Source organism: Taurulus bubalis, assembly GCF_910589615.1.
Source record: "Taurulus bubalis genome assembly, chromosome: 7".
NCBI lineage: Eukaryota > Metazoa > Chordata > Actinopteri > Perciformes > Cottidae > Taurulus > Taurulus bubalis.
Window position 1 is genome coordinate 19,749,001 of NC_136595.1, and position 72,089 is coordinate 19,821,089.

Consider the following 72,089-nt stretch of genomic DNA (forward strand, 5'->3'; position numbering starts at 1 on the left):
CAAGCACATAGACAGACACACATTCATGCACACAAACACACACACACACACACACACACACACACACACACACATCTTGGATACAAGCATTAAAGCATTACACAAAACAAGGGGCATGAATGCAAAATGTGCAAGTACACACACACAAACTAACAATAGACAAGTACACAGACGCACAAGAACACAAGGATTTTATTGGACACCCAGCTCTCACCAAACACTTGTCCAAACACACATACACACACACACACACACACACACACACACACACACACACACACACACACACACACACACACACACACTGTACATAACCTATGCAAATGAGCTCCAGGGGCTCCATGGCATGTGGCCGATGCCCAGCTCTCCTGCCCACATCCTGTTTCCAGACCAAACCAGAGCTCGCCTCTTCACACAGGGCAGCATCGTTATGTCGTGAGCGGCCGCGGATGAAAAATAATACTGATGAAAGACAGTTTTCGAATGTTTATCATGTCTGTTTCTCTCTCTCATTACAAAATGTAGATCCCTTTTTGTAATTCATACATGTGCGTGTCAGCGTCCGTGTGAGTGTGTTTCTACAGATATTTCTCAAATATGTTGTTTTCTTCTTTTTCTATCCAGGAAAGGCGAGAGCACATGCTGTAGTTGATTGCTCAAGGGCACTTGAAGCACGGCAGAGGTTTGATGAGATAGAACTTGAACTTGGATTATACGGCTGGAGGCCGTCGATCCTGCTGTATTACAGTTAGTCCAGTTTTTACAGCATGCACTTTTTTTGTAGCATCAATAACTTCAGTGACCGTTTGAGCACCCTCTCGCTACATAGTGAGAGGAAGACACACACACACACACACACACACACACACACACAGAGGCATGCTAGATGACTCTTTTGAGTGAAAATAGACACATATGTTTCCTAAAGCTTGGCGACTTTTTTCTGTAAGCTGTTAAGATTGTGAGTGATGCATGCTGCCTGGAGGGCTCTCTGTTAGAGTTCTCACTGTTCGTTCTCATACTTTTCAAGCATCAAGGCCATCTGTAGCTCAGCTCATAACAAACTATAGGGCCACATGTGCATTCATTTTGAATACATTCACTTCTCCACTCTGTGTAATGCAACGGATTTCATACCTTATTTAGATTTCATGAGAGCATTTTCTGATTCGTTCAATCGCCTTTCTGATTTGTCATAGCAGGAGAAGCACAAGTGTAACTAATAACATTAACAGAGGCTCAGTTACATTTGAATGTCTCCATGAGCTACTATGCCAAATACCAGCACTCTGGGCATTATGTATGTTATTAATTACACCGTTTTGACACAAAAAGAAGCTGTTGAAAAGGGACAGAATTAAATTAAATTGAACTGAGACAGAGAAGGAATGCACACAGGAAAAAAGTCAAACGTTTTACTACCCTTAGGCCAGTACAATAGATACTAATGTGATAACTATATCCAACCGAGGATGTTGAAAGTCAGCTGCAGTTGAGAATTGGAGAGGACAAAATGGAAGGAGGAGGAAGGAGGAAGGAAGCAGCAGGTAAGAAGGAGCAGCTGGAAATGGGAAATAGAATTACAGAAGAGAGTCGTACATCAATGCCTGAGCGAGGGGCTCAGGGGGAAAATCTCCAGGGACTAAGTGAACTCTTCAAACCTCTGCCGCCACATCTGGATGACACACCACCGCCCTGCATCAAAGGAAGGAACACAGTGGACGGCCAGACAGGTGGCAGGGTAGTGGACCGGAACAAACACATCGACTGTATAAACCAAAACAAGATGTGAAACACGTGTACTGATGTACACACGTGTGTATACATACAATTAACATATACATTTTGACTCTACAGATGGCAATGTTGTCCAAACGGAAATAACTCAACAACTACTTAATAGATTTCCATTAGATGGGGTGTAGGGATGTTGAAGGTGCATAACAAAACAATAAGTTAAGTTACAGAACCTAAACTAACTCTGCCGGCCCAGGTGCAGTCACATGGTAATAAAAACAATATCAATATACTCCTTTAAAGGATTTACACGTTGGTGCCATGCTGTCGAATCACACTCAAAAGCGGCTTCGTCTGCGAGCGAGTGACGCAAGATCCCCTTAGTACCGGGCCGCACAGAAAGAATGAAAAAAATAATAATAATCGAAAAATATGTTTTATTTTGAAGAATGACCGGATACATCCGTCTGTGCGTCTGAGCCTCTTAGTCTTGACACATGTCAAGAGGCTACGTGATAACGTTACCCCGAAAATGAAATTTAAATTTCCAGCTGTTCTGGATTAAATTAATGGCAGAATATCCTGAAAACCTGCAAGCAACATCCAAACCATGAATGTGAATACATTAGTGTTGCATGCTGCTGGATGTGGAAACCATGAGTGTGAGGAGGGACGCGAGGACTATTATTAATCTCAGTCAGTGATCATCAACATCATGTATTAGAGTCAATTTAACGTTTTCTCTGAGCCATAGAATATAGTCGTGGCCGGCAATCTCAGAGCCAGGGCCGCTTGATGACGGAGAAATTGGTTGTGTGGCGTGAGTGCGTGTGAAAACATGCAAAAGCGTGTGTCACACGGCGAAACCGTGAGAGTTGGTAGCTCTGCCCTCAGGATTAATTGGAATAACTTTGATGATCCCTTCATCTCGTGCCATCATCAGGTCAAAATTCCAATTTGTTCCATACTTTGATTAATGACCAAATTCCAGTGCAAAACTAAAAATGTTCCCACCAACCTCTGTTGTACTTTGGATGCAGTGCTAACTAGCTAATGTTAGCATGGTAACATGCCAAATTAAGATTGCTGAGTATTGTAAACATTGTACCTGCAAAACATCAGCTCAATGACACCATGTGAGCGTGTTAGCATGCTGACATGGCATTGAGCTCAAAGCACTGCTGTGTAAGTAAAGCCTCAGAGGCACCATGTTGGTAAACTCTCACACTATGTTCACACTACGAGTGACAAAGTAACAGGCCACAAGTGCTTTTCAGTGGAAGCCAGTGACAAAGCACGATGCACTGCAATTTAAAGTTGAGGTGACTATATTATTGGGTCAAAACTTTAAAAAGTTAGAAAACACTGACTGAAATCTTATTCTAATGAACTCAGTCCTATAAAATGTGAATGTCTGATTCATCTCTCACACTCTGGATTCATATTGCTGCGGGTCTTTCTTCTGGTGTGATGGCATCAGTAGATATCCTGTAATACCAATCTATCACCGCCACATGTGGACATTGCACAGGCTGAACTAATTGCTGCACGGCATTGCAGGAAGCTCACTGAAGCACATGCTGGACTGAGCACCCAGTTGGGCGCCCGGAGCAGAGTGCTCCCCTTACGCTCCCGGTCTGTCACCCGCCCAGCTACTCTCCTCTGCCTGCCGCTGGTGATGGATGACCTGAGAGGGATGATGAATCGACCCTGTCAGGTCCTCAACACATCCTCATCTGGGATGCAGCCATAAAGGGAAAGGAGGCAGAGCTTCACCATCGCCCTGCATTGTACTTTATAATATATAGCTCATATTCCTGGAGGCAAGATGGATTTCAACACACAGTGTTATTTGCATTTAATTCTTGCATATACACACGGTATTTAACACAAACTATTTACAAATCGCCATTGCCCTGCTAAATAAATACAATAAAAATAATAATAAGTTTATATTTGTTCAAGAAAATGTGTATGCAAAAGAGAACCAATGAGGATATCCCAAGCCTCGACAGTGGATGCCTGCCCTTTATGAATTACAGACAATTATCTTTCTATGAGCGTAATATCCATAAATGTGGATTTTAATACAAGCATCGTACTATTGAAGGAGTTTGCTGATGTGTTTGGGTTTGCACTTTATTTCCTACCCTTTTAATACTTCTGATATGTGTTATATATTCATTTCCTGACTGCTTTATTCAAATATCCATATTTCGGATTTATGTATTTGGACCTATTCACATATGACAAAGCAAAGGTTCGCTCTTGTTTGACATCAATACGTTTTGAGATCAAATATTATCATTATCATTATCATTATTATATTATATATAAATGTCTAATGACCAAGAGCGTACTATTATTTTCCCTTTGTTTTTGGCCCTCTTGTTCTCATAATACAAATAAAAATTATGAAATACAAAAAGTCATCACTCCTCAACTGGCATGAACCTAATTCCCACATCGGATCATCTCTGGTTTTACTGTTTGAACTTCACACTCTTTGCTTTCCTCACTCATTTCATCACATTTTCTTCATTTCCTGTGTGCAACAAGCAGATGGATCTGTGTTTGGGTTAAGGCCTGAGTGTTATCTGTTCTGAGTGAGAGCGGGGCTTTCTGGTAGCTTCAAAGCCAGCAGAATTTGAGCTCCTTCAAGCCCATAGAGCCCGTCTTCTCCATCGTGAATACGGTTTCTCACTGAGGTGGTCAGCTGGCTTTATGAGAGTCAGCGGCACATATGTTTCGTGTTTGTGTGGAGAGATCAGGTTAACACCCCACGCTGATATCGTATCAATTGATAAGCTGTGGGTCAGAACTGAGATATCCACGGAGAGAAAGATAGCGAGAGAGAGCGAAAGAGAGTGAGACATGTGGCAAGGAAGTCTCATTTCACACAAATCTCAGCGAGAGTGCAAGCAGAAGCAGACAGAAACCATTCACTCTCTCCTGCGTGCCCCGGTCTAGATTACTTCCTGAACGTTCACTAGAATTTCAATCATGCCCCTCTCCTCTTTCCTCTTCCACTCTTGTACATCTGGCAAACGCAAGCTGATATTTATATTCATAACAAACAATAAATCCTATAGGACAAGAGAGAATGATATATAATAACTCAGGCAGTGTGGCAGGAGCCAGATACCGCGCTGTAACAACCATGCTGTGGTGGGTTGTTGGCAGATATTGGAACTCCCTCATAAACCTCCACCAGCAGGCTGGATGGAAGAAAACCTCCAAGAGTTATCTCAGACCTCTGCATCATCCTTACAGCAGCACGGACAATTACAAACCAGATGTGGCAAAAGCCGGGGGATCAGACCTCCCTGATTGAAGCAGATCAAAATATCATGTTTGATTATGCCGCTTGATACGAACTCTGCTCAGTAGATAACTTGGAAGAGAAGAATCATCCAGTCATCAGGCTGTGCTCAGTTGGTTCGTCTACTTCAATAGTTTGGCATTGTTCATTTGCTTTATAGCTTCATATTGTTCAATGGTATTGATCAATATAAAGCTTGCAACAGTTTAGCTTAGCTTAACACAAAGACTAGAAATAAGAGAAAGCAGCTATTCTGGATCCATTCGATGAAAATCTCATTTGTTTCAGCTGTACAAAAACCGAAGAGTAAAAACAAAGAAATGCACAGTAACTTCCCTGAGTCTTCATTGAACGTCTGGCAACAACATGATAATGACAAGACTCCACATAAACCCCTGTAAAATCACAAATTGTAATTTCTATTTTGTTGTTTTATACAAATTAACCAAACAAGTTACAATGTGTCATTAGTGAGCTATATAGGTGCCTGCTTTGTAACCGTTGAACAGAATCAGGCTTGCGGTTTCCCCCGTTTCCACTCTTTATGCTAAGCTTGATTAACCAGCTTAGCTTCTGACTCCACTATCGAGAGAGCAAATGAGCATATAAAAAAAGGCCAACTAACCTTTTAACTGTTAACATTTGGACAAAAAATACTGTGCAAATGTCAACAGTTCAACTGTAATAATCCACACGGCCTTGCATTCCACGCTTTTACATATTTTCAAACTCTAATTGCAGAAGTTAGAAGGAGCTAAATGTAAGATTGAGAGCATTTATTTTGCCTCATCAGTTTTCAACATGGCGACGGCTGAGCAGGCGGCTCTCAGCTAACAGTGCAATCAATGCAAAAAACAGCCACCGTGTCCATGGGGCACGCTCACATGCACTAACATCTACTAAAAAGCATGAAGGGCGGCCCAGCTATGTCAACAAAGCAAGAAGAAGCTCAGATTACAAACACAGAAGGAGAGAGACTTCATTATTCATACTCAACTACATGTTGACATTGCAAATAGTTGATTGCTACTATATTTATGCAGACTGTTCTCATGACAATTAGTCTGTTTGCTCTGACAAGCAACAGCCTACTGTGATACTAACATTTGTGCTCTGACATTGTGCTTGAAATACGTGAACACACGCCACACTGATTCCCGTCTGGATTACTGTTTCTTTATCTCCACCTGAACAACTTAAATCTGGCTGGCAATTAGTCAGCAATCAGGCTGGAAAACAACCAAAACAAACAGCAGGAGTGTGAGCGATGGTTGGACAGTGCTCCCGAAGGCCCGATGTGACCTCTGGACGAGGCGGCCTCAATCACAGACAGCACACGTCCTACTCCTGTGGGCCAGCTAAATGGCTCCTCTCTCCTTCTCTCTCTCCTTCTCTCTCTCTCTCTCTCTCTCTCTCTCTCTCTCTCTCTCTCCCCTCCCTCCCCCCCATCCCCACCCTACCCCCACCCCCCTCCCCATACCTTCAGTCTGTCTGGGCTAGAGGGAGGCACCGTGGGAGTTTAATTGCCTCGTATTTCCATGAAGCCAAGTTCATTACATTAACAGCTCCGTCCCACGCTGCATACTTCTAACCTGCTGCAATTTGTTTTTGTGTTTATTAGGCTGACAGGGAGGCCGTTTCCCGCTCAGCTGGGGGAGAGAGACAGAGAGAGGGAGCGGCTGGGTGAGGGAGAAGGTCAGAGCGAGCTCTGCAGGCACAGGCGTCCATTGTGATGCACCAGCCGGGCGGATAAAAAACATGACAGGGAGGTGCAGGCGAGTAACGCAAGGCTAACTTGGGCTGAGAGAAATCAGGGTCGCTCTGGTGGGGATCAAAGACGTGAGGAAGTGAAGGAACGATGAGGGGAAGGTCAGTGTTGACTAAAAGCGTACACAACGCTGGTGGAGTGATTGAGGAAACTTTTAGGATGAATTTCCACCAACAAAAAGGACCACACAGGAGAGGGGGAAGCTCTAAAAACCCTGTGCACTGCTTGTACAACCAAACATCAGTCAGCGACTATCTGGTGTACTCTCTCTTTGGGAGAGACCAAAAACCGAGCTAAAAGAGAGGAAATATTGGACTTGCTTGACGTGTAAATAGGCAAGTCCTTTATAGGTCATAACAACTTTATAAGGTGATGATATGTCAATTTTGTGTTTACAGCGTGTTCTGATGCCCCTTAAATAGCCAATGAAAAACAACAACAAGCACTTAATTCACTGGATATAAAGTTAAAAAGAATGTGCTTTATTTTTGTCTGCCTGCTAAACAACCAACAACAAAAGACAGATAGATAGATAGATAGATAGATAGATAGATAGATAGATAGATAGATAGATAGATAGATAGATAGATAGATAGATAGATAGATAGATAGATACTTAAATAGTGCAAACTAAAAAGCTTTTTGCAAGATTGGTAAAACGGCTGTAATGGGAACGAAAGAACATGAAAGACAGACAGGAGAGCATTAGACAAGATCCTTTCCCATCTTGCTGCTTACATTCCTTGCATGATTTAGAAAGTTAGTGTGTGTCCCCCCCCCCCCCCACCCCACACACACACACGTCTCCATTCATGAATTTCTCTCTGTTCTGCCCACAATGTACAGTCCACACAGTCCACAGCCAGTACATGACTTGTTTACGACACATGTTCCTCTTTCACAAGCCTAGAGTTCCTAATTTGCCACACATGCTGCAGTGACATATGGCAAAGCACACACATTCAAAAATAGGCCTCCGAGAATTGTGTTTTGCAGCAGTGTGAATCAACCCTTAAATCCGTCACTGCAGTAATTCAGAGACAATATGTACTCTTCTACAACCGGGGTGGGTGATACTGTCAGAAAACCGACAACTAATCTAAAGCAGCCATATGGATCCACTCAAAGCCTCCCAAGAATCATGGAGAAAATGAATAAAGACAGAAAGAGTGAGCCAGAGAGAGACAATAGAAAACAAGAAAGAAAACACAAGGAAATACAGTAAGAAGCGAGGAGAGGTTCACAAGACAGGAGAGAAGGAAAAGAGATAGGCGAGCATGAGTGAACGTCTCTGAAAGTGGATATGAAGGCGGATGAGCCACGCCAACCTCCTCTGACCGCATTAACAAAACCTAATGGAACGGCTGGCTCCAAGAGGCCTCGTCATCCATTATCTGACTGTTGCCCTACGCAACCAAATAGGCTCACGGTTTCAGATGCTGCAGCTCAGCTGTCATACACTATGATCTCCCTTTTTCTTTGTCTTATTTCCAGTGGCCTTAATACAAATGATTGCTAAATCAATTCCCTGGTATGTAAAGAAACCAGGGCACCGTCTTGGTGGCCACAAATCAACTGCAGATCAGCGGGAGAGAAAAATAAATTTAAGGATAGTCATATTTTGTATTGAGAGTCAGACATTATCTCAGATCCATCATTACCTGAGGACAACCAGAGCTTTAACCCTCAGACTAAATCTTCCAGTTTCAGTGTGACAAATAAGTATTTTTTTTTCTGGTATTGCTGTAAATGAATAGCTTTCAAGTTCTGCCTTCCAGTTGTCCAGTTGTCCAATATTAAGAAAGAAGAAATTATGCTTTTTTAATCCCCTTGGGGAAATTATTCTCTGCATTTAACCCATCTTCGGTAATTAGGGAGCAGTGTGCTGCGCAACTGGGGGTTCAGGGTCTTGCTCAAGGACACTTCAACATGCGAACTATCTGGAGAACAGGGATTGAACCGACTACCTTGTGGTTTGAGAACGACCACGCTCCCCATGAGCTACAGCCACCGCAAAAACAAGTCAGTTGACAATCAATGGTTTACTGATTTGATATGTTCAAGATCAAATACTTTGATAAACCAAGCTCCTCATAAGGCATGGATGGGAATTGAGCTGATGATCTTTGGTTTATGAGACCAACGCCTTACCACTTGGCCACCACGCCTTTAAAACCTTTCAAACATTTTATTGACTCAGCTGGTCTAAGAACATTTAGTCAAGTACTGCATGTACTTGAATAAGTACAGTACAGTACTTGAATAAGTACTTATTCAGTACTACAGTAATGGAAGTACAGTACTTGAATAAGTACAGTACTTGAAGTACAGTACTTGAATAAGTACTTATTAAGTACAGTACTTGAAAAGTTTTCTCTGGATAATTTAAGTATATCTACAAATAAACACTTTACACAAGTAAGATTTTGAATGTATGAGTTTTATCTGTAACAAAGTATTTCTACATATTTTGTGCGTTCAAGGATTTTAATACTTACTCTTATTCTCTGACAACAACTCTGCTCATCAATAATCAGTCAAGGCCTTTTTTTCAATCAATCAACCAGGATATTTTTACCAGGTTGTCTGCCCCAAAAGGACCTTAAAATATTAAACAAAGGCAATAGGTGTAACCCATTTATAGAAACTAATTGTTCCAATTTAAAGGGAGTTTTTTAATGATCATTGGGCAGTATTTACTGGGTGTGAACAATGTGTTACGTAGCCTAAAACATATTAAATAATATGTAGGGGGTTTGGGGGTGTCTAGATAATATTACTAGAACTCATAAACTTGACAAAGGGACAGAGATACAGTTTACTTTATCTTCAGGCAGGGTCAAAACCAGGAGATCAATCACTCAGGCAAACAAATCCAAAAGGAGCAGGCAGAAAATCCAAGGTCCAAATAGACAAGGAGGGTTAGAGCGGGCAAATCAGATGCAGAAACTAGAAATATGCTGGAGAGCTTGGCAGTAACACACCAGACAATCTGGCAGAGCCCAAGTGCAAGTGGACTGATATAAATACTGAGGGACTAATGAGAGAATGGGCTGCTGGTGAGAGGCGTGGAAGGACCAGTGATTGTATGGTCTGAGTGATAAAATGACAGGAGAGTTAGTGAAACAGGATCAAAACAAACTAAAAAAGTGGGGCAATTTGTGACAAGATTTTCTTTTGAAACAGCAAGACACTGTGAAACGGGTCCAGGATTCAATGCTACTTACTTGCTCACAAAGTGTGAAGTAGTGTGAAGCATGGACATTGTTGTTTTCAAGCTTCTGCTCATTAACAAGGGGATTATATAGCAGGTGGTGTGTTTTTAAGGAGTGAAGGACTCAGCAGACCTGCTCCATAGGTCTTAGTTAGAAAGACCACCATTGTGTCCTGATAGTGGTGCCTGTGTGGAGCCAGAAATCACTCCCTATTACAGTATATCTTTGGTATTCTCTGATTGTGACCTTGTCGTTGAGCGGTTTAAACACGTCAGTGTGGCCAGTGTTTGAGCAGCCTTTCAGTGTGGTGAGAAAATGACAGCATCCTCTGAGAATGAGAAGGGGCAATAAGCTAAGGGGGAGCTACTTACATAGGCATGCTACACAGAAATTGCTTACTTACTGCTAGGTAGCTAATCTCTCGTTAATCCATGGTATTTACCCCCCTACACACACACACACACATACTGACTGCACCTTTTGTGTGGTCGCATAGAGAAAGTGTTTTCCTGTTCAGGAGCAAAGGCCGGTCTGATTCAGGACACTCACAGGAGCACTGGAAAGAAATGAGGACACAGAACAGCTCATGCATTGTCTCTCTCTCTCTCTCTCTCTCTCTCTCTCTGTGTGTGTGTGTGTGTGTGTGTGTGTGTGTGTGTGTGTGTGTGTGTGCCTTTGAGTCTACACTGTAGTGTGCACAGAGTCATATTTTTTGGCGGGACGAGCCAACATCAAGTGTGACCTTGTGCATTTTTTGCTGAGCCACTGTTGGATGATCCTGTGATAATAAGGATGTTATGAATTTTGAGGAATTACATTCATGTGACTCACGCCACCATTAATACAAGAGCATGTTTCTCTTGAAACAATTGTTCTTTTCTACTGTTGTCAGTAGTAATCAGTGTGTTTCCCTTTTTGCCAGACTGCTGGTCATGTGAGCGGATCTCCAAATGATAATTTCTCAGTAATGTGAAATCATTACAATGAGCTTCAACGTCCAAACCAAATTGGTTTTGTGCTTTGTTTGCTGCTTTCCCTCTCTCACCAGCCCGGCATGGATTACTCATACGAGAGGAAATAATGACGCCAAGGTCCATTAAGTGGGATGGCAGGACATCATATCAGCATTAATCTGCCACTTAGCAGAGCAGCCTCAGGAGGGGGAGACAGGGAGAGGAGAGAGAGAGAGAGATAGAGGATATGATTTTGAACTCATTTTTATTACTGTTTTTTCATGATATAAAACTTTGGATGAAAGATATGGTTGAAACAAATTACTTTTGGTTATCCCATGACCAGGACAAATGTTCTGTTTCTTTTTTAGAACCTGTTACATTTCCCTTAAAGCCACAGCAAAATTATTTAATTTGATTGGATAAATGTATCTACTGTATATGCCAAGTGCAAGACCAGTCTTTTAAAATATTTGAAGACACAGAAAGATGCTAATAAATACTTTTTTCTTTACTGTTTTTTCTTTCTTTTTTTCTTTTTACACATAGGCCAACTCAACAAATGCCAAGACAGCGGAATAATTACAGAGACAGATGAGGTGTACCTAATCTGTTCCGGTAAAAAACAGATTTTCTGTTGTTTGAAATCAATGTTTTATTGTTCATGGTCAATGCCTACATTAAAATAAAATAAAAAGATAATTAATACAATCAATTAAAAATGTATTTTGTGTCTTTCATAAAATCACTAGGTCAAAGCTCTGACTAATCAGTTCATGTCTTGGTCTTACTGGCTTTAGCTGTGCTCTTGGATGCAACTCCCATTGGAAGCAGTGGGGTCATGTCAGGTCTCAACAGCCGGTTAATCAGGGACATCCATGGGATGTGATCAATTTATATTTTAAAGTTATATTATTGTAACTTAACAACTTATATTGCGCTCAATGTAAGATCCTGTGGTGGACAACTGAGGGGAACTGAACAGGACAACAGTACCAAGACTGTGTTTACAAATGCCAAAAAATGGTTAATTAAATTAAATCTAACAAGGAATAATAGACTTCACCAGCCGTGTTGTTTTCAGGGGCTTTCTCCCTTTAATGCGCACAATCTTTTGTAACATTAATATTATAAGAAATAGACCACATTTGTAAAATACTAGTAATGACCATTCTGTGCTGGACCTATTTGATGGATGCGCCTCTGATGCAATTAGGTTTACATGGTAAATTCAAATCATACATGTAGCTAAAAGGTTTTCTTTTTGCAAGGGGGGGGGGGGGGATGGACATAAAGGAAAGGAACCCAGGCCGCTGTGGTTAGGACACATCCTAAGTACACTCTACCAGGAAAGGACACACTTTTAACTACGGTCTGAACCTTACTCTAAATATCAGTATTATGCTACAATGTAACCCAGCCAATATTATCACAGGGGCTCTATCATGGATTGTTTATATGGTGTACAGCGCCATCTAGTGTCACTAATTAACACACCTCTTCAATTATAGCTGCCCTCGTCGATCCCTGAAGGACCGTTAATTAAATTCAACTCAATTAGGTTAGAAATATATAATTATTGGATAAATAGACAAGTACTTTTTTAAACACACACACACACAAACAATATCGGTTTTGCTCCATTTTAATGAAACAGACAACGGCGTTGCATTTGTACTGGACCCCGTCACAGGGCGGAGGGTCTGGCCGCTATTGTGCCTGATCATAAATTATCTGTCAGACGTGAATAGCAGTTGGTGAGCTGGCTAGCTGAAGCTAAACTGGGTCCCTGTCAACTGACAGCTGAACGTATTATTTTATCCCTAGCGTTGCGCCCCAAACAACCGCCACGATGTTCGAGGAGGCCAGCGAAATGTTCGATAACATGTTCAAGTCTTCGTTCCCCTTAACCTTCATTGTGTTCATTCCCGCGGTGTTGATCTTGGTGTCGCCGCTGCCGGCCGAAGCGGCACACGAGTTTACGGTGTACCGCATGCAGCAGTACGACCTGCAGGGACAGCCGTACGGTAAGTGCGCCGTTTCTCTGCTTCATCACGAAGGAATACACGTAAGCACGACTACGACTGGGAGCTCGAGCGATCTACGACGCCAAACTCCAGATAGCTCGTGGGTGTCTGCAGCTAAACGCTGACGTTACCTGAAGTAACGCTTCGATGCAGGTCAGCGGCAGCTAGCTGGGTGCTAATGTAGCTTAGCTTTGCTAGCTAGTAGGGAACAACAAGCTAGCTCAGTTTCTCATCATTATCATCATTAAGATCACTCCTTAAAATTACTTCTGAGTTTACGTGTATATCCCCAACTATACCCAGATTATCCGTGTCAATACATCATTACATTTTCACCGTTGCAAATAGATGTATGTCCTTGAATTCCAAAAGGGGGTTCAACAGCTCGCTTTTTCAAAAAGCATTGGTTATTTCTGTGGCTCTTCTGAGATGAGGATTCATGAAAGCTACCAGGTATGTGTGTCAGTCAAAGGGTTATTGTTTCATAGATGATGGGTCTGTGTCTCCTACCCTCAGGTACCAGGAATGCCATCCTGAATACGGAGGCTCGTACTGTGGAAGCAGAGGTACTAAGTCGTCGCTGTGTTATAATGCGGCTGGCAGAATTCTCCTATGAAGAGTACCAGAAAGCCCTGCGCCAGTCAGCAGGAGCTGTGGTCATCATCCTGCCCAAGAACATGTCTGCTATGCCTCAGGACATAGTGCAGGTGATAACACACTTTAATGCCAGAAATGTATATTAAGTGCTGTATATTGTTTCTCTACTTTCATCCTCAACTGTTTCCACTTTGACTGTGAGTACAACTTAAATGCAAAGGAGGGCGGTGCTGCAACATTTAAGTGAACGTCATGAGTAGCATTCCTAATTAATGCCAAACTTTCGTTTAAATAACCGAGCAATGCCCTGCTCCCTAATCACATAGTCAGCCACAAGCATATCTGTTTTGGATTTCATTTACTTGGGTTAGTAGTGCCTTGCTTAAGGCCATCCAAAAAGTGGAAAACTCGAAATGCAAGCAGTGTCCCAATGCCTAATTTAAATAGCACCACCATCCTGTTTACAATATTTTACGCTTTTAACTTCACAAAGCTTAGTGTGACTCAAAAACAAAGAAAAGGGTTTAGAAGGTTTCACAGAGATTGGATGTATTCTCACCGAAGCACATGATGCATTTTATGAGTGTTATCAATAGATTAGTCTTTCTGGAAAGCACAAGTAGTAGGCATTTCATGCGTTACTCATTTGGTTCCGTAACTAAATTCCACTTTTGGTGAGTGATTGTAGAGACAAAAGGTTAATTTGTAATTTGTGTTTCTCTCCTGCTTCCCACTGAAGCTCTCCCAAAAGGGTTTAAGGAATTAATCAGATTTCCCCTTTACGTTTTAATCCATCAACATCTCACGCTAACAAACAAAGCTGTGTCGTAGCTTGTTAAACACGCTAGTCCTCTCTGCTTATCATGTGTAGCATTTCATGGAGCTGGAGCCGGAGATGTTGGCCACAGAGACCATCGTCCCTGTCTACTTTGCCGTGGAGGACGATGAGCTGCTGTCCATCTACACCCAAACCCTGACGTCCTCCTCCTCGCAGGGCTCATTATCAGCAGCAGAAGGTAGAGTCGCTCCCTCTGGACCATACCTGCTGTTGGGCTCAATATGTCTACCTGTCTGCATTTGCATTGTAAAAAGAATTTGCACATGAAAAGGGCATCCTATGATTAACAGATGGGGAAATTGGTCATGTGGAATGGGCACTTAGCAAGTCAGTCATTTCTAACACTGTTTTCTTTTGATTTCTGTAGTGCTGCTGCATACAGCCACAGCCAACGGCTTCCAGATGGTAACCAGTGGAGCGCAGAGTAAAGCTATCAGTGACTGGGCCATCACCAGTCTCGAGGTGAGAGACTTGATCATAATCTGAAGACAAATGTACTAGAATGGGCTGATTTAAACACAAACACCTTTTTATAAAGTGTCACCTGAATCATGAAACAAAAATATGTACTCGCAGATTTCAGTATTGTAAATTTAGTCTTCGAATTTTTTTATTTTTAATATATGCTGTTTTTTTTTTTTTTTTTTTTTTTTTTTTTTTTTTTTTAAGAGTCCACTATTGAAAAACTTAAGTACCCATAGCTTTTCTGTACACATACATAAAGTTAAGGAGCGCCAGTCAGAGGGTTGCATGTTACAGGAACATCAGGCAGAATGTTGTCTTGGTTGTCAGGACTGTTGACTCGCAGCAAGAAGTTCTTGGATTTACCTCTCTCTTGGTACTCTGTGTGAGTTTTAGTTGGCGTAGCTTTCCCTCTGGGTGCTTGATCCAGTTTCCTCCCACAGCCAACAGGCTGGGGCTCAGATGGACTAAAAAAAAATTAAATTCATGGGACTGGTTGCACAATTTAAATGCTTCTTGTTTTATGAGATAAATATCATTTGCAAGATATCTAAAATACTACTTTTTGTTCTGGATTTGGTCAGGCACTATTAAATTACATTTCTTATTTTATTAACATGTTCTGTCTGTTGCACAATAAAGATTTTTAAACCGCTTCTCAAGTCAGAGGTTTGAGAAACGGGTTAAAAGACTCCGGCTTTAATGTAATAGTAAAGATTTGTGATTAGTCCAGTGTTTTCTGCTCATGTGGGTTCCCATAAATCCTGTAACAAAGACAGTTGTGTGGACTGAAAGCCTGGGATTTTATGAAGTGCAGTTTAAATTGTGATTATATTTTGGAGTGAAATTTACACACACACACACTGTCCAGGTCACAAAAGTCCTCCACACAAAACAAGGAGATTATTAATGCTCAATGTGAATATTGTTCTTCAACTGTTTACATTCAAGGACTCGACTGCTGCAGTATTTTCTGTCCCTTTTTTTTTCTTTTTCACATGGGTTCATAAAGGGATTTGGTTGGCTTTGGTCTACAACAGTGATACTCAACTTTAGACAATGATCAAACAGTTTCGAATCTGAATGGGTGGTAAATTGTTAGCTCAGAACCTTCTAATCCAAGTTTTGTTTTAAAACCAGGAGAAAAAGAATAGGAAACCCTGAGGTTGAATGTGAGTGTTAGCAACTGCAACTCTGCACTGTCATGCTACCAGCAGGGGGCCATTAGTTCAGCTGAAGCTCATGCTTGATATAATCAGCTTCTGTTTCATTTTAGTCATCTAATGGCTCTCTTTTTATTTACCAGGGTCGTCTGGCTGGAGTTGGAGGAGAAGACCTGCCCACCATTGTGGTGGTTGCCCACTATGACTCCTTTGGTGTTGCTCCAGTATGTTCAAAGCTTCTTTTCTCTTACAAATAAGCCCTAACTCTTTCTAAACGTACAGTGACGGTAATGCAACACACGTTTCAGTAAAAAGAGAGCAGGCCAGGAGAGTAATCTGACTCTGTGTGTGTGTTGTCGTGTCCAGTGGCTGTCGTACGGAGCGGACTCAAACGGCAGTGGGGTATCCATGTTACTCGAGCTGGCTCGTCTCTTCTCAAAACTTTACACCTACAAGAGGACGCATGCTGGGTGAGTCATGAGGACAGCACTCACATTAACATTGTTTTTGGATCAATTTGTGTCACAATAGCTGTAACAGTTTACACACACTTTTAGCTGCATTAAAAAGCACATTATTTTACGCAGTCATGTCAAGAACGTCACCTCAGTATACTCTATGCTGCGCACTCATTTCATGCATTGTATATAGGAGGAGATGGTCAAATTGGTATTGATTGCTGATCTCAGTGGTTCATGTGAACGTAAGATAAAGTGTAATTGTTTTGTCTATCACATTTGTTGTGGTTAGGGTCCTGCTCCAAATGCTTTTTGAGAACTATAGTGAACATCATCTGGGCACTCTGCTGGCAGTAAGAATCACACTGTGTTAAACACTTAAAGCGGTCAATAATATGGTACATGCTCATTCTTATGTCTAAATGTACTTAACAGCAGCTGAGTGGAAGGACTCTAACAAAGAGGACCTCTTACAGAGAGTGGTTAGACAAGGAGTAATGGACTTTACTGTAACATGCTCGGTGGAACACCAAGTCAGCACTACACACTTGATTTGTCCATTGTTTACAGGCCTTGTAATTTAATTCCCACGGTTTCCTTCATGTTAACTCTAGTCTCTATGTCTATGCATTGATTCATCACACATCCTCCGTCAGGTTCCCTTGGGATGTTTCGCGTGTAGATTTGACTCACGTGTGAACCATGCTGTGTCTTCAGGTACAACCTGCTGTTCTTTGTATCGGGTGGGGGAAAGTTCAACTATCAGGGCACCAAACGTTGGCTGGAGGACAATCTGGACCATACAGGTACCGTTATGTTCATACAATGCTTTTCATACAAAGTATTCATGCAGCTGGATTTGTCTCAATATAAACATTTTGGGCTATGATTACATTTAATACAATAATAATGACAATTATTATATGTAATGACTTTTAAATGCAAGATGAGGTACAATTCAAGAGCAATTCTCTTTCTTGATAGACTCCAGTCTGCTGCAGGACAACGTAGCCTTTGTGTTGTGTCTGGACACTCTGGGGAACGGAGACACTCTGCACCTCCATGTGTCCAAACCTCCTAAAGAGGGAACTCCTCAGTTTACTCTACTTAAAGAGCTGGAGATGGTAAGAACCTCGAGGCTTGATACACCTCATTTCTGTCATTAAGTGACTTTAGTAACTGAATCACTCGCTGCAACTTTGGACAAAAACATGTTGAAATATGCTCTTGTTTAGTAGCAGATGTGATAATCTCATCACCTGTATAGACATGTACAGCAGGGTAACTTGTGTGCTCTAACTTAAATATAAACTTAAAAATGCATGTTTCAAATTTGGTTGATCTATTTTTTTTATATGGTTTCCCTGATAGTTTTTTCTCAACTTTTCTCATTAAACCCAGACCATGTTTTAGATAATAAGATATAACTAAGAACTACATTTCCCATTTCCTCTCAGGTGGCCGAGAGTCAGTATCCAGAGGTCAAGTTCTCCATGGTCCACAAGAAAATCAACCTGGCCGACGACATGCTGGCCTGGGAGCACGAGCGCTTCGGGATCCGCCGTCTGCCGGCCTTCACGTTGTCCCATCTGCCCTCCCATCGCCTGGCTCAGCGCTTCAGCATCATGGACGTGCGGTCAGTGTCCCCCTCCTCTCGCCACGGAGCGGGAGAGCCCCCTGCTGGGTGGGTTCATTACTGCTAGTCTCCGTATCACCCAAAGAAAAGAGTTTCCATCCCTGCAGTCAGTCATTGTTATTCATGTCATAGGTGTTGTTGTAGACCCATTCCTTTCCATCTCTACTGTCAAGTCACTCGATACACCTTCCATGGAAAGAGTGTTGTGAGGCCAACTAGTGCATATTTGACATCATTCACGTCTGTATTTATGCACTTTAATTTATTCATTTATGCTCCTGCAGCCATCCATCTCCCCCGTCTCTCTGGCTGTTAGAAAACCATTTATCGGTGATGTGTTACAATTTGAAACATGTACATTTCCTATCAGTTTATTTGATATTGTCTTCTTTTCTCATACTTTCTGTATTTCAGCCCTCTTTTGTGGAAGTGGATGCTCCTGTGATTGGTTTCTCCTCTCTCTCCGCTCTTCTCTTTCTCCGCTCTCTTGCAACAGAGGGTTCCTGGTTTATCTCCTTTATGATTTGGAGTCTTTCCACCGTGTCTTAACTGTCTGCACACTTGCGGTTGTGTCCAACAGGCCTCACGTAGATGTGATGAAACTCAGCAGGAACACTAAGCTGGTAGCAGAGGCGCTGGCCAGGGTCATCTACAACCTCACTGAGAAGGTAAACGCACAGATGGAGAAAATGAGAAGACTCTAGATTCTGTGTCTGCTTTCTGCCTGCGATGTGACATTTCTGTCGGGTGTGCTTCACAGGGGGCTCCTGGGGACCTGCAGATCTTCACTGAACAGATGGTGAGTCACCAAACTGAGGGCATGGTGGTAACACATCTCTAAAAGAAAAGGCAGTAGCAACAATTGCCTCCACATGACTATTTATTTCCAATATACAGATGTGCTACACCCTGACCTGTCCATCACAGACACGTATGGTTCATTTGTGTGTAGCTCATAATGTACGCCTCTGTTGTAATGCAGTTTGTGTCTCTGTTGCGTCAGCAGGTGCAGGACGAGCAGCTCTCAGCAGTGGTGGACTGGCTCACAGCGCAGCCCCGAGCCGCGCAGCTGGTGGACAAAGACAGCAGCGTGGTGTCCACTCTAGAGTATCACCTCGGACACTACCTCAAGGATGTCAAGAGACACTATGTCAAAGCTGACAAAAGGTAGAGAACGGGCTGGAGGCGGACAGAAAAGATCAATGCTCAGTTGTTACTTCAAGAATAAGCACAAGCATACATATAAAATAGTTGGTTAACGCCTGAGCTATTCATATTGCACCTATTTGAATGCAGTGCCTCTTGCCATTTATTAGCCTGTTATCCCATCCGGTGTAACACTTTCTTTAAAAGATCCAAATATTCTAGTATTTTATGATCAAACAGCTCTCTATTAAACTTCAAGGTGCTTGTTACCATGTATATCCAGTGCAACTCTCTTGAGTTTATGCAGGCAATTTGACCACCAATACATATAGAAAAAAAACATAATGCTTAAAAAGAAAATGGGACAAAGGTGGCAGCCTGCTTTCTGTCAGTCATCATGAATTAAACTATTGACATCAGAACTTGGATGCTTAAAATATATTGTCACAAACTTTCTAACGGTTTTAAGTCTTTCCTGTATCTAACATCGATTGACCATCCTCTCTGTTTTGTCCTCAGGGATCCAGAGTTTGTATTCTATGACCAGCTGAAGCAGACTATGAATGCTTACAGGTACGCCGTAATGAGCTCCTTTGGTGCAGCTCATGCTGTAGCTTTTGTAAAAGCTTTCCAGCTGTCTATGAAGTCGTGAGGTTATCTGGTCTGCATTAAATTAGTCCTCCGTTAACCACATTTTAGACTTGTCTTTTTGTCCATACTCGTAAAAGACTAAATTCAAACATTAAATAAGCCATCTCATTATGTCAAAGATGATGCATGTGTCTTTTAATAATCCCCCTGTATTTCACTCACTCTTCTCTTAGAGTGAAGCCTGCTATTTTTGACTTGCTGCTGGCTGTCTGCATTGCAGCCTACTTAGGAATGATGTATCTTGCTATCCAGGTAAGTCACTGTGCTCATGCAGTTGACTGCAGCCTCTTTCAGACTATTTTTTACAATATCGATGTGTCAGCTCACACTGTTCAGCTTTTTGGTCTGTAAATGTACTCTCACTGATCTCATTACGTTGGTTCGTCCACAGCAGGCAGCTGATAAGCAAATAACCCCGTAACTACCACTTTACAAGACCTGCTCGGCATCTAACGGCAGACAGTCAGTTAGCGAATAACTGGTTAACACAGTGGTGCGTTTAGAAGCGAAAGAGCCAGATAGTTCCCTCAGGAGTTGGTGGAGATCAAAACAGACCTGAAAGGGACAGTTGGACAGAAACACAACTTAGAATAAATGATAACGTTGCGCCCCAGAAACCATGAATTCCTTTGATAGACAATGTCAACATTGTTAGTGTTCCATGTCTGTAAAAGGTCTGAGTGTGCAGATGTTTTGTGGGAGGTCTTGTGTGGAAACATAACATGAACGTCTTCTGCTCCTTTTCTGCAGAACTTTGGAGTCCTCTACAGTGTTGTACGTAGAATCACCCAACCCAAGATGAAGACCAATTAAGGTGCATGACAAAAAAAATAAAAACAGATCCCACATTTTTCCACAAATCAAGGAACTTTTACCAGTAAGAACACCACAGCTGGTCCGAGCTGCTGTTCTCATGGTGGTTTTCAAACCAGCAGAAGCTCTTCCATTTCTTTCATCCTGATCCACAGACTATGATATCGGATCCTTACCTGCTGCCAACTTAATCCATTTGGTCTCACGGACCAGAATAATCAGGAATCATCTTTCATTCTCCCTGTCTTCGTGAACACAGATGTCTCTTCATTCATTTATAATAATCTCTTGCGTCGGACGTATTTCATTATTTCACTCTTGTGAGGGATGTAAAGCATTTGTCCACACGTCTGAGATCTAGATGAGATTAAATGTCCTCATTCCTTCTGTTTACTGTACAAGGATCCGCTCTGCCAAACGGACGTCATGTGTTGTCTCAGGCAGCTACAGGGAGAAACTGACCACGCAGAGTTTAGCCCAGAACTTCTTATGTGTTCACCCAACCTGGTTTGTTAAAGGAGAAGTTCAAATGTTTTAATCTGCTTAATAACAATACTTACATTTTCATAATGACGTTTAAAGAGATATTTGTAATTGTTCTTTCAGACTCCTTACTAAATCCACAGTCTTCGTTCTGTGCAAAAACACCTTCTAATGTGCAGTTGTTTAAGGTACAAAAGTCCTCCATATGTGTTATTATCCCTCACCCACTGCTTATCAATGAAATGCTGTCTGTGACGACACGGGGGGGAAATTCATACTATAAAGAGCTAACGGGCTCCTACTTAGCATTCAGATGAATCGATTGATTGCTTCGACTAAAACATCTGAAAATAGTGACAACTGCCCATCGCAGGTTATCAGAGTCCAAGATGATGTCTTCAATTTGCATTTTCTGTCAGGCTAACATAACTAATGTCAAAAATATAAAGATTTACAACAATATAAAACGTAGAAGGGCAACAAATCACATTAACATGTTTGGCATGTGTGCTTGATAAAGAACTTAAAGGATGAAGCGATTTTCTATTCACAGCTTTCCTGTCAATCGACTCATCATTTCATATCTGGGCATATGAGTATTGCATAAGAGACTGACTTGAAAAAAATCTGAACTTTTTCTTTTAAATATGCAGTGAAAATGGCTCCACAAATAGCGTTTATGGATAAAATGAGTTGTCTAAAAGAAATGTGAAGTAATGTTTAGATGATCCTAATTCAATTGCCTTGGTAGTGCATTTATTAAAAGAAACATTCAATTGAATAGAAAATAAATCTTTGCCAAATAATTATGTATGATTAGTCTCCTTTTGTCTTAAATCAATAACATAGAAATTTAAAGCAAATTCCACTTTGTAATTTTCCTTCTAACTTTTTGTGCCACTTTTTTCTGTAGATGAGGTTTGTCTTTTTTTTTTTTCTTTTTTTTTTTTATGTGACACCTTTTTTATCAGTGGAAAACTTGTTTGGCAGAATGTGACTTAATCCAACATTTTTAAAGGCGTGTCAAGATGTTGGTCTTGCCTTGTTGTGTTTTTGCCTTTTGTATTTTCCATGTTTTACTGCATGACGTGTGACCTCCCCCTCCCTTTTTTATTTTTATTACCAACATGAGGGAAATACTGTGTGGTACATATGATTTTTTTTTTTTGTATTTATTGAAGCAGTTAGGTTTCATTTATGCACTGAACTGAACTCTGGTCTGAACTCTGTTTCTCCTCATCCACAACACTTGATCTTTGCAATGAAAAGGACATCAGTTGTGATTTAAAAAATAAAACAACTTAAAGAAATCACAAGGATCACGTCTCTTCTTTACTGACAATTTTTATTTTACGGGACAAAATGAAACGATAACATTGGCTGAATGGTATTAAAATGTCATTTCAAAAGAGCAAGAATGTCTTTATTAAGAGGTCAGATTTAGAAAGCGGTCAAAAACAAAGGGTCAATTTGTATTGATTAGTGACTCAATTATCCAGAAAACATCATTAAAATCCACTTTAAATTAACATGTTTTGGTTACAATTCCCTTCTCATATCCCTTTTTTTTCTTCTAATTTTGATCCAAGAATGAACAATAATAATAATAAATTACAGTGCAATTTAGAAGAAATACCTGCAGGGCTTTTTCTGCCTGTCATTCTCTACTAGTGCTCCCCTCTGCTCTTCACCAGCTCCCACAAACACACGCCTCATAATTTGGATGGACATTTTGGCACAATCAAAGCACTCATGAAAATACTTTGTGTCATAATGGAGGCGAAGCCTGCGAGCCAGTTCAGGCGGACAACTTGCACGTCATGTTCAGTCCAAAACGTCCAATACACAGACGGCAGCCTTACTGCTCCGCTTGCAAACGTTGCTCATTTTATGGCCCGTTTCCATACGATAAGATCAGGGAGTGACGAGGTCACAGGCTTGGATCCAAATTCTGGCTCAGTTCATAAACACTGCTTCTTTTATCATCACTCCTTACATTTCTCTTTGTTGATGGTAACGTTTGGAAGAAAGGAGTGACGAGATCAGCCTAGAGAGCAAATAGATCGCACTCTTCTCCTCACTGAAGAGCAAACACGGCTTCATCATTTCATTATCACTCCCTAATCTCGAGGCAGAACTTTGTTTATTCAAATGGTGAGTGAGGAGGTCAAAGACTAGACATCAAAGTCGAGTCTGTGCATTAACAAAGTTGTCTGGCTGAACTGAGCTTCTCATGCGGTGTGTTTGCAACATTTATAAGAATCAGCCAAGTACATACAGAGAAAAATCTATCAAATTTTAAATTTCAGGTAATTTGGTTTTGGGTAGCAGTTAGGGGTGGGCGACATGGTTACAATGCATTTCACATCAGACTGACATTAAACATAACTTTTAACAATTGACTTGTATCTAATCCACACCTGGTAGTTGCTGCAGCTGCTTTTGGGTAATCGCGTCTGATGGCGCATTTCATCGTATCGCCCACCCCTCATAGTTGCTAATTGTTCACATCGCATCACAGGCCTGTAAGTAGCGTGACACAGTTGGGGGGAGATTGCAGGTTCTCCTTTTGCACACAGTACCATACCAGACTTGAGGGATGAGTCACATCTAATCCACACAGGTCTTTGTGGGCTTACTGCAAACCTCACTCCTGACATCTGTCACCAAATCACAAAAATATCAGCTCAGCTCATCTCATCTAGTCTCACAGTTGAGCAGTCAAGACCTCAGAGGCCTCGTCCTGCCAGAACACCATGCGAGTAAAACCAGTCAGCCACGGGACTCTGAACGTCTGATATATTACACACACAGCAACATGTTTGATAAATCGTGTGACTTTACAGTACAGCTGGATAATGATTACAGTAAAATGAGTGTTCAGGTTAACAGGACGAGATCTGTTTGCTTGTAATGTCGAAGAACAAAACAACTCGATCACCGATTTGTACACAGCAGAAGAAAAAAAACTGGAATACCAACAGTGCTCTCAGAGAAAGAAAAACAGCAGCAATTAAAAAAAAAAAAATCAACAATGATAACCTGAACTACAACAATAAAAGTGATAGTTTAATAAAAAATAAAAAGTTATTTGAACTCCCCTCGTGTGCTGATTTGGGGGTTGTGGAAGACAAACAGAAACTAAAGCAGTGCGACATCTGCAGCCCGCTCCAGCAGCACAAGCATGCTGTTCATCCAAACAAGAGCTTGAATTTGATCGAGAAGGTAGGAAGAATAGAAATATCCCTTATTTTTACAGGTGCAACAGCGCTTTCCACTAAGACACACAAACGAGTGGGATCCAGGGTAACTCCTCGATTGAAGGGAAACCTTTTCGCTGTAGTTTAATTTAATGTTTTGGAATTACAGATGACATAACATTGTTTCCCATAGGTGGGATTTCTGGGATAAAATAGAGTTTAATCTGATCTCTTAATGCGTGTGTGTATAGCTTAAAATACACACATTTAAATACCACAGGACAGTTTATCACACACTGGTTTGTGTGTCTTTGTCAGCCAATGTTATGCGTGTTCAGTGGATACTGCTGCTGCAAAGAATTAGGTCAGTAGGATGATTTTTAGGCATTAATTGACATTATGATGAGATAGCTTAAGGATTTTTTTTCTTCATTGTTTGTAAGACAATTTCATAGCATATTTCCAAAATCATTCGATGTCATGCATTCCTGCGCTAAGTTCTGCGCTATTATTCCAATTTTCTATGAACCTGATAGCCGCCGCCACACAAACTGGTTATAAATGTAAATCAAATCCATATTGTTTCAACAAATTAAATGATGAGGATGATACTGAAACCCAGTCAATCAATTCTAGCTATTTGCTGTCATTAAACCAGCAACCAGCTTGTATGCCTTCATGTCAGTGCAGCAACAGATGCTTTGCAACACAAGTAGGAAAGAAAGAAAAAAAGAATAAAAATCTTTTTCCATACAATTAAATATGTCCAATGTCTGTTGATCATCAGTACAAGAGATAACATGTAAAAAAAAAAAATCAAAACTAAGAGGTGGATTTTAAAGATCCAGCTACATCCATCCTGAAACACCTAACACACACACACACACGCACACGCACACGCACGCACACGCACACGCACACGCACACGCACACACACGCACACACACACACACCCCAATGTGGCTTTTCAATTCATACTAATGGACGCCAGAGCTGTGCGGTCACCACCACTGATTTGTGCAATGATATGAAAATCAATACATGTGGTGAAACGGCAGCTTGTAACGCCAGAAAGGCTGTTATGCCTCTCTGCAGCCGTGGAAAATGATACTCAGAACAACGCAACGTTTCTCTTTTAGAATCAGGATGTTTAGCTTTTTCTCTCCATGTCTTGCGTCAGATAGGATGGACGGAGGTTAAAGGAGACATGGAATTCATTATTTCACTGAAGGCAAACACAGCTCCCCTACATAATTAGCATAGTATTTGTTTACCAGGTTGCTAAAGGTTACTGTTGGTCTAGATGTCTACAGAACCACGACAGGCCTATGAACGTCTCTTTGCCTGGGTGCTGCGGCGCTGTTCAGGGCGACGGTGCTGATCATGACACCCTGCACTACTGTACGTGACATTCGCAGTCCAACTCTCACTCAAACTGGTCTCTGTTTCTACTGATTCTATCAAATGTAAAGTTTGCAATAATAAGACAAAAAGTCACCTGAAATAACAGTCACAGTGCTCTAATAAAAACAAAACAAAACAAAAATGACAGCGATGAAATGAAATGTTCTAAAACAAATAAAAAGAGTAAAAACCAATTGCAGCCCAACTTGCTATTTTCCTCCCTTTTTTCTTTCAGTGACACTCTTCCCTTCGGCCACGTTTTTTGAGTGTGAGCCGTCCAAGGAGGGCGTCTTGTCTTGCTTGTACTTGTAGCCCAGTGCCAGGTGGTGGCGACGGAGAGCCTGTTATAGGTGCTTCTCTTTGGTGACCCCATTCTGCACGTGCTTCCTGGGAAGAGAGACAAGAAGAGAGTCAGAGAACTGAGAGCCCAGGACAGGACAACAGAATAAGCCTGTCGGGTAAGGTGATCAGGTGTGAGGCTTTAGCAAGCAGAGAGAATATCAGCAGTGGTCAAGGCCAGGCAGATAAGGAGTGCCACATAATCACATCTCCATATGGCCTCAGGCTCTTTGATCCTACCTACCGGTGAGGACTGCGAGTTAAAGCTCAGAGGGAGATCTGCTCTTTCTGCATCTACACCTGGACTTCAGGAGAGGAGACGTGTCTGAATGAGTTATCAAATCGTTTGATTGCGCCGCAACCCGACAGCTTATATGGTGTAATTTCTTTTTCTGCGAACATATGAGCTGATTTTGACGACGTCTTCAGGTCAAAGGCTGCCGTGATAATGAGCAGCAGATGATAGAGGTACACATGACAGTCAGGAGGCTAAAGGCAGCTCCGCAGATAAAGACAGATTAATCAATAAGTTCAGATAAAGGCACAAACAGATATACTATATATATATATATATACGCCTCCAATAGTTATTACAACAACTGCCAGGATGGGTTAAGAAAGGACACTGACTTATTTGTCCACTGGTGACAATAACTTACTAAATTTAACAAATCCATCCTTTTTCATCTACAAAACCCCCCAGAAAACTAAAGTGCTATGTAAACCATCTTCCAGCATGGATGTGTCATTGTAAGTAAAAGGTAATAAAGCTAGTAAATGATTTAGAGGTGTCAAACTCATGGCGATGGCATTGATAGTCAATTCCTAAATTAATGACATAACTCCCCATAACAGCTCCAACTATTATGGGGTGTCATGGCTTTTATACTGTATGTTGCAGAATGTGGTTGACAACAAAACTGCGTCAGTATGGTCGTATCATGGAGAGACCGGCCTCTCTTTGTAAGCAAGCTTTAAATGTATTTGGCACATTTAATATGTAAAGGATGTTATTTTAAACTACAGAGCTTACGCCAGTGAGCCACGCTTGCAGCTAGTAGTATATATATATATATATATATATCAAATATTAGCATGCTAACAAGGTAAATATCATTCCTGCTAAACAACTTAGCATTTAGCTCATAGCAACACTGTGCAGTCTGGCAGAGCTGCGAGCATGGCTGCAGACTCTTAGTTGTGTATATTCAGAATATAACAATACACCTGGCTACATGTGGATATAACATGCATTTTAAAATGTGTTTATTTATTAAATCCCAGTTCTCTGTCTGGTAGCATTATAACTTATCACTGGTGTAGAAATCTACACCGCAAAAGGCCTTCTCTTAACAGCAGCTCAAGTCTTCAAACTACAGATTTATTGATGTGGAAATTCTACATATAGCACCTTAAACTGGTGGTTTGGTTTCAAACTCCTGCCAGCAGCTGGCTGTTGGTATTATTCCAGCCTGAGCTGAGGTCTCTCTGTCAGACTAAACAAAAGACATTTGTCTGGTGTTTGCTCACCCCTGGGCAGAGTGGTGATGTCCAGCATCATCATCGTTGTTTTCTGCCCGAGGTTCTCTGAGGAGTCCGGCTGCCGCCTTGCTGCCCTCCTCTTCCTCGTACTCCCTGACGTCGTTCACCTCTTTCACCTTTAGCACCTTCACTACAAAAACGACGATGAACTACAAAGAACAGGGGAGGAACAGTAAACACACAAAAGTCAGATTGTTTCATTGCAGTTTAGACAAAACAAACATGGATTGTGGTTTGAATTAATAAACCTGATTACCAAGAACCAGTAGATGTTCATGAGCAGCAGCGCCAGGAGAAGAGTGTTGAAGAAGAAGTAGAAGGGGATGTTAGGGACAGACTGGAGGCTGGAAACACATGTGGCGTACAGCACTTTGAGAGGGAACCAGTAGAGACGGAACCAGAACCTGAGAAAACACAATAGAGACCACAATCGTCAGTATCTTCATGAGTGAATAAGAAACAGACAGAAAGAGTGTGTGTGTCTTTGTGTTTGCTGAGCCTCACCAGGTGATGCTGAAGCTGACGGAGCCCATGTTGGACAGCACGTCGTTGAGCAGGTGATAGCCTCCTCCTCTGGACTTCAGGTAGATGTTGAGCTTGGTGAACTCCAGCTGGATGTCGTTGATGTCGTGGAGGAACAACACCAGAATCCCTACGTTGTGGTATCTGAGGGGTACAGTAGGTGTATATTTCAGCTTATTTCTAATACAAGTCCTATACAAGAAGAAAACCAGCAACTACATATATGCCATAAACTGACCTGTATGACATCATTATAAGAGTTAAAAGTTGATCTTTTTAGACTTCACAGGCAGACACATTAAACTAGTACCTGAAGGCGTAGGAGAAGCTGATGAGCGCCAGCGTGATGATGTGGTGCACCACCATTACGGCCGAGTCCTTCCTCCACGCGTCCATGTAGACTGTAGCATAGATGGAGTGGCCATAGAAGCTGCCCTGGATCAGGTAGGCTATGGCGATGTCTGCAGGCACTGACATACCACTCTGCCAGTCTGGAGGAACAAGCAGCAGAGAGGTTACGGGTTGATACACACGTCACAGATGTCTGCCTTTCAACCATAAAGCTAAATACAGGTCCTTGGTCCTTTAACCTTTGTCAGTCTATTATTTTTTTATATTTTCATTCATGTTTCTTTGTGTGTGTGTGTGTATGTATACTAGGGGGAATCCCGAGTCTCTTAAATTGCACCCACGTTTCCCTCCCTTGTGTCATTTCCTTGCAGCCATACCATTCTACTTTTTGTTGTCGCCAACAAGTGGAACTACAGTATATCTCTGTGACCTCACCTTAAGTCCAACTCATTTTAAACTGTATAAAAGTCATCCATGTACACAGCCCTTGTAAAACAAAATATATTATTTTTTATTTCTGATCTGCAGCCGGATGAAACATGTTCTACTATCAAAATACATGCAGAGTTATGCTGCATTCGGCAGAGGTGTGCTTCCTCTGTGTGCTTTCCCGTATGTATTGTAATTGTATTATCTTTCTTTTTGTATTTTCTGGTTGAGGGTTTCAGGCTGTTGGCACACACAGTAAAACAGAAGTTGATTGTATCACAACTATCACAGAGTTGCAAACAGTTCATGCCAACAGCCATCTTTAGACTCACTGCTTATCAGCGAAAATTCATGTGGAGGTGTTGAGACGACACAACTCTCAAACATTGCGAATTACAAATGACTGGAGAAAGAAATTAATTTTTAAATAGCTAATACATTTTCATTAAACTGATCCAAGATGTGCCACACAGTGCATATTATTATTCTGTGACTCAATGAGTTAATACATTCTTGGTGGATAAAGGATTTTAAAGAAATATCCCATTTTAAATCATTTGTCTCCATCAAACTTGTAGGTTTGTCCAAACTTGAAATGATTCATGGTTAGCTTTAAAGGTATACAACTGATGGGCCACAGTATAAAGAACTAACCCACAGAGGATTCTTCTTGTGTACTTCCGCATACCAGATGTGAAGGGTCAGCTAGGGTTGTTCGTATGTGAAGGAGGCTGGAGGGATCAGGTTTAAGCTCAGGGGAATTAGAGAGGGTTTCTAAAGTACCACAGGGAAAACATGACAAATGTACGTTAAGGCTGCGAGGCTCGCTCATGTCTCTGAAACCTATCAGATGTTGGACGGAAACTTTCTCCTCTAATGTTTTGAGGAAGGTTTGTCTCGGGTGGGATGGGGTTACGTTTGGGCCATAATGTTTATTGATTGAACCTTCTGTCATTAAACATTGAGGAGAAGGCTGTTAGATGGATCACAAAAGAGCTGCCAAGGGGGGACATGGGAACTGTAGACTTTATTTTTCTCCTGGAAGCTTTTTTTCTCTTTAGAATTCAGACCCCTCCTCGCTTCTGCCACTGTGTGATTTCACCCTAATTCTACAAATAATATGCTTCTCTTTTTGATTTATTTTTTTCTCGCTCTCTCTCTCTCTCTGTCTCTCTGTCTCTCTCTCTCTCTCTCCATCCAGTCACATGACAGTACACTGCTTCTGTACACATCTCAGGCTGACAGCTATTAAACGTGATGCCGCTATTAAAGATGAACCTGGCACTGTCAACCAGCCTCTGCTGGCTCCACTCAGAGTGATGGAGTTCGACAGAGCCCAGACACCTCCTTGTCTGATGTAGGCACAGAGACTATAAATGACATTGCTGGATATTCAGTGAAATCCCTGTTACACATCTATCCTCCATTAGCAATGCATGTGCAATTATACAGATAAAAATTGTCGGGCAACACTTGATGTATTATATCATACAACTTTGCTCTATTTTGGCTCGATGGTATTTCCTTTCTGTCCTTTTGATTGCTGATTGTCTTGTGTATCAATAACAGCTGATCACTGTGATGAACAGGGAAGAGTGATCACTTCAAGGCTGAGAATATGCATGAACAGTATAGTATGCACAGCTATAAATATCTCTCTCTTTGAATACTCTACATGGCATTTTACCCCCACATAGTCTTCTGGCTGCTGTTTAATTTGTCATTTTAATGTTGTCATGAAATGACTTCAGCTCTTTGACAGGTTAGGAAGGGAAATGGCTCAGTTGCAGTACTACTAAACATGCATTTTCTGAGGTCCATATTTAAAATGGACCTGCTTCATACAATGAAAAGGAATTGAAAGCCGTAAATTCCCTTTCAAATTCAGCATATTAAATACTGACAGAATATTTTAACCATTAAATGCTCTTTTCTGTTAAGGTGGCCGGGAGCGCAGTCATTCAATTAGTGAACCCCAAAGAGGACTAGTGCACAAACTAACTATAATAACAAACATTTTAATGTGTTCACACTGTATCTTACTGTAGAAGACAGAGGGCGGGTCATGGAAAAAGGAGTAGGAGGTGAAGAAGAGCAGGTAGGTGCTGTATGACCACGACATGGTGTAGAAGACCAGCTTCCACGCACTCTCTGGCATCTTGGCAGCATCTTTGGGCAGCAGCCTGCACCACTGTGCTAGAGGCTGCAGGGACAGAGCAGAGGGAAGAGACACAGTCAGACAAAGGAGAGGAAGTCACAGAATTAATTTAGCTGCTTCTTTAAGCATACAGTCGGGCGAACTGCTGGGAGGCCCTTCAGACACAATTACTGATTCATTTAGATGGTGTCCTTTTACGGAATTGTGAAATTCAATACAAGGCTCTTAATTCAATATGTGTGGCGCAAACAATTCACCATACGGATTCTTTACAGTCTGTTAATGCACTGTTGTGGCTTCGGAGACGAAATCCTTTGGTTTATTTTTAAGACTTAAATACTTTAGTCAGTTGGACCACAGATGTTTTTCCGTAGGCACATTTTTCTGAACTAGTAAACAGTGGATGTGGAAAACAAATGAGTACAAAAGAAAGCAAGAATGGAGACATCAAAAGACTTTTAAACATTGTTTTTATAATAAATAACTAAATATAACTAAAAATATGACTAAAAATAACTAAAAGAAATACATCACTTGAAATAAAGTTCAAACCAATGGTGTATTTTTGCAGGAGAGAAGATAATTAGTCTATAGTTTGGAGAAGCACAAAAACCTATGCACGTGAAGTATTTTTTAAAATGTTTTTATGTTTTTACATGCGCATATAACTGAAATAACACATGCACTCTTTTCCTCTCTGTATGTCGCTCTTGTCCTGACCACATGCATAGAGCATCATCATTAGGCTACAGTACAGTTCAGCCATGTGACCGTCTGCCCCGTCTTCAACGAGTCTACTTATGGTTTGCCATGCGAGCAGAAATAGAGGAAGTCCAAAAGAAGGCCCCTGACATCCTGATGCTCCACCTACTCACTGACAGGGCCATGTTATCTTCCTCTGTCACCTCCCTTATCTTGCTGCCCCTTCACTCCCACCTTTTGCCCACCATTTTCTATCTGTCTTCAGCCTCTATATATCGTGTGGCAGCAGAAACACCACAATAGGTAAGACAGGTACATCAGTTAAGCAGTGAGACAGGCAGGTGTTCAGTGTGTCTTTGCTCTGCCAAGACAGGAAACCAAACCCAGCACAACGCCTCACACGCATCATGCCACACACACGCACACGCATACGCACACACACACACACACACACACACACACACACACATACACACACACACACACACACACACACACCCTTTGGAAGGCAATGAAATGGTGTAACAGGAGGCAGGAAAGTGAAAGTTGCCGGTGTCAGTGATACAGTACATCAGTCAGTTGTTACCAAGCAGCTAATCTGAAGCATATGATACGACAGGGTTTAGTGACCGCCTACATGACAAATTAATAGACAGCGTCGCGTGTTAGCCATGCGTTCTCAAAAAGTCACATTAAACAATTTATGTCTGAAACTTTTCCTGACACCTGTACGTACAGTCTTTTATCTCTTCGTTATCATCTTACTTTCATTTTCTTTCATTCTTTTTCACTTTCTCTCTGCCTCAATCTTATGTGTCTGTCCTTTCTTCTGCTGTTTTCTGGATTTGATGGAGTCCCTGCGTCACACAGTAGAGAGTTAAAACAAGACAGGGAAGGAAGTTGAAAGGGCAACACTTATGTGAGATAAAAATGTAGCGGCAACAGTCTTCGTGGTCCTCATGTTGCGACACATGAAGAAGAGGATAGGCAGCTGTAGGGGGCACATGGTCCCTAGCGTGGCTGCTGATTGGTTGAGACCGTGGGACATGTGGTACGTGTCCGGAAATTCATGACTGGGGCTCAGGACACTTACCACATTCTTTCAAGTCTCTCAGTGCATCTCTATCAGTCCCTCTCTATCAACCCTCCCCTCCTCCCTCCGTCCCCCATTCTCTCCCACCTCCTTCCCCTTTATTTCTTTCCAGCTCACTCTCAGCTCTTTCTCTCTCCTACCCTGTCTCCCCCCTGCCTGCGACATTTATTTATAGAAGCCAGCTGTCAGCACACAGCATATACCCCCCCAGTCATCCACCAAATCACACCCCCCCCCCAATAGATAAAAACTCACACAGGCTGAATCCCTAGAGGCGGATACAAGTTACTGCAGACACCAGCCGTGGCTCTGCAGCTCATACCTTACTGATAATCAGCATTACTGCTGCCTCACTGCTCGGTGCATTTCCTACTGATTCCTCCATATCCACATCTGTATCATATCGCTCGAGGCTACGTGTATACTGACACAAAACGCACTCAAGTAGTAAGAACTACTTGAGTGCGTTCTATAGTTACTCCATTATTGCTGTATTGGAGAATAGAATAATAGCATATAACTGTATATGACAATAATATAACAATAGCCGTCATGATAACGTTGTAGAGTTGTCAGGTCCTTCCTCACAGTAACACACACCTCTCTTTTGGTGTCTGATAAGCTTTCAAACTCATGGATCTGTTACTCAAACTGCACTCTCTGGATCACATTTCCTCTGCTAACCTGTACCTGCAGCAACACGCCCCCACCAAAGCAGCCCCATGCATTTTTTAATGCAGTGCTGGTCCTGGATTATCACCCAGCATACACTACAAATGTTCAATGTACAAAAGTTCAAATGTTCCAGATTACATAAAGTGTTACTGTTTCAACCCTTACAACACCTGTTTATAAGAGTTAATGAACCCCAAACCCAAATGTGTACGAAGTCGGTTAGTGCAGGGGAAAAGCAGAAAGCAGGGCGGTAGCATGACCCGGCACCAGCTGATGGCTGTCTTTGAGCTCAGTTACTGGCACTTGTTGGGGAAATTTATGTTTTTACTTGCTGACTCATTTTGGATGAAGGTGGTCCCTCTGGCCACGGCCAGAGCAGGGAAATGCAGATTTTCAGAGATGATATAACAGCCTGCCAATGGCTCCATTATTGTCTCTCTGTACCAGCCAGCCCACCAACACACTCGGCCCCATCCACCCACTCTATCAATCTACCCTTTAGTTTTCTGTGCCAACCTACAAAGTGGGGGTATAGTGGGTCAAGGACACAGAGATAATCCACTTGTCCTCTGTCGCATAAATGACAGGGCCTTGAATTACACTCAGCTGGGACCTGCGACCATTCAACAGCTCCTCCCTCTCTCTCTCTCTCTCTCTTTCTCGCTCTCTCTCTCTCTCGCTCTCTCGCTCTCTGACAGACAGACTCTGGCTGAACTTGCTATCTATCTAAAGAGAAGCAGTTTTAAAACAGAAGGGAGAAAGGAAACGGAAGAAAAACAGAGGGTTTGTATGACAGGACGACATGAAGGAGACTTGACGACAAATAAGTGGTTCCCATAACAACCATGCAGGGATGCTGGCAAAGACCTGCAGTATGGCATCTATCTCTCCCCCACTTTAGCCCTCCCTCATCCGTCCTTTTCCCTGCTTATCTGCAGCTGCACCCCATTGCCCTCCCTTTCCCCCTCCACTCTCTAAAAGTTCTCAGTCCCCCGCCTCCCTCTGCCCTTCCCCGAAGCAAGTGATGAGAGGAGAGAGGGTGAATGGACTCCACTGGCCTATTGCGTAAGAAGAGAAACTGGGCCAGCGAGTCAGGATGCTGGTTTATGTGTGGATCTGTTCAATAAAGTCCCCTTTTTCCTTCACCCCCTTTCATTCCTTTGATCTCTTTCATTACTCTGACATCACTCTGTCAGTCTGTCACTTTTAACCCAGCTGTCACCGATTCCCTCCGTTCTCTTTACATCTTTTCCCAGACTTAGGACAAATAGGATTAACAAAGGCTAATCCAATGGATGGCCAGAGTTTTAGACTCTCAGTGACAATTTACACAACGCTGTTTGAGGTGTCTTCTAGACTTGTCTTGTGCTGTAAGTAGGTTAGAGTCAACATTTCGTATCTCCTTCATTACACATCTAGTCTACCGCACCCAAAATAGAATATCTGCCTCTGTAAAGAGAAAATAATCAAAAGCCATTCCTTGCTTACAATATTCTTAAAATATTGAATACTTATTTACCATCAAATGGTGCTAAAATCTTTCAAATCCAACTGTAGATTGTTTTTTTTCTGAACGTTGTTGGGAGGAGGGTTATTTTGTTTTATTGTACCCTATTCAATCCAAAAAGAGTAATATATCTGGCTGAGGCAGTGGTTGGTAAGAACAGTTAACATTGTTTCACATTGATCATCTATCCATGTTAATTTGAACATTATTTCTGTATGTAGACTGAAAACAACTTGTACAGCAGTGTGGGTTTCATTGACCATGTCCCCCTTTTTCAGCCACCATCTTTCATGGATGTAACTCGGTGTCCATGAAGATAAACGTCCCCATTCTGAGTCCCACCTAATTAGCTCTAATTAGTCAAATGTTTCTCACACTGACAAAACAGCCCTCAATGGTCACAACACCAATCAAATCACTCAACGTGAATCAGAGGTCTGGAACGAGGCTTCATTAACAGTCCTCACCATCATTCAGGGCCCTTCAAGCAGTTAGTTTTCTGGTGGAAGGCTTTCAATGTGAAGCAGCGACTGTGAAGCCACATCAAGAAGTGTTTAAGTGTAGGGCACAGTTAAGGCTCATATCACTGATTTAACAACAGTAAAAAAAAAAAACTCTCCCTCCATGTTTCCTGTACCCTGTACACACTGGGACAGAACTGGTACTGTCCTTTCCTCGTCTAGTCCCAGGTCACTAATGTTGGGTAATGGCAAATTCTTCAGTCCTGACCTCTTCCCCTCCATGGCGATGAGATGGGTCAGCTCTTAATTTGTATGTGATACAATAAAAGGAATTGACTACAGACAAAAGACATTATATGAGGCATATGAGTGACTTAGTAGAGACACTCATTAATCTAATCACATAGAGAAGGAACACACACGTATCACAAATCAGATTTAGGTAGCAGAGTGTCTTCTGCATATGGAAAATCCCAAGTGAAAAGCAACAAACAAGCCTTTATAGACCCTTCTTTCTTCGTACCTATATTGTAGCTTATTGCCACAGACAGTCTTTGTCATCAGGTTTAAGCTTGCGGGTTCTCAGTCCCCTTTGCAAACGAGGGCTTGGTGATACATATATGATACGTATCTTTGGGTCATATTTAACCCCCTTTTTAAACAGATTATTTTTGCTCAACTTGTTTTTATATTCAACCAGCACCTGAAGGTGAAAGATGTTTAGGTTTGCATGGATAGAGAGACATATTTTCTTTTGAGAAACAATCCCAAATAATTTGCTTGATATGGACCATGAGGGACACCAGTTCTGTCCACTCCAACACAAACAAATCGGCAATGAGGTGCAATTATTTTCTGAAACACACAACAAGTAACAAACTCCAGATGGCTGAACATTTTAAACTCATTTGATTAAAAACACACAATTAGCCAAACTCATTTGCAAATACGTGACTGGACGCAGCAGATAGCATCCACGAATGAGTAAACGGGACAAATTATGACTGTAGTGGCATATGTGGCTCCTGATCAAAATTGATTATTATATATTATATTATATGTAGGTTGATTGTTATGGCAACTATTATTTACACTTACATTACCTCTCCTGACACTTTTAGCAAAGGAACCATCAAATACCTATTTTAGTCTAAATTAAAGCTGCTGTGGTTTCAGTTCTTTTTTTTATAAATAGATGTATTCAAAGCCGTTTTGTCTTGTGTGTGAGAGCATTTCCCTGCACATGTGTCACGCAATGTGTGAGTGAGAGAGAGAGAGAGGGAGAGAGAGAGAGAGAAAGAGAGAGAGAGCACCTTTCAGAAGGAGGTCTAGCCTGTTAGTTGATCCCTGTAGGCATTATCACCTTTATTGGTTCTCCAACTACCGTAACTTCTGTAGCATCATCACAAAATAATTTCTAGAAATAAAGCTAAAACACATATACACACAGTATACTATTACATATTCAGATTAACATAGAAGCAGCACCATGTTTTCCTAACAGCATCATGTACATGTATGCATACATTCTGTGGAGGCTTGTCAAGACTAGAATCATTTTTAGTTCATAGTTAATCAGGTGCAAGTCCTAAACCTCAAAACATGCCTAAAAGCTTCCAGGGCTTTTTTTTTTTATATTCAACCTATTGTTTCTGTCACGAATACTTTCATACAGAACTCAAATATTAGGAAGTTTAGAAACTCTAATCTTTTGCACTGCAAATAAAAGGCATCAACCAATCATGTTGTGTGCCCGAAGAAGAACACTATTAAAGTGAGATATAGCCTAGTTTTTAATCATATTATTCTCGTTGATGTTTCCTCACATACTTCAGTGAACATTGCTGGGTCCTGATGCCAACCCTTTCTAGGTGTCTTTTTATTCTGGAGTCTACATTGTATTAGTGCATTATCGGTAGCAGTCAGTAAAAGGAGTATACATTATTTAGTGGGGGCCAGAGCAGTGATCAGAGAGGCTAAAGCTACATTAGAGCCGGAGAGACGACTTCAAGAAAAGCTAGCTGGGCAGATTTGATCCACTTTATTCACATTGAGCCAAAGTGGAAATGTCTGTTCCTCATCATATTGCATTGATAGGCAACAGCCCTGCTGACAAACATCAACATAAAAATCAGTACAGACACCCTGTGGCACTTAAGTAGCATACAGTCGGCTCTTTATTGAATGCAGTTGTACATCCACTTCCTTTCATTTGGCTGTGAGCATAAAGCATGTGATGTTTGGTCATGCTTTTTCTTTGTGTCTCCCAAACTGAAGAGTATATAATTATTACAATTCTGCTGAAAAACATGTTTATGTGAATATAATACAACTTAACATCCTCACATTTCTGGATTGGTTAAAGCAACCAAAAAAGAGTGGGAAAATAACATAAAAGTAGAGTCTCTGTGGAGTGTTAAGATATTCACTCAAGCTGCTTCCTGTCCAAACTGACAGCTAGAAGACATATGGCTGTCATTTATAATGCACTAGCCGTGCTATTGGCAACACAGAGAGAATGTGTGTGTCTTTAACAGGCCACTCTATGTATGAATCAACAGGCCCATGGTTCATGGGCCGACCATAATCATCCACCCACAGACGCTTTCTTAAAACAAACACTTTCATAGACAGACAGCAATGTTGACTGCTAAAGATGGAAACATTATGTGCTATTATTTTTTATTTAGAGACTTTTATATTATACTAATGACTATGGAAAGTGAAGTACAATGATACACGGCACAAAGATTCAGATGCCCATGCTAGATGCAAGTTCTGATGTTTTTTGGGGGGGCGGGGGGGATTTAACTTTAAACTTTGTGATGGTAAAGTCAACCATTTCCATAATGTAACCAACAGGAAGACATATCTTGCTTGACGCCATATGGAGCTGAATAATAAAGATGAATCTGGCTAGCTGAGTCTGGAAACCTGCCTGTAAGGTCTACACACATATAAACTAACAATGTTTTATCATAGAATATATAAATACAGTTAAATTAAAGACAAATGTACAACTGGCCATTACCAATATAAATTAACGGTTCCACATAGGCAAGAATTTAAAAAGTAATCAGATATTCTATAACATTGTGATACTGAATTATCCCTGTTGTTTGTTCTACAGGCAGCTCATCTCAGGCGGTTGCTTATGGCTCCAATATTACGGATAGGCCTCTTTACACCAACGGTCTACTGGAGCTGAATGAGGATGGGATGTCTGGATTAAGGTTAGGTTATTGGTTCAGTTATAGATTACAGCGAGCAGCAAAGCAGACCCACATCACTGGGTTCTGTGGAATAGCTACACATCCTCAAAACAGACCTGTCCAGTTCATCAAACAATGTACTCATGTATCTATTTTAGCATTCATTCATATTAATACGTGTTTTAATCCTCAAAGTGTATACATACTTTAAAATGATTATATACTAATTAAATTTAGATAATTCCACTTGTCTTGTCTTAATTTTGACACTAATCCAGAGTTTAGACAATCTCCACTGGAAAATGTTTCTCATTCTTTGCCAAAATATAATTTCTTTGAGGGGATTTCGAGGTGTGACAAGACAGTATTGTCTGTGTATGATCTCTGAATCACAGCTTGGCTACAGTCATGTTGTTGTCATGGTGGGTGGGGACTACATGTGAAGGCAGAATACAGCAGATACAAGTTAGATCAGGAGTACAAAATGATACAGAAAAAACAAAAGGTGAGATGAGGTGACTTGAAGCAAGAAGAGGACAAAGGAGAAAGCTGCAGGCAACTTTTCTGATCACATTTAGCAATGGAAAATACACCCTTTCTGATTTTGAGTGCATCCGAATCCACCGGACAGCAGGAGAGAGAGACTGTGACTGAAAAACATATTGAATTGTATCCCAAGAAGGCTTCTGAGATCATACCCATAACCAACAAAATAGAAACATCCTATCAATGATCAACATCATGTGGACTTTATGAACCACACGCACACAATCGTGTGCAATGATGACAAAATGAACTCTCCCCCAACCACTGCGCTCCACCACACTGTTATAGAGTGGCCTTGTTAGAGGAGAGACATCTGCCAAGTGTGAAGCCTACAAGTGACAGTGTGTTCTGGTCTAATGACGATCTTTCCACTGTGTCTCTGGCGGCAAGTCAGTGAGACGAAGCGAGAGGAAGAGGATTGAAAGGCTGGCCACAGCAGCTCGGTCGCGGTCAAGGCCTCACAGCCCATTCCAGTTGACCAGAGGAGAGTCAGACTGTCACAGTCGGCAAACAGAGCTGATTCATGATCCTACTTTGTTGCTGGTGGTACGTATGGCTGCTTTGGCTGTGATTCGCCATGTGAGAGAGTATACAAGCACCCCTGCTGTTTCTACCTTCCGTGGAATCAATGATCGACCTGATGTCTAGACCAGTGTTTTTCAACCTTTTTTGAGCCGCGGCACATTTTCTACAATAAAAAATATACATCACGCGGCACACCAACAACCCAAAAAGTTACAAATGTCACATTGAAGCATAATACAGCATAGATGGTAGGTCATTATTGTGTGGCATGGAAGAGTATTTAATTACTAGGCCAGCCACTATATTGCAGGCTCAGACGGTCAACAATGGAAAATTATTTGAGGCAACAAAATAATATTTTTTTGGGCCGATTAAGTGAAATTGGACATTTTCCCACGGCACACCTGACGATCTCTCACAGCACACTAGTGTGCCACAGCACAGTTAAAAAAATCACACCAGGCTCGTACCAAGCTGTGCAGGATGAAAGTGTTTTATTTTGTAAAACTATTTTTGATTGAAAAAAAGTTGCCGATTGCTTTTCTTACGATCAACTAATCAAAGTCTGTCTGGAGTGTTAATTGGCAGGTCACTGACAGATAAGATGTGTGTGGTAACAATGTGAAGCGGTTTCTGTAATTTGCAAAACTTAAAACTTGTTGATCCATAATTCAAATTTGTATTTGTCTTAACAAAGAATACTATTTGCTGCTACGGCTAATGACTGTATAAAGGATCCAAATGCGTAAAAAGGCAGTGATATGGAAACCCGCCGCTAAACTTGACAAGCAAGCCACCCAATACGTCAGTAAGAAATTTGAACTGAACAGCTTGATGCTGTGTGCATTACAGGTTGGAACACTCCTCAAGGCCGACAACTCGACAGGCGCACAACGCCAGCAGACATTCAGCTTTTTGCAGACACACGCGGTTGGGAACATTTTGTGGCATGGAAATTATGCGATAATCAAAAAATACCTAAAAATACTACGAATGCATCAAACCAATATGATGGATATAAGTGCATCTATCACAGTGACACATATTGATTAATTGAAGCACAAACTCTGAGTGGGGCTGACAGTTTTGTGAACCCATCAGTGCTTTGGATTTATGACCTATGACACACTGAAGCAGTCAGGTGATGGCGAAAGTGCTCCTCGTTTAAAAGTTATATGATGATAAATGACATAGCTGAGTTACAAGAGGAGAGGAGAGGAGAGGATGTAACTAATAGGCCTAATAACCAAACTTCCGAACAACTGCTGGCAATCAGTGTCAAAACTACAAGCAAGTTTCACCTGAGTGGGCACTTTTGTCTGAATGGATAGCACTTCCCCTTCACTACAAATCCAGTATCAGGTTTCTCTATGGGTCGCTAATATACAACAATGAGCAGGGGCTTTGTGGAAGGTGATCTGGGATCTGTGGTTTGAGGGACCTTGTCAAACATAAGGCTGCTTTCACATTTAGAATAGCAGCAGGGGATGAGGTGCTACTTTGCTCAATGCAGGGAAAATAAGCTCTGCAACAAGGCTGGAGCTGGCGAGCATACTGTGTGTGTGTGTGTGTGTATATATATATATATATATATATATATATATATATATATATATGGGGCTATGGTAGGCATTTATAAAAGTGGTTATTAACTGCTGCAGCTAGAGTTTGACCACGGCCTATTTGTCTACACTGAGCAGCGAGTGTGTTGCCTCTTTCAAAACACATACTCTGATGCTGCTGGATGTAAAAGTCAGCTAGTGGGAAGAAGTTACATGTGCGTGTGTGAGACAGCACATCCTTTTTACCAACATATGCGAGTAAAATTCTGTTCATGATTGGTTGCTGCATGCTGAGTCAGCGAGCTTGTTCTCAGCTACACCACCTCGCACGCCACTTCTCCTCTCCATTCCTTCCTTCCTCCTTCCTCTAGCTGTCTCCTCCTTCTCTGATAATGTATCCCCTCTGATCACCTCTACTTTAACTAAGTAGTATCATAATTGTTGTTTCTTTCTAAACTTTCTACTCCCTTTACCAATTTCTTCCCACCACCTTCTTCTCTAATTTACTGTCTCATCCACCGAGGCTTTGCAATAATACAGCCGGAAGTTGCACATGCATGTATGAAAAAAACAACCATGTGCATCAAAAAACCTCACACACTCGTAAACAGATGCACGCATATAAATCAGCAGGTGAACATTTGAATCATGCAAACAAAGAGAGATAAACATGCATGCGCTCTAACAAACGTGTGCGCGGAGTGAAGTAAAAAAGAAAATGAGGAAGGAGCATAGCTACTTTCATACTGTCACATGACATTTAGAAGATTACTAGGTATATTTTTCTCAAAAGACTATTGCTAAGAGCAGATTGAAAAAGTTCAACATTTCACCATGTTTCCCAGAGATAAATGGCAAGCTTTCCAACACTAAACTTAAAGGACACATTTTGCAATGCCAGCGTCAGAAGGGCCAATGGATGAGTCAGGAGAGTATGATGTACCACAGTGTTTTTATATTAACAGTGGAGCTCAAGTGGCTTATCAACAAGTTGTGTAATTAAACCTGAATACGTACTGCTCTGGCTCGTATGCTCAAGCGTCAAACCAAAAGTGAAACATGATGAAAACCACTCACTCCACCGCACAGTACTGTGCACAGTCTGCACACCCAACACACTCTGCTTACCTTATCCAAAGACATAAACACGTAAACAAGGAAAAGGTTGACACATACACAAGACTCTTCATTGCAGGAGCTGATCCATCCGACCTCAAGATTTGCATACGTACTTCCTAACTTTCGGAGAGTCTTGTTCATGGACCAAGTTCAGTCACCATAAGCAAGAGTCCAGTCTTATGGCTCGTAGTGCGCTTGAGGACACTGAGGATTAAACATCTCTTTATCTCTTCTTTAGCTTTTGACTGACTGGGTTCGACCAGAAGGCACTCGTCCGTACAGTCAGTGGTATAGTGACTGAGCACAGCAAGCTAAACATACAAAATCAAGCATCACTCTGCTGCTTTCATAGTTGTAATACGAGTGTACCATGGTAAATGCAAAAGAGAGAAAGTGGGTATTTTAAGTGGGTCAACTGTCATGCTTCAAAGATGACAGAGCGTACTGTAGGAAACAAAACAGGAAACCAATTATTTGTATCCATCAGATCTTGGGTCAGATGTGAAGTAAAATTTAACAGCAACTCCTGCAAATACAGCTTTGTTTTAGTGTTTTAGTCAAGACATTTTGGCTGCAACAAAAGTTATATTCATTATGGATTAATCTGATGTAAATATTTTTGGGATTCATCAATTCGTTTGGTCAATGAAATATCAGAAACTAGTCAATATTTGGCGTTTTTGCTTGATAAATGACTTGAGAAAAGATTAATGATTTGTCTTTGGACTTTCAATTTAGCAATACTTGCCAAATCGTTGCAGCTCTACAAGAAATAGGTCCTGTGAACAAATTCATGAGGAATAAGGAATAAAAAAAAAACTTTTGACCATGACTTGACAAACAAATGGCCTTTTTTTTGACAGTTATGCCTATATAATGTATTAGAGCTCCATATTTGATAATTATTGGAGGAACCAACATTCATTCCTCACATGTCCGTAACATCACATCATAATCTACACAAGCCGACATCATGGGATGCACAGTGCTTCGTCAACTATGTCGAAGCAAACGTTTGATATCCTTAAGTTTTCATTAGCTCTGAATCGAATTAAGGGCGTGTACCTATAATCCTGTATAGTTCAAGTCGGTGCAATTAGCTGTGCTCAAATAAAACCGTAAATATAGCCATACTCTCCCGAGAACCCGCCTCAATTTTTGTGATGTATTGCAGCAATACTCACATTGCATTATGTATGGTGAGATCATCACGACTGACCTAACACTGAACCGATCCTCTTCATCCCTGATGTAAGCGCTGTAAAGGTGGTATTACACATGCACTAGATAACCGATTTAAAAAAATCTCACATCAGCCTTCACAGCCCTCATAGTATCCAGCCCTTAAATCGGGGCAGTGAGTCACATGCACACACAGCGAGCGAGACACGCATACATAATGTAAAGTGGAAAACAGACATCATTCTTTGCATTCTCAGGCCACATCTGCCTTCACACATGGGGCCCTGAGCTAGAGTATACTTGATGGTCGCCGTAGCATCTACCACGTGCAGACTCTCCACCCCCATCCACAATCATGGCAGAATAGCGAGCCACATGCCAGCTTTCTGTGGAGAAGGGCTCTCCTTGACAGCAACAACAGTGTGAAGGTACTCAGGACTCGCATGGGTGGAGGGAATAGATGAGGCGTAGGGCCAGTTGGTCAGAGCGCAGACTGAGCTTCTGATTGAGATATTGTGGTAAGAAACAATGTTGTGATGCGGCTTTAAGTGTCATTGTGTTGTTTTTTTGTGTGCATTCTTAAGTACCAAGTACCAACATTTTCTCCTGATGTTCCACAGTGCATTGGTCTCAATTCTGAAAATACATCCATTAATATGATGTTGATGCAATAGTTAATATTTGTAACTGTGTCATACCATTTAAAGCCGAGAGTAGCCATTTCTCTACATAGCATCTCTGGGTGTTTTAGGCCATTGTGGGGAATGCTGCAAATCAATGAGCACTACTGACTGCTGCAGTTTGAATTTTTTTAATGATTTTTGCATCAATGTTAAGAAAGAATACGATTTAAATTGTCAGGTATGTGACATAACTCAAAACAGGCATTTATTTCTTCTTATCGTATTCATTAACTGTTTAATACATTTGAGAAAATCTATTATTATGCCATATATTTTGATATTGGATTCAAAATGAACTATACTAAATCTCATACTCATTCTCCACCATTAATTTCTGCACAGTTTATGTGTGTGTGAGAGAAAGAGATAAAGGGGGGAGGAAATGGGATGTTAGGAAGTCTGCATCAGTTGCAATTTGACATAATTGCAGTTAATGACCTCGCTACCATGTTCCAAAAAGTACCTCAAGGCACTAATAGAAATCTAAAAGCTTCAGTAATGTATTGGCTGTTACAAATAGATAAAATTGAAAATTATGTTTGAATTGTATTCAGCGAGCAGACAGAAAAATATTGATTGTCTCAGACTATTAATATATTAAATATGAAGTATTTTTTTCACCAGAATATTTGCAATCTGTCACCAGAAGGAATAAGATCAGGTTACAGCTCCATGGTTGTAACTAGGACTTTATTGGCTAGGGTCATTATATAGCAATTTAACTATAAAACACATTACTTCCTTAGAATGAAAACGTAATGAAATGCCAACACCTGTCTGTGTGTGGGAATTGAGTTTGCAGTTAGATTTGGATTTGCCAATATACCAAGAACTGCTCACCAAAAGGAATTTCTTTATTTAAATAGTTATTGCACCTGTTCAGTTCAAATGTTGGCCCAACACAAGTATAGATAAGGGCGTGTACTGTCTAACAAGCTCACATTGTTCCTCCTGATTGGCTCCTTTATCTTGAGCCTACAACTGGATCTAATATTTGTTCGCATGTGTTATTCCCACTCTCACCTGCCTCACAGTCAGTCTGCCCGGAGCATGTGCCGTCAGTGCCTCCTGAGAGATGGGAGGCACAGAGGGCCCACGTCTGCAGTGCTGGGGCTCTAATTAGAGAAATGAGCTACTAAACCTATTCATTAAGAGTGTCAGTAAATTAACCTTGGAGAGCTGAGGGGGAATTGATACGTGTGATTGTGTGTCACCCACCTGAAACAGACTTTCTGTCAGTCCCCGCCTGACTTGCGTCCACAAAAAGGCGCTAAAGAGGAACAGGGCGATTTCGGTCCAAGTAATGTATGCGTTATCCAGGAGAGTCCATTTGGAGAGCTCCAGACCGCAAGAACTACAGTCTCTCCATGCGCCCAGCATCACGGTGGAGGCTCTGGTAATGAGGTCCAAGTATCCCGGCATGGGCTCCACTTCGGCCGGCCCAGCGTCCCCGCTTTGATCGCTCATTGTGGTTTCAGCGCAGAGAGAATACCAAAAAAAGACGTGGAAACCGAAAATAGAAAGAAAAATACTCCAATTGAGGCGCAGCGGTAGAGCAGGGAGCAGCACAGTCCAGACCGTGTGGCTGATCCGTGAACCAGCTTGCTAGCTCAACTAAAAATGCTAAAATAAGCTTATCTAACCAGCTTACCCCTCTTCAGTAGCCTAATTCTTTGTTTTCCAAATTAAGACATGGACCCATTCATCGCGTCCGTTTTATTAATAAAAGCAGGGCCCACCAGGTCCGTCAGACTACGAGGCTGTATTCGTTAACAACGGAGAAACCAATTAACGAATATGGTTTTGACAATTAACGGGAGCCATTAGCGCGTGTCTGGCGGCGGTTTCCTCTGATCATCATCCCCGCACACTGGCTCCTCGGCGGCGCGGTGCGTCCTGGTTAGCCGCCTAGCTAGCTAACTTAATTCAAACGCACACGATAGTGAGAGGACCCGCATCGGATGCGGCTTCCAAGCTGAAGCTAGCTCACTTGGAATAAATTACCCGTAAACGTGACGGGAGCTCACGCACACGAACGAATTCACGCTTGTTTCGCGTCGCCCTTTCCAGCGCCGAGCACCCGCCAGCACATGCGATCACAGCGCCGCTCCGCTGTAACGTCTCATCTCCGCCCGTTACTTGCCTTATGTAACGGCACTGTGCCGCTTCGTCAGTTGGAACAGGAAGATTGCTGACAAGCTGGCCCACGGAGCCGAGTTATTCCTGCGAATAGATGAGGATAAGTAAGAACAATAGTGTCCTGTGAAGAGCCGCCGTCGCTGCTTCTTCTTATTCTTCTCCTCCTCCTCTTCTTCTTCTTGTTTCTCCTCCGCTCCGGTCAAGTGTCCGGCGCTGCGTTATAATGAGCCGCGCTTCGCTTTCAATGGATATTTCAAGTGGTACGTTGGAAAGAGGACAGACACAGCGTGCGTTTATGCGAAAAGATGAAGAAGAAAGAAAAGAAAAAAAGCCGAGAGTGGCGTGACGTAATTAGTGGCCCGCTATCTTTTCTTTTAACCCTCCGCTTGAGGATTAAAAAGGATGACTTAAAGAGACAGTGTGTAGACGAATGATTTATACATGACTACACACAATACAATTCAATCATACAAAAATGGGACAATTTCATTTGGCTTAAATAAGTAGTGTCTGCATGGAAACACAAAAACCACACCTCAAACCCAACACCGGAATTACACATTTATTATCATTTCAGAGGAATGTTTACATTAAAACTTGTAGGTTGATTTCCATAAAGAAAGTTCAAATTAATATAAGATGGACATGTTTCATCTACACAACTTCTGGTTTGGTTTAAATAATATAGAGACAAAGTTTAATTTTCACATATTTTTTTTCCTGACAAGTATCAAAACAAATGCAGTTCTGCAATTTAGAAAGAGAACTTCACGGTGTACTAATGAAGTCCATTGCTGAGGTGTCTCAGTAAAAGCAGATGGCCTATGCTGTAGCGATGGGAGCATACTGCATCACTAGCCGGTCAAACTCATTCTCCTGCAGGGAAGCCAAGAGCATAGGAAACAGTTAAAAACCAGAAGAAATTATCTGACCAGCTGTGCTTCACATGGTTTGTTTGGCAATGGTATAACCTAGTTTAAGCATGTTTATGTACATCTGCAGCCTTGTGATATATTCAGGGTTTAATGCTCTCATTGTAGGTGCTCTAAGGACACAAGCTGCACAATATTGAAAGCCAGCCAGGAAATAAAATCATAAAAGAGTAAAGGTTATGAAACAACTAAGGATAGATCTTGTGAACCTATATAGCCCTGGCCACAGGTCAGCAGCCTCCCTCAGAATGTAAAGCATTGAATAACAAATAAAGAACCAATCACGTTACCTTGGCTAAGTAGTCTTTGAGGAATGGGTGTGCTTTGTGTGCATCTTTCAGCTGAGAGAGGTATCGATTAGTTACCTGAGGGCAAACACAAAACAGATGCAAAAGTAAGAAAGTACACATTAAGAGCCGTTTCTCTGGGACTTAAAAACGTTCAAACAAAGTAAATGTGATGAAGGCTTGTCAACAAACACATTTTCTTTAGGGTTGTTGTCTGTGGTCTTCTCACTAGTTTGAAGGGGATGAGGCTCAGTTGAAAAAAAGGTGACATTTCACTAAAAATCTTATGACAGTTGTTGTTGTCAGGCTACAATCGAAAAGAGTTCAAATTATTACTTTGCTCTTGGAATATTTTAAGACCTGATTTGAGTAATGACATGAACAAAAAGAGACAAAAGAAAACACTATTCCGTTCACAGAGGAGCTATTAAGACAAATAAGAACCGACAAAGTTAAACATTACTTAGATTAGATTTAGATAAAAGAAGTCCACTTAAAAGTTACTCTCTCTTATCATACCCAAGGATCAGACTTATTTCCAGAACTTGTCCACATAATTGCAGTTAACCTTGAGTGAGATGCACTAATCAGTGGTTATCATTATTTTAGTTATGGCTTTGTCAACGGTCAGCATTCTATCGCATTACTATCAAGTCCATCAAACCAAAGACAGATAATTGAGTCTTTATCTTTTGAACTCTGTTCCAGGGTGCATTACTCACCCAGCACTAAACCTGTGGAAATGCTTAGATGACACTTTTCATGATAGAGAAACGCAATCAAGAAACCGCTTGGTTGAATGCTTTTGCCTGCTTCAATCAAAGAAAACACATAACAAATTGCTGAGAAGAGCATCTTGCTCTCTCAGTGCAGTGCTGTTGGACAAAGATATTACAAGTCCTCTTTGACTGACGACGAGTTTGTAAAATGTTAAACTGAAGACTGCTTAAGCGTTGCCATCGGTAACAGCTTTTGGGTTCAAAGTCTCACCTCGGGGGCTTTGCCCAAGTGCTGAGTCAGCACTATGAGGTTGATCAACGTCTCAGGGTGACTGCTGTCCTAAAAGGAGGAAGAGAGAAAGAGAGAAAGTCATTCCTCACAAAGCAGAGAGTACAGCAATAGAAACACAAAAGTGGAGAAAAGACATTGAAAGAGAACTTGACCGTTTATTTAGCAAGTTTATTGTCACTTGAATGAACGAATGATACGACTTAAATCTCCATATATCATAAAAAGTACATCAGTGGTGCCGTTTCCGTATTTTGCCATTAAAAGGAATTTTGCTCCAGATATATGCATTTCTACATGTATGAGTGAAACACTAACTTTTGTTCATTTTATTTATTCTACTTATCACCATAAAACGATTTGTCTGGTTTAAAAAAAAGAAGAAGGTAGAACATGAGTATTAGCATTCATGCAAAGCTACATAAAGTTCTTACTGTATGTTATGTTCTGTGTGTTTAGTGAAAGATAAGATCACAGGACAACAATCTCATTTTAATAGTTCAACCAGTAAAAACAGAGGGGGAAAAAAAAAAAAAGACATCTCAGAAAAGCTGCACATTTGTAAAAAATAAATACAAAAACCCTGTCTTGTTATGGAAAATATACAATAACTTCAGACTACAAAAGAGTCTGTGGTGCCATCTGCTGTTACAGCTAGAACAGTGCACAATGTTCAAATCACACCATGTGAGGGAGGCGTCTACAGAACAGGAAATATTTGGCCTTATTTCTGACATAATCTAAATTCTACAAAAAAAGTTTAAAATGTTTTGTGATCAACTGGTACACTGCTGTGTGTCTTTAAAACACATTGTTTGGTTCCACTAAAAGGTCTTTGGTTGCATCAGCGCATAACACCTTGACCGGAGCAGGCTTTTTGAACAACATTAACTTCACAATAGCACACTTCATTAGTTCTACTGCACTGACGGGATGACCACACTGCTCGTTTTGAAGACTTCTTTGACTAACATTTCTAAAGAATATATCTAACATTACATAAACCTGAAGCAACCACAAATTATTATAATGTTTAAGTTTCATATTGAATATTGTTATTTTCAAGTTGCGATAAGCTTGTTCAGATTGTGCTTTGTCATCATGTAAACATTTGGGGAAACAGTGACGAACATCCTCTGCATAACATTTACTGTATCACTCAGAAAAATCTCCTAAAGACTTGACATCCTTGTTGTTTCATTGCTTTTTTTTTAAATACATATTGCAATAATCATACAGGTTTAACCCTCTATGCATATTATAAAGTGCCTCCAATAAAATCCCCCTTAGCAGACATCATTAAGGTTTTAATTAAGAAGAATATGAATCTAATACAAATCTCAGAGACAAGCCAAACTCCACATGTATGTACAACAAAGTGTGTTTAGTACATCAGATAATGTGTGATAAAGCGACATAACAACAGGGACAAACCTTATCCAGTGCCTCCTGTAGGACTCCCTCAGCCTCCTCCCACTTGTTTTGAGCCATGTAACAGGCCGCCTGACCGTTGAGAAGTAGCAGTGTAGAGGAGTACTTGTCTGACATCTCCTGGAAAATGTAGTAGGCATCCTGAAGCTTCTCTCCACCCTGGAACAGCACGCAAAATGTTATCAGATGTAGGAAAGAAGAAATGTTCAGCAGGGACCAGGCAGAAAAGTCAATAAGAATAAGGACAACGATCCCTGCTGGTTTTGTTTTGTTGGTGTTGTGGTACTCTATGCTCCTGAAGAGTTGGAAGACATCAAATATGCAATGAGGACAAATTAAATGGAACACAGTCCTTCTTAGACCTGCCATACTTTAAGTTAAGATTTATACTGCATCGTGAACTGCTAAATACTACCCTGCATGCTAATCATTTCAAACCTGATTGCAGCTTAGATCAATAACAATACAACTATAATGCAGATAATGGGATGAGTAGTAATTTAATTAACATAGTATATATGCAGACACATGGAAATAATTATATGTACGTGGGGTTAACAAATTATTCATGATAGAACATTTACTTATAAATCAAATATGTGTATCTTGATGATGTCATACTAATATTAGCTTCCTCACCACAGCAATATTAACCCAGGCTGTGGCCAGCTGGGTTAGTGTAGCATCCTCATCCTGCTCCTGCATCTTCTTCAGCTCTTTCCTGTCAATGAGAAGAATGTGATAGTTATGAGAGGAACATGTTCCATTTTAAGAGACAGTATACTTATGTGTATGCAAAGTTAGTCAAGTCCAGACTTGCTGTCAAATTACATTCTAAAACACGTAAAAAGCACCTGGATGTTTTCCACAAGCTTTAAAATAAAAAAATCTAACATAGGAATTCAATGAAAATCATCAACTGTTTACATGTTTTGTTATACCTTGCCAGGTCAACACGATCCAGACTCAGCAACACCTGAATGGTCATGGCCATGCTGAAAAATAGATAAATATTTCGGTCAGTTTCAGGCTGTTGTTTTTAATATTAAAGTAACCTTATAACCCCAGTGACCCATCAGAAAGTCTCGTAGAGCAGATGTGAGAGACAAAACGTTCATTTACAAACCAAGTTGGGTCTACAGACACGTCTATCTCGTTGAGAGTATGATGCAGTAGAAGTTGACCCTTTTAGTAATTATTATACTTATGATTACATAAGTATAAAAATTAAACCTTACAAAGGATTAAGGATGAAACGAGTTCTGTCATCGTTATCTTCATCTTAGTTCCAATAGAAGTAGTTTGTAGTTTATAGAAAGTAAAAGATTTTCTTTTCTTTGTTGACCTGAAATCAGTTTGTAATGTTAGCAAAATCTTTGAGACTTTTAAAAAAGGAAAATCTGGATCACTTCTCACCACTCAAGGCTTTCTCCTTGGTGCAGACTCCTAAGAGCAGCATCCGTGTTCATCTCATGGTAGTAGATGGAGGCAGCCATGAGGAGGAAGGTGGTGTTGGCAGCATCCACGCTCTTTGCCATCTTCTTGTCTAGATCATCAACAATAGCATCCCTGCGAGAGAAAAACATAGCAGGAAAATTATTCAGACAATAAGGACTCAAAATTAAAGAGAAGAAGTAGAAGATGGTGTGTAATCTCCATATACAATTGGATTAAAACGTGTAAGGACTAAGGCTGGGTGATATATTGAATATTTTGGGGATGTATTATATTCTATAATTCTGTTGAGTATACTTAATTATATTGTGGCAATCCTTATGCAATTTTGATGCAACCAGTTGCCTTCCCTTCCCCAAAATATAAATTAAAAAAACGGTGACATTGAGATAGTTTAACGTTGACAAAAGCAACACCTTGAATATACAAACTACTGCAGCAATGGGTCAAATCATCAAATAGATGGTTTTCATCAGCACTGTGTAGAGAATTAGATTCTCTACACAGTGAGAATCACTGGAGGAAAGTCCCGGTTACGAGAGCACTCCAGAAATGGTGCAATCAAGTGACTGACTGCAATACTTTGTAATTTATCCAAGTTGATACTGATTGAACGATTCCTTTGCTAAAAATGTTCATGAATGTATTGAGATACTGTCTACACAGAATACTGCCAAAGAGCGTAGGCATAAAAGTCTCATGCCCCTTCCAATTTGACCCAAGAGTCAAATGCAAGCTGTTACCTTTTGCTTTCACTGGACAGATACTCAGCAAGCATCTTGACAGCCTGAAGCTCTGGTGGAGAGTTGCCCTTGATATCATCCAGGACAACAGCATACTTCCTCTGCAATAGCACAAAACACAGCAGGTCAAGGTGGGCGTTTTTCACAGTGAGTGACATATATGAATAACAAGTAACTTTCAGCTAATGACAAGAGTCTGAGCTCATTGTGACACACCATTTCTAACGTTACATGAGCAAAATGACTGTTGAGAAAAGGCTTACCTGCGCAATGTATGCCCTGTACAAGAACATGTCTCTTTCAGTCTCCTTTTCTGGTGCTGACGGCTTTAAATACAGATATAAAACACAAATTCAGTATTTTATCGAGAAAACTTCATTATTGTATAGAACAATATTCGCTAATGTATTGAGCATTGGTGCTCGTTGGCTGTAGCAGGGCAGAGATGTGACGTTAACGTTAAATAGAGAGGAACTAGTTTACTCTAAAACATTCCACTGATGCCGTGTTAGACACTCACCTTCACCTTCTGAGCCTCGTTAATGCACTGTTGATAGCTGCCAATATAATAGGCATTTTTTACATCGAAGAGTTCATCAACATCACCCTGCTGCGCCGCCATGTTTGCCTACAGAACTTCCTGACACGTAGCAAAAATACGTCACCTTCCTGCTTTTCGCTGAGAATTGTGGGTAGTTGAGTTTAACAAAAAGCAAAAGCAGGTGTATGGTACAGATACCTGGTACCGATACACGGTAAGAGAATGTGGGGTGAATGGATATATACAATATAATCTATATATTGTTATTTCCTAAAAAAGACAATATCTTCATGGATACAAACTATAGCTGATCGACAAACAAAACAATCAATCTGAAGATTTTGTAATGAGCATTGTCTCATTTTACGTTGTTTACGTATTTGAAAATACAATAAACTATATTGCTGTATTTGTTTTTATATTTTTTATAAAAGCAGGCTGATATACTAAGATGTCATAGCCCTTCCCATGAGTCTTCCGCCACTAATCATAATGTACCACTAGAGGGCGCGCCAGATCAATTTCCTCTGCAGGTGTCTTTTGTTTTATTTGCAGCAACAGTGACACAATACTTAAATACAAGTTATGAATATTGATAAGCTTCGTTTATGGGGTTGTAAATACAACGCTTTAATAACACCGAGGTATGACATGAGACTTCTCACAATGTCGGGCTTAAACTCGCAGTGTATGATGTCAATTATTTAAGATTACCTCAGCGTTAAAATAACAATGCAAGAAGAAGACTATTTTGACCTCAGGAATTCCTGTTTCCTCATTACACAGATGACACACTTCCTGTATCCTTAAAAACATCCGCTGACAAAAATATATCTGTGTGTGTGTGTGTGTGTGTGTGTGTGTGTGTGTGTGTGTGTGTGTGTGTGTGTGTGTGTGTGTGTGTGTGTGTGTGTGTGTGTGTGTGTTTGTGTGTGTGTGTGTGTGTGTGTGTGTGAGTGGGTCTGTGTTCTCATTATTAATTAAATGATCTGACACTGTGAAAAGGTACAATTTTGTAAAGAACATTGTGATTTAACAAAAACAAGTTTCCCTCATTAAGGTATAACTCAACAAAGCAGTACATCATTTAGTCCATGACAGAATAATTGCTCCCCACAGTTCCTGCTCATTGTTCCCCGAACACCGTTTCCTCTGGGAACTGCTCGGCCTCGGGACTGCGGGCGGGACCAGGATAATTCCTGGAAATCCAAATGGGGGCAGGGAATGTGCTGGGTGTAAGTGTCGTTGCGGCCTGATTCGGCTGGTCCCCTCCCCTTGTTGCTCCTTCATTGGCCCAAGCCAACATCAATCTGTTGATTCCCAGGTCCCCCTCAAGTTTGAAACTTTTCTCTTTTTTTTCACGAGGAGGAGGACTCGGGTTACAACTAACTCTCGTAACCGATCCCACAGCAAGCCGAGAGAAGAAAACACTCTTTCAATAATTTACACACAGAACAAGAAGGAGCTGCAAAGGGGGAAGGACGTGTTTCTTTATTGCGAAGCCCAAACAAAACCAAAAACAACCAAATAAAAAAATGCTGTGAAGCAACTTTTCCCTGCGCTGCCAGGATGAAAACTTGAGAGGTTTAGTTCATATTTAACTCGTCGTGTTGTCGGCTGCCCGCTCCTGAGTCCCGCTGAGGTGAGAGAAAGGTGAGTCCATGTCGCTGGCATCTTAACGGTCGAGACGGTTTGAATGAAACGGGCAATAACCGTCACCTCTTATCAGCGGCCTGTGGTCAAATCACACCCGAGTTATTAGGCTGTTAAGTTATGTTTACTGTTGTCAGCGAGGAAGCAGCTTTTTCACGGTCCACGGACTAATATGAAGTTAATGGCGCTCCGTTTTGTTTGCGAGCTCACTTGTCTTTCTTTGACAAGCTGTATTTCTACCACGAAGTTAGCGGAAGTAACGGTGGACGTGATTCAAATATAGCATTTTGATTATTAAGCTAGCAAACGCAACCTAAGCGGCTTCATAAGCGGCTTTATAATTTATATTATGGGATGGTGATTGTTTTAGTAATGAGGGTGAGTCACTGATTGTAATGGTGGTTTTTGGAGTTCATTGGGTGAGTTTTTGTTGGTAAGGCAATAGATAGAAACATAATTATATTGATTAACAACTGCGTATTATTAGAAGACAAAGTAGGAACGTTGTTAAGATTCAAGATATTTGTATTGTCATATCCACAGTTAACAGACAGTTACTCCGTACAATAAAAAACTTATTTTGCTCGGTCCTCCTTCCACACAGAATTACAATACACTTAAGGTAAACATTTGAATTAAAATGAAGAATACAAAAAATGCTAATAGTATAAGAAGGTCACTCAGTGTTAGGTCATCATGTGGATGAAGATCACAAATCAGCTTTATTGATAGGTAATGGATAAACATTGCAGATTTGCTCACCCTTTCTTTGGTGTCATGTGAACACAATCATTGGAAAATTGGATATCTTTCATCAATATAATCCACATTTCAATTGTTGGCTAAATGTCATTAAAAAAATGTTTTTTGTTTGCATACATGTGTGTAGAATGTGGCCAATTGAGACAATATTTTACACGAATCTTGTGACCTATATGCCGATTGCATACACAAGACATTGAGTATATATATGTGGAGGACCAAGAAAGAAAAGAGACACAGATAACACATTCCTCCCTGCTGGTGTAAAGACCTAATATGCCTCCTCGTATAGTCGGTGTAATCCACTGCGTATCCAGACCAAGACTGAAAAGGGTGAAGACATGTGTTTTGCAAACACTGATATGTTTTGTAACACATTGCTGTGTTTACATTGTAAAGCTTTGCTCCTGAACAAGGTCTTAGTGTGGATGAATAGATTCACTGTGCAGCCGGGGCTCTGGCAATGCACATTATCATGCACAGCCTCAACAGACATGTCAAATGAATTATGGCCTTGGATCAGGACGTGCAGAGTTGCCTTTCTCCTAGCATTAACTGAATCAGTGGTGAAATTACTTATTTTTATTTAATTTACCTGCTCTGTCTTAGTTGCCGAATTGCCCGTTGTGTCTTCGTTGTTGGTAGCAATAACTGACAAGCATTGAGCTGAGGCAGGGCCAAAATCATTGTCACAGAATAACTGCAGCCTTTTATTTGTACATCTGCTGTATGATTATATCAACCAATATATGTACTTGTGCAGATCGAATGAGCTAGAACTGTCATGATTACCTGATCAATCTATTAGTAAATTGACAATAAATTAATCAGCAAATATTTTGATTCTCGATTGTAAGGATTTGCTGCTTTTTTTCTTCTGTTTTATATTATTGTACTTTGCATATCTTTGGGATTTGGACTGTTTATTAGATACATTGTCACCTTGGGCTCTTAGTAAAGGCATTTTTTGCAATATTTTCTGACATCTAAAAGGCTAAATCAGTTATATGTATTGGTTTTGGACTGCCGGTCAGGCAAAACAAATGTTGTAATGGGCTTTTTGTTGTTGTTGCTTTTTAAAAACTATTTTCTGACATTTTATGGAAGATTTATCAGTTAATTAATATGATAATTGATAATGAAAATAATCGTTAGTTACAGCTTTAGAATATTCAAATGCATGTTCTTTGCTTTGGAAGGCATGAAAATATAGTGAAAATGAAATACAGTATAATAGAAGTACAATGAAAGTCCTTTCATTTAGATTTCATCCATGACTGGTTTTAATGAGCATTTGCTTTTCATCATTAATCATATTGCTTTGTGCTTCACAGCAGCTCTATTATTGTTTCACCACAATGTGATTTTGAAAGACAAGAAATAATAATGATGGACGATAATTGCCAGTCAGTAGCAGGATTAAGCAAATGCTGGTGAGCCTCGTCTATGTATATTTCAGTGAAACTGTATCTGTGCAGATCCCCTCCTCCGAGTGTCATTTAGAGTAGGACAATACAGTCACGTTGCCTCACATTCCCCATGCAGTGTTATTAAAGGCAGAGCTTGAAATTGCAGCAGTAATAGAGACACTGTTGTGTCTGCTGAGGAGAATCCATGGCAATGTACTGACATGACAAGAGAGGTGTTTGACCTGCTTTTACTAGGCTGCAAAGTTCAGCCGAGCACACGGGTGGCCTCCAGTTTCCCTGGAAACCCAGAAACACTTGGAGCATGTGGCCTTGTCGGAAAGAGCAGAGCCGCATGACCTGCAAATATCACGGCGTTGTTTGAAATGGAGTGAGCGAGGGGTGGCGATATTTGCCAATAGACATGACTCCTTTGCGATCCCACTTGAGCCATCTAAAAGTCACAGTCATGTCCTCTCATAATGGTCCCCCGCTGTTTTCACTGATCTCCCTTCCTGCTGTTACTACAGCCAAGCACTCTGGTATTTGCCGCTCCGTTGACACACCAAGTTAACAAATTATGCTCTTGAGACTTGAGGTGAAGAAAATTACTCATAACGGTGGCCTTAATTAAAATGTCATAGGTCCAGACATCAGTCATAGCTCAAGCACCAGTTAGCACCTTGATTATGTCTTGCATTATGTGCAGCACCGCTAAGATGCTAATTATATTGCAACTAATATGTAATTAAAACTTAAACCTGGCAGTACAAGGAAAGCCATGGGATAGTGGACTGCTCTCTTTTTCCTTAATAGCTATTCTGTTTTGTGTGTTATCCCAAATCAGCTCAGTAACCATAAAACAACTACCCGCTTCTGAATTTAATGCTCGAACAAATGTTGTCTGAGTGTTGTGTTGGCCCTCGGCAGCGCAGCAGCTACTGTATTCCCAGCCTTATTATACATGCGTAACGCGGACTGATGTTCCTAAATTAACACCATCAGCTCACAGTCTCTCTTACTGAATGTGCTGGCAGTCCAGCCTTTATCCCCGTCCCTCATCTCTGCCCCAACCTGTTGCACCGCAGCAGTCTCCTCTTAGCCTACGGTCTATTTTCGTCCAAATCGGCGGGCTGAATTATTAATCCCCGATCCATTATATGCCGATGTGTTAATTATTAATTGTTCAGAGGGCTCTGGCAGATCTGAGAAAACTGTTAAAAAAGAGTAGGACGGGCTATGGTGTCTGAGCAAAAGGCACTGATTGCCTCCTTTCTCAGCAGATCGGCACAGATGATGACTGCGTGGGAGGATGAGAAAGTGACAGCACATAACCATCACACAAAGAACTCCTTTAACCAAAGCATGAATGTGGTCTGTTCGCGTATGTGCATCTGTTTGGATGTAATTATGGCTCTCATGCCAGAGACGCTGAACGAGATGAGAGCGTGTGTGAGAGGGAGACCATTACGCAGACACGCGCGTCTGACATACCCAATTGTTAACGCACAGCACCGGTTGTGTTATGTAACATCTCAAGAGAAGGGCGAGACAAACGCTGCAAAACTTGGTGAAAGATGAAATTGCAGCGTTCACTTGTCCTGAAATCCGGCTGTTGATTCGCTAACAGTGGAGTGGCTGCAGTAGCACAGCTCATTTGAGTGGTGGTTACTTGTCCTCGCTGAGCACAAAGCACGGATGTACCTTTTATATAACAGCCGGGATTGTCTATTGTTTCTCAAAGTGGAGAAGGATTATTTCATACAGCTGGGGGAGAATCTGTGGAGGAACATGATTCAAGATTTCCCCGATAAGAACTCATTTTAATGACATCCGTAATGCTTTTGGTCATGATAAAAGAAACTTTTCCCCCAAACTTCCTCCCAGGGGTCCACAGTTTTTCTTGTTATTTTGTGCAACGTTGTTAAGCTTTTATTCAAGCTGGCATCGGAAAAGATAGGGTAATGGTTGTCGACTTCACACGTTTGCTTTTTTATTCACCTCGTGGTGCTCGTGGGAGTTCTACCAAAAGGCAGCAAAGCAAATACAATAAGCTCAGAATGTGTACACAGTACAACATCCTCCATGCCAGTTCAACAGCCCTGCAATAAATACTGCCTTTATCGTGTTTAGTTGTTTAGCTACCGTTTCAGAGAAGTGTTTTTTTTAATGCGACTGTATTATTGAACTGTTGCTCCAATTAAACAAGCAATTTAACGACCACCCTGGGCTCCGGGGAATTGATTCTGTTTACACCACTCATAGTATTTGTTTAGTTTTTACTAGATTTACGCTTTTAAAATATTTTATTTATGGTATGTTGCATTTATTGAACAGTGTCCGGCAGCAGGAAACGACAGGAGAGGGGAGTTGAGGAGGGGTAGAGGGAGAAGGACGTATGGTAAAGGTCACCGGTCGGACTCAAACTGGGAGGTCCCCATTGCATCGTATGTGTCTTGAACCTCTGTGTCACCAAGATTTATGTGAAGGACTAAATAATTGGAAAATATAAATAATCCCTCTGAATTTGGACATGTGTGGGAGAAAAAAAAAAGGTTGGTGTCAGAGGAAATCATGGCCACACATTATGAAGAGGGCAGATTATAGGGTTGTTTGTGTTGTGTGGTGCACAGTTGTGGGATGATTTATGTCTGTTCAGAAAGTTTAGAGAGCAGTTAATCCCTACGAATACAGAGCTATTCTCTGTAATCGGTTCCACTTCCATCCTAGGGCAGTGAAGATTTTCTCTGCTGATGGAGTCGTATCTGTCAGGGTCACAGTGCCCCAATCCATGTGACTACTCATCCCTGAAGAATATGAAAGTCGTGACATTTTCTGCTGCCATCAACCAATCACTTGTAAGCTGAAGTGTCATGGAAAGTTCTACAATCTCTGCCAAAGCTTTTTTAGCAACTTGTGGTGGCCAAACAGTGTAGGAACACATTCTTTATTGGTTTTCTCTTCATGCCGCCTGTTATCAGCACTCACCAAGCTGTCTAGATTGGCAGCAGGTATTGAAAGTGGTGATATTTTAGGTGCTGTGGCCTCTTCTTCCTCATGAGGCATGGTGGCATGCGTTAGAGTGGGCGTGAGCTACAGGTGTATCCAATTTCTGGCTCTTTCTCACCTGTCAAACCTCAGCTTTAGTTTGACTGACAAGTGATGTGTAATTGATGCAGATGCTGCATCCTGGATCTTGCTCAATGCCCCCCTTTGTTTTTACTTGAAATATGATCAGCCAAAAGGCAACAAAATGTTCATGTCAGGTAGCATGTGTGGAATATGTATGAACTATCCAGTTTGGTTTTGTTAATTAGGTTCATTAAGTGAGTAAGCACAGTTGAATATGATGATTTTCAGCTTTTTTCTGTCTAATATCATTAGGATTTCCATATCTTTGGGTTTGGGACTCTGGGTCAAACAAGTCATTTGTAATGGTCTTCTTGGGCTCTTTAATTTGAAATAGTGCATGACCCTTTCTTGCTCTATTGTGATTTATTTATTTAAATTATAACGTATTTTTATGAAGGCTCAAATATTTTGTGTGTGCTTATGACCAATAAATGTCTACTCGAGACCCCCTCATCACAGATTGTAGTTGTAGTATGATGACCGGAGTTGTGACCAGAGTCATTTTTCCTTCGTGGGTTGTTTCTTTGAAAGGATTCAGGATTAAACAAGACATTTCATTTAATATCTATTGCACTGTTGTTGTTGTTGTTGTTGATTGTCTCGTCTAATGTTTTGCACCTTCCGGCAAGAAAAAAAATCCTCGTTTGTACCTGGCGAATGAATGGTTCTGATTCTGATCTGAAACAAGGCGAGGATGCTGCTCGCTGATGCAGTACTTAGGCATAGTAGGTCTTTGAGATAAATGATAACATGCTCAGTAACAATGCTAACACATGCTGATGTTTAGCAGGTATAATGTTTACAATTTCCCCCATATTAGCATGTTGATATTTGCTATTTAGCACAAAACACAAAGTTCAAAGCTGAGGATGATGGGGATGTCCTTTTTTTTATTTTGCAGGTTTAACCCAAAGACGGGAATGTTTCTATCAAAATACATGGCCATTCATCCAATAGATGTTGAGACATTTGAGTCTGGACCAAAGTGGTGGACATAAAGCCAACAGACTAACTGATAATGAAACTAATCATTAGTCGCAATCCTAATTTGGAAATTGCTAATCAGTAATAGTTGTAATTATAATTGAGTCCTGGACCCTCAAACAAATAACCCTGTTTCAAAGGTGTTGCAACAGGACGTGAAAGCCATCATTTAGTCCTTGTTCAGTCTCAAAGGTTTCCTCAACGGCCACTTTTTCCATCCCACTTATTCCCCTTCCCCCAAATTAATTGTGAAAAGCTGTTTGCTGTAGTGTCCCCAATGCAGACATCAGTTTGACCTGCCCGAAAACTCAAAGAGGCAAAGCAAATTCAAGCCAGATAGTACAAGGCGTATGTAGTTTCACCAGACCCAGCTTCAGACAAACTCCCAAGGACTAGAGAGTGGACCGTTGGGTTATCACTTCGTTATCATGTCAGGCTGTCATACCGGGCTGACAAGGCTGTCTGCACCTACTGGCGAGTGTGAGCTTCCTTAGAGTGGGTTGATTACCCAGACTCCCTCACTCTCACGAGACATCCAACACTGTGCAGGGTCCGGTTTCATTTCCATGAGTCATGTTTGCGGAGCTTTCGCCTGCACGTCTTTGTGAGTGAATGTATGCTGGCTTTGTTCTGAGCTAGTTGATTTTGTAGCTTGTTTAACTGCCGTAATTATGCCAGGGAGTTGTTGGCTGCTGCAATCTGTCTTTGTTTTTGTTTTTTTAATCTCATTTTCAGCTGCTCAAACCAGACCGATCAGTATGTGGATGCGTACATGTGTGCAGATGTCTTTTGTTTGTCTGATTTCTGCTTGCAGCAAGCGCTGTGGCTTGTGCATTTTGCAACAACACTCAGCAATTTTTGCTGCTGCCATGTCTTGTTCAGCCTTAAATCCGTTAAGAATGTTGCCTCTATAAATACTATGGAGATGCTGTGTCAGTGTTGGCCCGGCTGTCCCTGGGGCACCGGACTTCACAGGCCATTTAGATCTGGCACTAACCACTCTTATGCAGCAAAGTCACCAAAAAAAAGAATTCCTTGATTGAAAACCTTTCATCACTCTGAGCGCTTCCTCCCTGAGGGACTTCTTTAGTTTTCTTGATTCTGGGAACTGGAGGGGGAAAGTGAGAGGAGTGAGCGTCTCCCTCCATCCTGAAGATAAAACTGCCAGGGGTCTGTTATGTCACTCTTCATCTTTGAGTGAAACCCTCGGAAGGACAATCCCAAGTGCCACCGCTTTAAAGTGTTTGTCTTCACGGGTATTAAAGACAAACACTCATCCCTTTCTCATCCTTTGTCTGTTGTTCGTCGGCAGGCTACACGTAGTTGTGATTGGCACCGGTCCCCGACGAGAGTGGAATTTAATGAGCGATATGAAACCACCCTCCAATCTGACAAAGAGGATGCTTTTCTTAATGTGGCCATTATCCAGTCGCACTTTTCTAAACTCTTAAACGTCCATCAGCAAGGGCGCAGAGAGGAAGAGAGGGAGGCAAATGCAGACTTACTCTAAGTGCTGCGAATGATAAGCGATTGTCCTCTTGGGGCTCACCGGTGTGATTAGAGGGTGACAGCAGGACTAAGTGATTGTTTTCAGTCACTGCTCACATAGATATAAATAAGGCTCTTTTCTTCTTCTCTTTTTTTTTTAAGGTTTTCAGTCAGATCATTAGTGTGTTTCTCCCTGTTATCCGTTTCACACACATTGCATCAGAGCAGGATTTTCTATAACAAGTGCAGCGTGGCAAGTTTAGAGTTACAAACCTGGTGAAATGGTTGATGGGGATCTGTCAATGATCCTTGATCAGCACAGCCAGAGGCCCGATAAAACGCCCAGCTCCTGCAAAGAGAGAAGGGAGTCTAACTAAATTCAGCATGATACAGTCTATACATTTCCCCCGATGTTTTTTTTATATATATATATATATATATATATATATATATCTCTCCCCCCCTCCATCTCTCTGTCTTAGCTTGCCCTCTCCTCATATGTCTTCTCCTTGGGAAGCATCCTGCTGACACTCTCCAAGGAGTCTTATTGATATTCTCGGAGAGGCATTGCAGAGAAAGGAAGAGAGAGAGGGGGGGAATGAAAGTCACACACTGTAGCAGCAGACGCTGCCTTCTAGTACCAACTGTAAAAATCACAAGTCACCCAACAGGGATGTGTCACCATTCATTTTGTTTGCTGCACTAATAGATTTGGATTTTTATTATTCTCCAGCACGTGGAAAGGCAATCGGCCAATCATGCGGAATTTCAGTAAAGCTTTAGGGTTACTTTCATGTGGAGGAGATTAAAGTGATACTTTGCTTGAATATAATTACTTTGTTTTCACTGTGACAGTCACCCAGGGAGGTAAAATGAAATAAGATCTGACTGTTTTTTGCCCCTTAGGTGAAGAAATGTTTTACTTATTTGCATTAATGTTTCCTTAAATCCTGACAAAACAATGGGGCTTGGTATTCTTTAAATTGTTTTCAATACTGTTTTGTCCATGAAGCAGAAAAGATTAGTTTCTTAAGAGATAAGTCAATCAACAGAACATGTTTATGCAATTGTTCTTTTTCATGAGTCATTTTTACAAAATAAAACTCCAAATCTATTTTAGCTTCTCTAATGTGAGGATGTTTTTCTTTTATCACCGTAAACGGAGTGATTGAAACTGTTGGTCACACAAAACGAGACCTCTGTAGATGTCCCCATGACCTCTAGGAAACTAAAGCTTACATTTAGTTTTTCATATAATCCTTGTTTTCAGGCCAATTTCTTTTGTAAACCCTTTTCTTCATTTGACAAAAGAATCCAACCGTCTCAGATGTTAATTGTAGCCTTTGAATACAGTACAAACCCCAGCACCAGGTACTAAGCGGACAAAACAGCAACTCACTATCGACTCTTGAGGTACCAGTGGCATTATGAGAGCGGGGCTAGCTGGTTTCCTATGTTTTTGACAGAAATTCTGGCCATATCTGAGACATCACACTAGAGTTAAATTAAAACAGGTGGTTAGCTGATTGACAGAAAATCTAGAACAATTTGGATACTCAATTTAATTTAAAATCGATGAAAAGGCAAAACGGCAAAACTGCTTTTCTGGTTCCAGCTTTACAAAAGTGAGGATTTTCAGTCTATTTTCTGTGTGTCAGTGTGTCCTTGCAGAATATCTATCGCTGGGTTTTAAACTCCTGGACGCCTCCCATTAGAGGTTTTCCAGGCACGTCCAACTGGTAGGAGGCCCCGGGGAAGACCGAGGACACGCTGGAGGGATTATATCTCCCGGCTGGCCTTGGAACGCCTCGGGGTCCCCCAGAATGAGCTGGAAAATGTTGCGGGTGAGAGAGAAGCCTGGGTCGGCCTGCTGAACCTGCTGCCACCACGACCCGACCCCGGATAAGCGGTTGAAAATGGATGGATGGATGGGTTTTAAACTATTTGTCGCACAAAGCGAGCAATTTGAAGACATCGCCATGGACTCTGGGAAATAAGCAAATAAGTAACACATTATTTCCACACAATTTATTATCACTGTTAATGAAAATAATTGGTAGTCGCAGCCCAATTTCAACATCCCCAAAATTAAGTCTTGGGAACAGTTTCATGATAAAACTAATTCGTTTTTAGTTCCTTTTGTTTAATTGTGTTAAGAATAAATTTTTTTAAACGGTGGCCATGTCTTATCAAAATGAAACTTCCTCCTCGTCCTCATTCCCATTCATTCCGCCTGCGCTGACATTGGAGGGCAGTTGTGGAAAACAGCTTTTTGTTGCCTGCCGCGTACTCCCAGGTTATCCTTTGAGATCCGTGAAGGTTAGAGAGGAAGGGTACGGGAAAATAGATTACTTTTATTTTTCTAAAAACCGAATGTGCAAACCAGAAGAATTGACCCGCAGAATGCATTGAGACGCGGCTGCTATATTGATGAGGCGTGCTGTGGACCTGCCTTTGATAGGAGAGATCGGCGGGGCTGTGAAAGACCGTGGCCCCCGTGGACCTCACAATTCATGAGGGGCGGCCTTTCACTGAGCCACTCTTGCTTTGGCACACAAACGCTCAGAAACAACATCATACATAAATCCAGCAACACGAGTACAACGAATACGTCTGCACTGTTTGTCTCCTGCTCACCTTCACACACATGCACACCTTGTTCTCCGAATGCATTCAGCGGATGAAACGTCAAGATTACATTTTCTGCTTTGCGTGGTCAGGTTGTACCTGACTTTACTCCTGCACGCGTAATGACACTTTCCTCTCTAACTACCCTGTAAGCTCCGAGCCAGAGGGTGGCAGGCACTAATTTGACAGCTGCCACAGCTCGTTATCTGATGAAGCGGACCGTTCTCTGCCCTGCAGATTAAACAGTATTAGTGTAGATGTTATTTGCAATAACTTCACACTGCGCAGGCTGTCGCCGTGTGATGTTGGGCTTCTCTCGTGTTTGATGTGAGGGAGTCTAATCTGCTATTACCTGTAAAAGAAAAAATAGTTGAGAGGCAAACATGTTTTTAGTCATTTGTAAAAGGAAAGAAAATATGTCCATCTATTACAATTATAACAGTTTCACAAAACAGTCTTTTTTTCTCTCTCTCGACCCAGACTTGACCATGGACTCCTTCAGCACCAAGAGCTTAGCCCTGCAGGCGCAGAAGAAGCTGATGAGCAAGATGGCCACCAAGAGCATGGCCAGCCTCTTCACCGACGACACCAGCAGCGAGGTGCTGGACGACCTCTACCGCGTCACAAAGGAGTACACCCGCAACCGCAAAGAGTCCCAGAAGATCATCAAGAACTTGATCAAGATGGTGGTGAAGCTGGGAGTGCTCTACAGAAACAACCAGTTCAACAGCGAGGAGCTGATCCTGGTGGAGAACTTCAGGTAGGTAGCGAGAGAGGCATCAAAGGAATGTTTCATGCAGGTGCATTTAATACAGAGCAAGAACCAGGTAGCAATTAGCTTAACTTAGCATGAAGACGGGACGCAACTGCTAGCCTAGCTCTCTCCAAAGTCCAGATATTCACCTACAATCAATAAAGCTTATCTTGTTTGATTGATCTGTACACAAACAAAAGTAGCGATGACAAATATGGTTTCAGGAAGTTACATGCTGGAACTATTGCTTGACAGATAACTTGTCAATCGGCCCAACATGTCTGTGCAGTGTCTCTGTTTGAAAGAAGTATCAATCTTCTTATCTATTACTCAATAAATGTATTTCCTAAACTGTTTGAATTTAGTTATACAGCCTTGAGAAACTACATTGTTCTGGTTGAGAGCTTCTAGTGGGGAGAACTGCAGTTCAATTACATTTTTGTATGCTGATGGAAGCAAATTAAGGAAATTGACTTTTACATCAGTTTATATATTTTACACTAAAATAGTCAAATTTGGCTTGGAGGCATGTGAAGCTGACATAAGTGCACAGTATGGAGAATGGTTATTATATTAGCTCAGAGATGCATCACTGCGAAGGACAACACTATAACTGATAGAGGGCAGTTGTGAAACTTTTCTGAAGAAAATCACAAGGCAGCAGTTTCTATTTTTACTTCCTTTGCTGCTCCAGTCAGAATTAGAAACTGACAGCCTCTCTTCTCGTCTCACAGGAAGAAGGTCCACACTCTGGCCATGACGGCGGTCAGTTTCCACCAGATTGAGTTCACCTTTGACCGCCGCGTCATGAGCGCCATCTTGAATGATTGTCGTGAGCTGCTGCACCAGGCCATCAAACGCCACCTGACAGCCAAGAGCCACTCGAGAGTCAACCACGTGTTCAATCACTTCGCCGACTGTGACTTCCTGGCTTCGCTCTACGGGCCCTCTGAGGTGTATCGCGCCCACCTGCAGAGGATCTGCAACGGGATCAACAAGATGCTTGATGAGGGGAACCTCTGACCTCCACCGGCCTCTTCATCGGGCACTTTTACCTCTAGTCACCCGTCGTGTATCACATTGCAAGATTTTATTTTATTTTTAAAGGTGACAATCATTAACATTTTTATTGTTCATTTGTTGTGTTTGTGTGTGTGCCTTTCAGCCCTTACTGTACACTGAATGTTCTATCTCGTCTAGTTAGTCCAAAGTCTGTTTCTTTCTCTTTTTTTATTCCATAGTAAACAAACCCCTTTTTTTATTTTTATGAATGTAAAACTTCTTGCTCTTATCAGTATATTCATGGATAGGAGCTTTGACAACTGTGCCTTGCAAAAAGACATGAATCCAGCACAGGCCTTCAGTCATATCTCTGTGACAAGCTTTTATTGGACCAAAATGGTTTTGAGGGCTCTAGGAGAGGAAAGAAAGTGAATTTTTGTCTATTCCAAATACCCATGGATAAAGAAGTGAATTTTGTATTTTATTTTCCTAAAAGTAGAATTGCACTCGATCCTGATCAAGCGCTGTACTGTACTTTCCTGCAATAATGAAACCATGTGAAACACGGCAGTTGAGTAATCCTGCTTAGCCTGCATTTTACAGCTTTCACCGTCATGCACTGAACTTCACTTTGTAGAGAGGCCAGGCCTTTTGTTTAGAAGGCACCTATAAACCCATTTTTGTTATTTTAATAGTCTGGTTTATAGCCAGCACAACAAAGATGAGGTATTTGGGTCATAGAGGGACCATAAACATGAAGGAATTTGATTGTGCTGCATGTTGTTGAATGTTTCTGGCTCGTCTCCTCGGAAGGAAAAAAAACTTTGTTTCTATAAATGTCATAATCACAGCAGGCAAGCGGAACAATATGGCACCAGCCGCAAAGGTTTCTTTGGCATTTTGTCAGAGAAGAATAAAGAGCGATCGCAGACTAACTACTCGTCATAATAGATGTTAGAGCCCAGGGTCAGCTGTGTTTCAGATTTATCGGCGTTGCCTCGGGTTTATCCAAAAGGCACTAAAACACTGGTTTGAATTCTGACAGATTTGAACTAAAAAGGCTCCCTGTGAGCAGTCAGATGAAAGGATGGACCAAAAAAAAACTGCAGCTCTGTGTTTATGAAAAGAGCCAGGCAGGGTATAGAGATTAGAGCAGAGACAAACACAGTACCTGATTGTACTCTCCCACTGCAATTACAGCTCCCTGTTCTGGGGTGGTATAATGGCCCAGAGCCCGTCTCTGTCGAGTAGCCTCTCCATTTCACCAGACAGCAGCCTTGTGTAATGTGATGACGATAACCATCTCTGTTTGCGCAATGCAAGTCCTTTTAATGGAGTGAGAGATGTTGTTGTGTTTCTTCCCTAAAAGGAGAATATGAATAGTTACTATCTCTCCCGGACCTCTCATAATGGCTGTCTTTCCTTTTTGTCTATGTGTTTTTGTATCACTTAGTCTGTCTGGGAGATTGTTTTGTGCTGCGGCCTCATTTTGTATTCTGTGCGTGTGTGCGTGTGTGTGTGCGTACCTGTGAGAGAATTGGAAATTGAGCCGTGTAATAAGCGCTGTGCTTTTCCAGATAGGATTGCTGAAACTTTAACTTCATTCACAGCAGCTCTGCCAAAGAAACGAAGACTGATGTTACTCCAAATGCGCTCTTTTTTTTCTCCAGAGGAACATTTCAGGAAACGGTATGCACTTGATAATTATAGCCCTGGTAATGGTGATAATGAAGACATAGATGGTGGCTGTTGTGGTTTCTCCTTTTTATTTCTTGGACGACTCCCCTGAGTATATTCTCGTTTGTTAGACCCATTTGACTTTCACTGCATCATTTTGAGAGGCTTTGAAGTAAATCCTTTCTGCTAGTAAACCCCCCCCCCGCCCAAACGGTTGACTTTAATTGTGTTTGGTTGCCATTTTCTCCAATCCCTCCACATCTCAGGGTTAGTTTAAATCTCCCTCGGTTTAAAATCCATGACACACTAAGTAGAAATCACCCAAACCTCTGCAACAGCCCCACTTATTTTACTAAAGCCCTCAAACGAAGCATACTTATCATGTTGCATTTTTACTATTGTGAATTGTGAAATGTTTTTTTATTTCCCTCCTGTACATATGATGCTTTGGTGTCTCTGTAATGTAACCAGACGCAACAAATATAATACAATTTACTTTTTTTTTAAAGAATATATGTATTGTCTTTTCTTTTTTTAACCCTGAATCAAGCACTGAGCGTCTTCCCATTAGTAATTTGGATTGCGGTACTTTCCCGGCCAGATCAGGGGGTAATCTGACTACGTCTGACCTGGATTTAGTCGGCCAAATCCCTTTCCTCCTGCTCCCAGCATTGTTGGGCAGCCTTGAAAGCAAACACAAACCCATCCGACTGACAAACAATTCCACTCTGGGTTGTTTTTTTCCACTTCCTGCAGGCCACGGTCAAAGGAAGAACAGGAAATTGGAAAAGATGGAAAGAGTTCTTGCTTTTGTTTTGGGAAACTTAAACAGTCAGCTGCAGTTTAATTTCAAGTGTAGTATGAGTAGCACTGAATTCAGTTGTGGGTTTAATCCATTGACTTTGCACTTGTCCTGTAGCACGTCGGCAGATCCTCCCTGCAGTACACTTGAAAGGCTACTGCAGAACCAGGAGCCCAATTATCATCTTAATGGTTGTGAATAATGTTTTTCTTCTTCTTTTTTTTGGGAATGCACCCTCGAGTTCAAAGAGGGTTATGACTAAACTGGGATGTGAGTACAGTCACGTCTCATTGTCTCTCTGTGTACTTCTTCCTCTTCTTATTTGACTTAACTGTTATGTCAAATTAAGCAAAAATATCCTGACGGCTTTAATGATTCACATCCGCCTGTCTTCCATTTTAGGCTCGTTGTGTACGAGGTTGAAGCAGAATAAAAACCTTTTCTTTTTTTTTCTTTCTGGTGTCTGTGTGTCTCACTCAAACACAAATGTCACAACATGATTTTCAGTGGCTGTGACTGAGGGCTCTAATACATTTTGGTGAAGCTATCTTCCACTGGGGCATAATTATCATTTCTACATAATAAAGTGACTACAAAGGAGCTGTCCTGCATCCTAAGAAGGAGAGAGAGGAAGAGAGGAAGCGGGCAGAGGACCCATTACTCTTCCCACTTGTGTTCCAGCACAGATTACCAAGCTATGTGGTGCAGACTTGAAACCTGAACTAAGTTCTACTGCGCTGTTGTCACTTCATACTTAACTCGAGGATCAATTATGTCAAAGGAGTGATTCACCTGCTTGGCCGTCCGCACGTATAACCCTGGTAGGAAGGACAAACAGAGCTGGACCTTCATGGCCCATCCCTAGAAGGATACAGGCAGTTGGTTTTGGCCGTAGACCGCGAAGTCTGTCAACACGGACGCAAACACCCTAATGTTTGAGTTCTGGGTGGTGCTACAAAACAAACCACAGGGCATTGTGTTCAAACAGCAGGCAATGCTCTGCACTCGTACAACATCACACAGTCATATTTCCAGATTTTCTTTTATCATCAATGCCAGTGGAAATGCCTCTCAGGCCTAATGCGTGAAACAGAACTGGGAATGCAGTCAAAAGATGAGTGGCACTAAAGAAGAAAAATGATTCAACTGTCTCAACGATGATGGTTTTATTGTACTTTTCAAACTAAACAGCAGAGAAATGTGCATTTGTTGATTTATGCCACGGCATTAAACAAGAAGCAGATTTATACCCCGAAGCACCATGAATAATTGCGTCAGTATAAACGAGGTTACCGACAGTATGTAAAACATTTTGTCACGTTTGGATTCAGTCATCCCATTGTCTGTTTTTGTTCTATTTCTATATAAATCTATATGTCGAGGCCAACATCCCAATATAAGTTATTTCCATGCTTTCTAAATCTTATTAGAATGTGTGTAGAGTGTTAAAGGAGAGACCCATTTTACACAAGGCCCTTGCTGACCTTTCAAGCCCTTCCCAATTTTCCCTCAACACCAATCTCATGTAGGTTTGCTGGCAGAGGAGCAAAGCAGAGCGAGCGCTGCTTATTATGTATTACTTTGCTTTTGTAGTCCCTCCACATCGTTACTCATCCAGTATGCTTAAAGGTGCTCTCCCCTCTGGCAAGCACAGCCATGACAGTCAGCTTGGAAGCTAGAAGTCTTTCAAAACTCCCTGTCTTCCTCCTCTTTTCTCTGTCTGTCTTTTACTCTTTCTTGGTGTCCCCACGTCTCTCTCTCTTCCTCTCTAGCTCCAGTCCTCAGAGAGCACCTGACTGACGCGTTGTTCAAGGATGAAAAGCGCGGCGGAGGGGAATCCAAAGCAAACAACACAAAAATATACATGAGAGGCCGGTAGAGACACTGCTGTGCACGCACGCACACACACACACACACACACACACACACACACACAAACACACACACACACACAACGCTCAGTGCCGAACCCTGAGGATTATCACCAGCGTGACACTGGACACTTCTGGGAAGACAGCATCTGCTCACTTCCATATTTAATACTGTAAAAAAGAACACTGTGTTCTCAGGGAACTTCTCATTTTCACTTTGTGTGAATACTTGCCAAATATAGTGATGCAAACACACATAATCCTCTCCAAACTATGCATTTGTGCTGTCCAGGTGGTTAAAGAAAGTTCCCAAGTGTCAGACTGAAAGCTGAAAGCCATTTTGCACAGGGCATTTTTGACAAAAGCACTGCTTTTACATCCATCTTTTCCACCAAGTTATGTAAGGTGTTCAGTGCTCTCTCTCTCTCTCTCTCTCTCTCTCTCTCTCTCTCTCTCTCTCTCCCTCTCTGTGTCTTTCTCTCTGTCTTTGCTCAAAGACGTTCAACCAGGAAACCATCTGCAGCAGCTGTAAAGTTCAGCAGACACATGCTGAAGTGTCCCAGCACACTCGCTCTGCTGCTTCTCAGTGGGCAGTCGGCCTGTTAAAGGACCCAAAACAGGCAGCAGGTAAGGGAACAATGAGGCAATATGCTCTGCCTGTCATCCCCTGCTCCCAACTGCACCACCAATATTGAAGACGATACATGATGGTGACAAAAAAGATTTTTAGAGTTCATAGTGAAGGACATGTAATACAAATTGCAGCAAACTGAAAAGGAGATTTTTTTCCCCAGCTTTGGACCAGCTTTTCTGTATTTCTTTTCCTTCCATCACACGCAGCACATTTATTTAATGGATGGTATAAAGGCAAACGGACTCAAGAGGCTGCGCAGCCATACTGCCACAGACAGCC

At 41.4% G+C, this 72,089-nt stretch overlaps 4 protein-coding genes across 5 annotated transcripts; 2 read left to right on the top strand and 2 right to left on the bottom strand.

Moving 5' to 3' along the window:
• Positions 1-12,847: 12,847 nt before the first annotated feature.
• Positions 12,848-22,560, top strand: ncln (nicalin; the record flags this gene model as incomplete). Of its 2 annotated transcripts, none has more annotated exons than XM_079220443.1 (15): positions 12,848-13,022; positions 13,539-13,729; positions 14,491-14,635; positions 14,825-14,919; positions 16,226-16,306; positions 16,449-16,552; positions 17,258-17,346; positions 17,525-17,664; positions 17,998-18,176; positions 18,757-18,844; positions 18,937-18,975; positions 19,180-19,343; positions 19,842-19,895; positions 20,147-20,225; positions 20,724-22,560. In XM_079220443.1, 15 exons carry the CDS (start codon positions 12,848-12,850, stop codon positions 20,784-20,786), a joined length of 1,686 nt encoding a protein of 561 aa, XP_079076569.1. In that variant the 3' UTR covers positions 20,787-22,560. The 2 variants fall into 2 exon arrangements, with proteins under 2 accessions (XP_079076569.1, XP_079076570.1); XM_079220444.1 differs by having other exon boundaries at positions 19,183-19,343.
• Positions 22,561-26,167: 3,607 nt separating this feature from the next.
• Positions 26,168-45,948, bottom strand: cers1 (ceramide synthase 1; the record flags this gene model as incomplete). The annotated part of the gene is made up of 7 exons (XM_079220940.1): positions 26,168-26,260; positions 27,743-27,903; positions 28,011-28,158; positions 28,259-28,420; positions 28,587-28,767; positions 31,100-31,259; positions 45,700-45,948. The coding sequence occupies 7 exons, from the start codon at positions 45,946-45,948 to the stop codon at positions 26,218-26,220; spliced, it is 1,104 nt and encodes a 367-aa protein (XP_079077066.1). The 3' UTR covers positions 26,168-26,217.
• A 1,220-nt stretch (positions 45,949-47,168) lies between these two features.
• cope (COPI coat complex subunit epsilon) lies at positions 47,169-53,133 on the bottom strand. The gene is made up of 10 exons (XM_079220452.1): positions 52,997-53,133; positions 52,740-52,802; positions 52,477-52,577; positions 51,695-51,847; positions 51,220-51,273; positions 50,918-50,999; positions 50,282-50,437; positions 48,830-48,898; positions 47,843-47,917; positions 47,169-47,496 (listed from the first exon to the last, which is right to left on the bottom strand). The coding sequence occupies exons 1-10, from the start codon at positions 53,096-53,098 to the stop codon at positions 47,443-47,445; spliced, it is 909 nt and encodes a 302-aa protein (XP_079076578.1). The 5' UTR covers positions 53,099-53,133; the 3' UTR covers positions 47,169-47,442.
• Positions 53,134-65,558: 12,425 nt separating this feature from the next.
• Positions 65,559-66,847, top strand: tnfaip8l1 (tumor necrosis factor, alpha-induced protein 8-like 1; the record flags this gene model as incomplete). Its single annotated transcript, XM_079221041.1, has 2 exons — positions 65,559-65,830; positions 66,559-66,847. The coding sequence occupies 2 exons, from the start codon at positions 65,559-65,561 to the stop codon at positions 66,845-66,847; spliced, it is 561 nt and encodes a 186-aa protein (XP_079077167.1).
• Between the last annotated feature and the right edge of the window lie 5,242 nt (positions 66,848-72,089).

Bases quoted from the DNA above. Each gene is read 5' to 3' on its own strand.
- cope (XM_079220452.1), bottom strand. From the start codon at position 53,098: ATGGCGGCGCAGCAGGGTGATGTTGATGAACTCTTCGATGTAAAAAAT. The intron at 52,578-52,739 runs GTAAGCCTTTTC...GTGCTATTGCAG, and splicing joins ACAGGGCATACATTGCGCAG to AGGAAGTATGCTGTTGTCCT. The intron at 47,918-48,829 runs GTGAGACTTTGA...GTTTGCCCTCAG, and splicing joins ACTTGGGCAAAGCCCCCGAG to GTAACTAATCGATACCTCTC.